General features: G+C 41.9%; 4 protein-coding genes across 7 annotated transcripts; all 4 read left to right on the forward strand.

Annotated features, from left to right (window-relative positions):
• The first annotated feature begins 237 nt into the window (after positions 1-237).
• LOC100498622 (sex hormone-binding globulin) lies at positions 238-13,232 on the forward strand. The gene is made up of 8 exons (XM_002933338.5): positions 238-594; positions 5,239-5,351; positions 7,407-7,596; positions 8,388-8,555; positions 9,001-9,166; positions 9,364-9,506; positions 10,231-10,456; positions 11,314-13,232. The coding sequence occupies exons 1-8, from the start codon at positions 436-438 to the stop codon at positions 11,475-11,477; spliced, it is 1,329 nt and encodes a 442-aa protein (XP_002933384.2). The 5' UTR covers positions 238-435; the 3' UTR covers positions 11,478-13,232.
• A 1,261-nt stretch (positions 13,233-14,493) lies between these two features.
• LOC100488775 lies at positions 14,494-28,269 on the forward strand. Of its 4 annotated transcripts, none has more exons than XM_031902636.1 (11): positions 14,494-14,689; positions 15,988-16,184; positions 17,853-18,005; positions 18,293-18,441; positions 19,852-19,992; positions 20,409-20,548; positions 21,402-21,515; positions 22,248-22,383; positions 24,305-24,411; positions 26,576-26,685; positions 27,405-28,269. In XM_031902636.1, exons 2-11 carry the CDS (start codon positions 16,005-16,007, stop codon positions 27,411-27,413), a joined length of 1,239 nt encoding a protein of 412 aa, XP_031758496.1. In that variant the 5' UTR covers positions 14,494-14,689; positions 15,988-16,004; the 3' UTR covers positions 27,414-28,269. The 4 variants fall into 4 exon arrangements, with proteins under 4 accessions (XP_031758496.1, XP_031758497.1, XP_012826820.1 ...); XM_031902637.1 differs by having other exon boundaries at positions 14,496-14,689; positions 21,405-21,515; XM_012971366.3 differs by lacking the exon at positions 14,494-14,689 and adding an exon at positions 14,691-14,780.
• A 2,833-nt stretch (positions 28,270-31,102) lies between these two features.
• rnf7 (ring finger protein 7) lies at positions 31,103-35,703 on the forward strand. Its single transcript, NM_001114261.2, has 3 exons — positions 31,103-31,274; positions 33,795-33,842; positions 35,120-35,703. Exons 1-3 carry the CDS (start codon positions 31,142-31,144, stop codon positions 35,236-35,238), a joined length of 300 nt encoding a protein of 99 aa, NP_001107733.2. The 5' UTR covers positions 31,103-31,141; the 3' UTR covers positions 35,239-35,703.
• Positions 35,704-39,997: 4,294 nt separating this feature from the next.
• Positions 39,998-55,722, forward strand: grk7 (G protein-coupled receptor kinase 7). The gene is given in 4 exon segments (NM_001127101.1): positions 39,998-40,743; positions 44,161-44,598; positions 47,763-48,034; positions 54,577-55,722. Coding segments are annotated over 4 exon segments (1,656 nt in total). The 5' UTR covers positions 39,998-40,137; the 3' UTR covers positions 54,917-55,722.
• Positions 55,723-61,461: the final 5,739 nt, after the last annotated feature.

Genomic DNA, 61,461 nt, shown 5'->3' on the forward strand with positions numbered 1-61,461 from the left:
GCTGAGGTTTGTGGGTCAGGCAAGGTTATTCGAGGAAGAGTCAGACCATTATGGCAGGTAAGGGATGTTATGAGTCAGTGGCAGGGGGGACCCTTGAGATCGTGGGGCCCAAGGAATGTGCAAGAGCAGTACTTCTTGCTTAGCATTTCTTTGGAGAGAATCAGAGCTGGGAAATTATACAAAGAAATAAAGTTGGAGGAAGATGTCCATGGACTGTGTTGGGCTCACTGGAGCATCACTGAGAGCAGAATCAGTAGCGGCTGGGTACTGGTTAAATGTCATTATTAAAGGCTCAGCCTCAGGCATGCAAACATCTGGCAGGAGGCAGGGAGCCCAGTCAGAGCTGCACTGGGAGCCAAGGATGGACTTTACTAATGGGGCGGCACCCGTGACCCCTCCTCTCCATGTATAACTTCTAGCAACTGCCTAGTGACCATGCACTCCATTTGCAGCAAGGCATCCCTGATAATGACGGCTCTTGGCTGGCTGGCACTGCCTCTTGCCCTGTCCCTGCTCTCCTGGCCAGCCTCGGTACTTACCTCTCCTCCCCCTGCGCTCAGCCACGATTCTGCTCTCCAGCAGCAACTGGCACAGGTAGGTCATTTCTTTAGGGCATTATATTGTCTTTTCTGATATATTTCTTCCTGGATATAGTTAGAATATTAGGCTGATACGGGCACTGGGTTGAGATTTTTGTGCTGAATGGAGAAAAAGAGGCAATGAAGGAACTGCAACTCCCAGAAACCACCTGACAGCTATATTATAACCAATTGCACATTTACTGTATTCTGAACACAGGTATAGTGAACCTTGGAAAAAAAAACTTTAATATCATATACACAGTGGTATTGTAAGATAATTTGCAGTTGGTCTTTATTTTATGTTCTTTTACTCTCTATCACTCTAACCTGTTGCTAGTGTTCCACCATTCCCAGCAACCAGGCAGTGGTTTTGGCAGACTGAAACACAAAAAGCATAGATTCAGAATGGGAAGATGAATGTCTGTAAAAATAATTTGATTTAATTTCAGGATTAATTTAAACTCATAAATATGTGCCCCTGTGGTTGTGCCAAGAAGACAGGTGAAATTTCCTGCTAATTGTGCTAACTGAATTCTCTTCTTACCTTAGCATTGGAAAATCATTCAAAGTGAGTAATTAATGACCCGGCTGTTTTTATACCTAAAGAGGGGAACGTTCCAATTACAATTTAATTTTTTTTTACTATGCAAATTACTATTTTGGGGTGTAGTACCCCTTTAATACCTATAACCTGGCAGAAATGGGGGCAAAGGAAACACACGTTTGCCTCTATCTGGCCCCTGTTTTCACCATTTAGGGTAAAGGCGCACATAGCACTTAGCTGCCCCAGGAAGATCACCTCTGCTGTGGGCAACAAAGTGTCCCAAATGCAGAATAATGGGGATCACTGGGGGTATAACACTTTACATGTGGCAGTTCAACTAAATAGCAGTGAAAATGCAGAAGAAAGCAGTTACCCCGATTAAGCGGAGTCTCCTCATGTAAAGAGTTCATGCAGCCGCCCCTACTCATAACATTGGAGGCCTTGTTGCCCACAGGAGAGACAGGCTCCTATGGGTGGCAAAACTTTACTCCTGCCTTTGTGCATAAGGGCAACTACTAAGCACAGTTGGAGTTTGTGTAATTACGTTTCTTTAAATTTCTCAGCCTGTAAGTTAGTGTTGTTTGTAGGGATGGGGTCCAGGTCCCTATTATTTCTCTAAAGCAGGGCTGTCCAACTGGAGGCCCACGGGCCAGATGTGGCCCTCCAAAAGGTTTTTATGACCCCCAGTCTGCTTGAAGGCTCCATAGACTTCATTGTATGACATTGTATCATTTTAATTGTATCTGGCCCAATCAGTCCACTACATATAATAAGTTGTACAGCACTGTGTATGTGTATCATTAATAAAGTGTAACTTGTTCCTATTACTATGATAGATTTCTATACTTGTTTAACAACCACAGTTCCTTCCCAGAGGCTATTATCCCCCCACTGCTACTATAGGCACCATCTCTCCCTACTATACCTGCTATCCCACAGCCCCAGTCCCTTCCCAGAGGCTATTATCCCCCCACTGCTACTATAGGCACCATCTCTCCCTACTATACCTGCTATCCTACAGCCACAGTCCCTTCCCAGAGGCTATTATCCCCCCACTGCTACTATAGGCACCATCTCTCCCTACTATACCTGCTATCCCACAGCCACAGTCCCTTCCCAGAGGCTATTATCCCCCCACTGCTACTATAGGCACCATCTCTCCCTACTATACCTGCTACCCCACAGCCACAGTCCCTTCCCAGAGGCTATTATCCCCACTGCTACTATAGGCACCATCTCTCCCTACTATACCTGCTATCCCACAGCCACAGTCCCTTCCCAGAGGCTATTATCCCCCCACTGCTACTATAGGCACCATCTCTCCCTACTATACCTGCTATCCCACAGCCACAGTCCCTTCCCAGAGGCTATTATCCCCCCACTGCTACTATAGGCACCATCTCTCCCTACTATACCTGCTATCCCACAGCCACAGTCCCTTCCCAGAGGCTATTATCCCCCCACTGCTACTATAGGCACCATCTCTCCCTACTATACCTGCTATCCCACAGCCACAGTCCCTTCCCAGAGGCTATTATCCCACTGCTACTATAGGCACCATCTCTCCCTACTATACCTGCTATCCCACAGCCACAGTCCCTTCCCAGAGGCTATTATCCCACTGCTACTATAGGCACCATCTCTCCCTACTATACCTGCTATCCCACAGCCCCAGTCCCTTCCCAGAGGCTATTATCCCACTGATACTATAGGCACCATCTCTCCCTACTATACCTGCTATCCCACAGCCCCAGTCCCTTCCCAGAGGCTATTATCCCACTGCTACTATAGGCACCATCTCTCCCTACTATACCTGCTATCCCACAGCCACAGTCCCTTCCCAGAGGCTATTATCCCACTGCTACTATAGGCACCATCTCTCCCTACTATACCTGCTATCCCACAGCCCCAGTCCCTTCCCAGAGGCTATTATCCCCCCACTGCTACTATAGGCACCATCTCTCCCTACTATACCTGCTATCCCACAGCCCCAGTCCCTTCCCAGAGGCTATTATCCCACTGCTACTATAGGCACCATCTCTCCCTACTATACCTGCTATCCCACAGCCCCAGTCCCTTCCCAGAGGCTATTATCCCCCCACTGCTACTATAGGCACCATCTCTCCCTACTATACCTGCTATCCCACAGCCCCAGTCCCTTCCCAGAGGCTATTATCCCACTGCTACTATAGACACCATCTCTCCCTACTATACCTGCTATCCCACAGCCACAGTCCCTTCCCAGAGGCTATTATCCCACTGCTACTATAGGCACCATCTCTCCCTACTATACCTGCTATCCCACAGCCCCAGTCCCTTCCCAGAGGCTATTATCCCCCACTGCTACTATAGGCACCATCTCTCCCTACTATACCTGCTATCCCACAGCCACAGTCTCTTCCCAGAGGCTATTATGCCACTGCTACTAACTTTGGTGGTTGTATTCTGTCTGTGTAGGTGAGGGAGTGCTTTCAATCTATCAATTTCTGCATTTATCCTACTGGTATGTCCTGAGTTAATATAGTGCTCATTGGGCATTTTAACTAGCATCTTAACTAGCTTGTCTGGGAAGTTCTAAGTTGCCAGTTCTACTGTGAATATACTGGCATATCTGGGATTACTATGTTGATTATCCATTTTCTGTAATAATTATACCGGTGCATCTGGAATATGCTGATTATTTATTTTCTGTAGTAATTATACTGGCACATCTGGGGTGTGTTTTAGTATAATGGGTGTAGTATTTAGGGGTGTGTTCACAAAGTTGATGTGGCCAAAAAACTTTTGTTGCACTGTTTGTGCCAAACCTTTTACTCCTCTTTCTAATTTTCAATATGATTTTGCCTCATTAACCAGCCCTACAGGACAGCTGCCTTACCTTCTGGCCATGCTGGCTGCTCACTGCCCAAAAAAAACTCTCTCCTTCTAGGATGTAAACGTAGCCAGCGTTCCACTGTGGAAGGAACTGTTATCTTTAATAATAAGAGAGTTTCAGTTATACAGAAGGCAGAGCCCGGCAAGCAGACATTGCTGGACCTAGCTAGCCAGCCGCCCTAGGCAATCTGACTGGCCACCTCGCCCACCACACAACCCATTGTCCCCTGCCATTGTGCCCCCCCACTGTCAGCGTGCATGCCTGCGCTTGTTCCCGTGCCCGCGCATGTGTATCGACAGTGAGGGGGGAGCGCGATGCACTGGGACAAGTGCGGTTCATGATGACTACGTGCCGGGAAAAGTAGCCAGCAGAGGGGTATGAGGGCACAAAGTAGGGGAGTAGAAGAGGTGCCCAGTGCCCCCCGGCATTGTGCCCTAAGCATGTGCCTCTTCTGCCTTCCCCTAGTTCCAGCCCTGCAAGCAGCATGTTTGCACTAAGAGAATAGAAAAGTTGAACCATTCTGCCAGGTAATACCTTCAATATATTCATTTCCAGCAGTGATCTCTCTGGCATATTTGTGGCCAATGTGTTAATTGTCCATTTTTGCAGTGATCTTTGTGCCATGTCTGCATTTATTCTGTGTGTATATCACTTCCCATAAAGCCTCTTATGGTCTGGCCCAGTCTCCCCACTGATTGGCAGCTCTGCACATTGAAGTCTCTTAATATAAATCATTTATAAAACAATAAAATATACTTAAAATAGTGGCTGGCCAGCTATCAGCTATGTAAACTCTCTCATATAACCCAAATAGCCTTTATTAGTTCCAGTTTGGATACCACATAAGTGACTGTTCTTCTGGTTAAAAGATTTTGCCTGTTATTGGGTTATGTATAGTACAGCAGATTTTCGTGATGTATGCCCTCTACTTAAACTGCAAACATCTGGATTAATTGCCCCCAAATCCAGAGAAGGATTTAGCTAAACATCCATAAAATGGTTGGGCAACACAGTGGTTATTCCTTCTGCCTTGCAGAATTCCAATTTGGGCATCTACACAGAGTTTGTATGTTCTATATGGCTTTTCTTCCCACACTACAGGCAGGTTAATTGGCTCCTGATAAAACTGACCATAGTGTGTGTGAATGTGATAGGGACCTAAGATTGTAAGCTCCATGTCGGCGCTGTATAAATAAGAGATAATAAAGATAATGGTTAGTAAGCCTTGTGTCTTTCAGGAAGTGACCTGTTCTTCTGGAAAGCCGACAAGATCCTCAGACAGCCTATTCCTGGGGAGCGGAGATGAGCAGCATCTTCTGCACATGGAATTCCAGTTCTCTGAACTAACAAGGTATTTAAAGTCCCACTCTCCATTTTAACCATAGGGTAGAGGTAGGCAGCTGATTAGGAAGGAAGCTCAGGAATGATCAGCTAATCTTTCTGGAGAGGATGGGGATTAATGGGAATACCTATAAGTGCAATTAGCAGAGTGTGCAGGCTAGATTCATATATGCTCTAATCTACTATTTATGGATAAATCATCACTTCTTATCCCCTTCATTAAATTAGTTAGCAAAGACAGCAGTTGCATTCAGGGCCGGAACTAGGGGTGGGCAGAAGAGGCACCTGCCTAGGGTGCAACGAGTGGGGGGCGCCAGGCAGGAACCTCTCCTGCCTACCCCTAGTCCGCACTACCTTCTCATTGCCCCCGCCGGTTGTCATTACGCGGTGGGGGCAATGACCACCCCACCTCATGCTTGACGGAACTGTGCATGCACACCGAAGCACACGCAAAGGGGGTGGGAGGTGCAGGGGTGAGGTGGTCGACCAGGTTGCCTATGGTGCCCGGTTGGCGTGGCCCGCCCCTGGTTGCATGCAAGCTTCACATATCAATTTTGTAATTGGCTGCTTGGAGATGTAGCATCTTTACAGTTGAACAAAATTCAAAATAGGCCTTGGCATTTCAAGTACACAGAGGCCCAAACAGCCCCCCACCAGCCCAATAAATAGTGTCTGGCCCCAAAGATGGATTATTGCCCCTACAAAAATTAGTCAAAGGATTCTATCATGATTTTTCTTTCTAAATTATACTGTTTTTTCTTAAACCAACAAATGTATCTTTTTAGTTGCAAAAACTCCCATGTAACTGAAGGAGTCCCAAGCCAGACTTGGATTTCTTACTATTGAGTGCTATTCTGATACCTACTGGGAGCTGCTATCACTCCAATTTGCAGCTCAGCAGTAAAGTGTGACTGAAGTTTATCAGAGCACAGGTCACATGGTTGTGGCACCCTGGAAAATTAAGAATATGGCTAGCCCCATGTGAAATTAAGTATAAAAAGATATGTTTGCATTGAAAACAGATTTCAATGCAGGATTCAGCTGGAGAAGTTCTATTAACTGAAATGTTTTCCCACGACCGTATTCCTTTAACACACAGGCGCTGCAAGTTTTCTGTGCGTCCTGTTCCCAGTGCTCCTCCATATGCAAGCGAACGTGCGGCTGGGCGGCATGTCTCTGCTAAATTTGTGCCGGCCTGACAGGGTAAACCAAGAGCTCGCCCTGGAGATATAGTTACCACATTTCAAGCATTCTATCAAAAATTATATAAACAAACTCATAGTAAGGGAAAAATAGGTTGTAAGACTTACATGTATCAGTTGAATCTCCCAACATTATCAGCTGACCAACAATTAATGGCTGCACCAATAACTATAAAATAAATACAAACAGCCATTAGAAACTTTAACAATCAGAAATGCCCTGGATCTACTACAAAAAAATTGTAAAATCATTAGCCACCCAGCCCCGCCGATTGTTTGCAGACATTGGCAATACAGCCCACTTCTGTCCTGAAACATTAGGAGTCTATATCTCAGCAATACCTAAACCTTCTAAGGACCCAACCAAGGCTGAGAATTACAGAGCAATATCTTTACTCAATATTGATTTAAAAATGTTGCCAAAGATCTATGCAACTAAATAGCTTTATCACCTCAATCATACATAAAGACCAAGTAGGCTGTATGCCATCATGCCAAGCCAGCGATAATATTAGGAGGGCGGTGGGCATTCTCCATGTAGCCAGGGAGGTGGGTACACAACTGGTGCTCATCTGATTTGTGGCGTAATGCATGCACAGTTGCATTAACTTTGGTGAATCAGACACAATTGCATTAAACACATCACCCCCTTTCTATTTCAGTGTCACTGAAATTCTGGGGGAAATGCACTTTTCTCACTGCACTTACGGATGTAAATGAGCGCTATATACTTACCCACCCATAAAACTTAATGTAGTATTGCTCAGAGTTAGGGTTGCCACCGGCTGGTATTTTACCTGCTTAGCCAAAGGGATATCCCCTCAGAGTCCTGGAGTGACTTTGTATCACCTTGTACTTTGCAGTAACCAGTCTTCTTTTGATTTTCGGACCTATGACCCAGATGGGATTATTTTCTACGGAGATGTGGGGAAGGGTAATTGGTTTGTGCTTGGACTCCGGGAGGGAAAGCTGGAAGTTCAAATGAACAACGCCAATGGGCAGATGTTGCTATCTAAGTGGGGACCACACATCAGTGATGGCACGTGGAGGAAGGTAGGATGGTTCAAAGTATGGCAGCCGGTGTCAAAAACCTATTTATGTTCCTTTGATGTAACATTTTTTTTTATAGCCTTAATTTTCCCTGTAACGTTTTGTTTATTACATGGAAATAACGGTGCTGGCACAGATGCATGGTATCTCTTAATAGGGAGGAGAGCAATATATGACCCTGTTCAGTTGAGCCACCCTAAATTTCATTACATTGTGCCCCCTGTGGCGCAAGGCCATGCCCCTACTGGGTTCTTTTTATGGGATTTCAGCAAAAGAAAATAACTACAGAAGGGATATAGAAGCTTGTTTCCAGCCAGTCAGATAGGTTATGACTAAAGCAGTAATGCATTTGTAGGAGCTGAAGAAAATATTTTAAGATAGCAATAATTATATTCTTACTTCTTAATATTGGCCTTAGTTAATAGAAGAGAGAAAGGTTTATGGTTAAATAAAAAATTGTTAGTGAACTTTGTATAAAATACTTGCGAAAAAAAGCTTTAGCTCCTAGTTGTTGCTCTGTGCTGCAACCAAATACAATTGTAGAAATCCGAACAATAGGAAAAAAGCTTCAGCAGGTTTGCTGCAAAACATTTATTGTGGGTAATGGTAACCACTACCCACAATAAATGTTTTGCAGCAAACCTGCTGAAGCTTTTTTCCTATTTTTTGGATTTCTACAGGTTTATGGTTTAGTGGCCCTAACCTAATGTATTCATGTGCAACCTGGGACTCTCTAGCTATTCTGAACTACTTACCCATCATCCAATTCCTGGAGTCACAGATCTGTTTTACAGGTAACTGTGGACAGCGGTACCAATACTATTGAGGTGAGGGTGGATGGAGAACTTGTGGTGAAGTTAATCCATCATGTGAGCCCTCAGCCTAGTGCTCAGGTTCCTTCCCAGCTCAGCATTGTCGTGGGAAACCTACCAGCAGGCAGTGACAATCAGCTCATTAAACCGGTAAGAGGCACCACTTAGCCTTTATCCATTTCTTGTCTATGAGTATGACTTATGGATATTTAGAGCTTTATTCATAGCGCATAAGGGCGCACTCATTTTTGAAAGTGCGATGAAACAGGATTCCTTTGCCGCACCCTTCACAGAATACAATGTTACAGCTATTGTGGCCACCACGCTTCCCCCATTTTCTATCATAGGGTGCAAGGATACAGATAATAACAGCACACCTACATCTCTTTGACTTGTTTGGTTGTATGAAGGTATAAGTCTGAATGCCAAAGTAAAGAGAAAGTAAAATGAAGACATTATAAGATTGCAAAAAAATGTGTCAGGAAAGCAAAGTTAAATGATAAGTTATCTGAGACCTGCATGATCCTGGGAATTGTGTCCTGCATAAATATGATTAGTATTGCACTTAGCCCTTAGCTACTCCGTCCCTTCTCAGATACAACCTGCTTTGGATGGGTGTATGCGCAACTGGGCCTGGGTGAAGAAAGATGCACGAGTTTTGGAGGAGGCTTTGAATACAGACGAGAACCGACGCTGCTTTGAACAGGAAAGCCCAGGATCTTTCTTTCCATCCAATGGTTATGTTGTTTTCAAACCTGAAAGTAAGTGTTCTTTTAGCTATTACACTTTTCATTCAACAGTACATGAAAAAATCCCAGCAGCATTAGTATATATGACATGATACATGGCTGAAGCAATCTAAAGTCTATGTTCAGTTTGTGACGTTCCCCATTGTAAGAAGATTAAGATGTGGGCTAACACTGTTTCCTTTCTGTTAAGACTGACTGTTTCCTTGCAGTGCTTCATACAATAGACATTGAAACTTGGGGACTGTCAGTTAAGCTGCTGTTCCGAGTGGTCGAGAATGGCGGAATTCTGCTCGTATTACGTGATGGTAGCAAGGTTTCTGCACTAACGGTGGCACTGGACTGCCAGAAGAAGGTAGAGTGTGACACATCTTATCTTCCACACTGTTTTAGGCTACTGTCCCACAGTAGTAGAGATCTATTGTGAGTGACTAAGGGCAAAGACACATGGAGTGATAAGACGTGGTTTTCCGCTGGGCATATTAGTCGCTGTGAATTACACAGTACCCTATGGTGGGTGCTAACTAATCGCCCCATGTGTCTTTGCCATTAATCTCTCCATGGGACATTAACCTTATATCCTTCCTACTTATCTCCCCCTGGGAAGGATTCACAGATACAATTACACAAAATACATGAGACCCTAAATTTGGCTGATTCTAGCTGCTGATATCAGTCCTTTAGAGCGATTCGGCAGCTTATCTGCCTATGTATGGGCACGAACGACAGGCCTGCACGACTGACAGATCTCGATTGGGCAGGTTTCATTTTCCATTGGATCAGGGACCACATCAAAGAGCCGATGTGAAAAATCAAACCAACAGCACCTATACCTGTCACTCTAATTGGAATTGGCCTGATATCACCCACTCGTAGGGTCTTACTGTGTATGGCCACCTTAAGAATATCCATGCAAAACATCCAGGCACAATAGCCCCAGCCCTGTAGCTGAGGGAGTGAATAAACAGTGCATATAGTGCCAGAAGTAGAACATTTCCTTGTGCCAAGGGCATTGTAAGGTTTAAGGACGATGAACAAAAGTTTACAAAGAACTCTAATGGTTGTTTTCCTGTTTCCAGGCTCTCACTATGGCTCTTGGTGGCAATCTGATGCATTCTGAGTCCCTGCCAGAACATGTGTGTGCAGGACACTGGGAGTTCAGGGAGCTTCACATTAAAACTAGCGAGATAAATGGAAATCAAACAAAGTATACTGTGTTATGGGACGTCAAACCAGCAGACCTTAAAGCTCTAAAAGATGTTTGGTTGGACCCAGCTGCTCAGCTTTTTGTTGGAGGCATCCCAGGTCTGTGGGTTATACTGCCCCTGTTAATGTTCAGGAATGTATTTATAGTTATGCTAAACCTTGACTGGTTGAACCTACCATTGCTACAAGTGAGTTAGGTGCTCACTTAGCTTGGTAAGTCGTCAGAGGGCTAGTATTCACAAAGGGTATTCCAGCTGAACCACTATGCAATTTATTTGTCTGTTGTAAGAACACAAACGCTCTAAAACGTGAAGGTAATGATGTATTATATTGCAACTTAGGAACTGCACACCAACAGAAATAGGGGCTATAATTGAATATATAGATAATTATTGACAAAATGACTTGGTATTATATATGCTGTAAATGAGGACCACAGAACACAAATTAAATGTGCCTTATACCATAAGATTTGCCTGCTTAAAGGGATACTGACACTAAAAAACAACCCTTCATTAAAAGTTACCTATAGGTCATGTTGACCATTTTTCACTGATGGGGCTGTTTTTGTAAGTAATTGTAACATGAAGTTCCTAAACCTGACTGTTCTGCCAACCTGACTGTCCCTTCTCAGCCTGTCAGTTATAGCTTCTAATGCTAACAGGCTACTGCTGCACAAATATGGCCGCCCCCTCAAAAGGGAACATGGGGGATCAGATAGGTAATGTAAAAGCATTGAACACTTTTAAGGCAAAAATATAAATAGCATACAAAGACAATGTCAAATGACCAACACTAGATGCAAAAAATAGGATGTGCTCATATTTATTGGACTTCCAACTATGCAGCCAATAGGCAGAGTGGAAAGAGGTGGAAGAACATGATTGTATTTGTCAAGAAAGAAAAAAAAAATTATTTTCCTCTTTTATTATTATTTTCCTTTTTTGTCTTTGCAGACAATTCCCCTGATTATGAGCCGTACTTCTCTGGATGCCTGAAACTCACGGTGCAAGGGCGAGCTGTAAGCCTGGACTTGGCGCAGTACAAGCACCCTCATGTCCGCACCCACAGCTGCCCCCAAGGGACAGAGATAAAACCTTGCTCCTGGGTTGAACCCTAGTCACAGAGTCGCACCTCTGAATATTTGAGGACTACTTCATACTAATTCTACTGTAGATTCTGCAAAAAGGCAAAAGGAATGTAGCGCAATGTAAAATGTCTCGGATACCAAGACTGCTCTTAATCTGCTTTTATAACCTGCATTGTATGATATACAGCTGATGGTATATGGGCCAAACCCACCCTGGCACCTTACATTGACGTGAATGTAAATCTCCCAATAGCGCCTATACTATTCATTTACTTTCCCCTATTAAATCAGTAGGACTGGGCAGGGGTCAATGTTATGCCCTTTTGAGCCCAATGATAAGCACCGTATGTGCTATCGGCCTGTGGTAGACTCATACACTGCTCTTTTTAACCCCTGTATTTAAACCCACAACCCATTTTAGTTTAGAAATGTAATTTATCCATAATCACTTAGTTATGAAATATCCATGTCTAATAGCAGGGCCAAAAATGGAACCCAGCTGATGTGTGATTAATATGTGAGTGGAAATAAGTTATCTTGGCCAAACACTGGGAATGGGGGGCTCTAAAAAAATTTTGATGCAGTGTTAACATTCCATTAAGCAGCAAAGGTGTGGCGTGCCTTAAAATTAACTTTTAGTATGATATATCCATTCATAATCTAAAACTATTTGCGACTAGGTTTTCATTTTTCATGTTTTATGTTTTTGTAATTATTTAGTTTTGTTGTTCAGCAGCATTACAGTGTGGAATTTCTGGTAGCCAGGGCCCAGTTTACCCTAGCAACCAGGCAGTGGATTGAATGAGAGACTGTTATATAAAAGATAAATAATAAAAAGTAACAATAACAATACATATGTGGCCTCAGAGAGAAATGGTTTTTTGACTGTCTGGGTCAGTGGCCCTTGTTCCACAGCTGGAAAGAGGCAGAAGAGGACCATTTAAAAATGATAGGATATTATATAACGTACTAAAAGAAAAAATGTGAACAACCCCTACATGGCAGGATTATTTGTCTGTTGGAACCTGGGGTCAGAGCCAGGAGTGGGTTCTAAACTGGTCCCTGGCATTTCCAGTACACAGAGGCCCAAACAGCCCCCCAGCAGCCCAATAAATAGTGACAGTCTATGGCATCTTACAGCAGCCCCTCTGGCATTTGCCAGAATCCGCAGATTGCCAGTCCAGGCCTGGTCAAAGCTGTATGGACTCAGAGATGATATCTTGCCATGCTCCTTATTTCCCATTCAAAACCCTTTGCTTTTGCATTGTTTCATGTCTGCGCTTTGCACCCAGCGCCGGATTTCACACTGTCACACCCAAGGGGCCCACTGGTTAGTGCCTGCTGGTGCTTATATGTATCCTGTGTTCCTGAATACTGGGGCCCAGCCAGTCAAAACCAGCTATAGGGGGTGCAGGGATTGTAAAAACTCTTGGGCGGTAGAACCTAAGGGGTCTCTATCATATCAGAAGAAAAAATATCACTGTAAAGAAGAGGCATGACTTTAGGAGGATATGGGTGTAGAAATGGGGAGTGGGTGTGTTAAGAAAGTCACTTACCTCTACTGCCTACCCCTAGTTCTGGCCCAGCCCAGGCTTGTTGGAGTGTGCAGTTCTGCTACTTCTGGGTCAGATGATGATCTCTAGAAAGGGCTTATTAACTCCTGTTAACCGAGTGCATAACTGGCTGCCGTCTAGTGGCTAATATCCTAATGTCTTAATCAAAACTATATATTATATGTTTTTTTTCTTATTCTTATTACATATAGCAAATATATTGAGGTACATATGATTCAGAATTGGTGTCATTTGTCATTTGGCTTCAGTGATGCTGAGGGAGGGGCATGCCTAGTGCAAATTCTGCACCTGGGTCCATAGGGTTTTCACATTAGTGCTCAGAGGAGCTTGCAGTCAATTCCCTATGTCTATGACATTCACACACACACTAGGGTCAGTTTATTAGGAGACAGGTATTGTATGTTTCCGGAGTGTAGAAATCCTAAGGGACCTAGAGAAAACAGAGCTGTCTGCTCCTCCCACAGAGACATGGGGGGATATAAAAAATCCCAAGCTTTGCAAGGCAGCAGTGCTACCCAGTGTGTCACCGTCCCATGTGTGCACTGTTTTTGGCTTCTGTACCTTTTCTGGACATAGCTTCAGGATGAGCCCCGAGCCCTGGCACCTCAGCGAGCCCCATGGACACAAATAATTAGACCTTTTGCCACAGAAGAAAAAAAATGGGCAGACTCTTATTTCAACTTCAACTTCAAAAGTTCTTCAACATTTTAATTTATGTTGCAATAAATATTCTTTTCTTTTTTTTTTATTATTATTATTATTTAGATAATTACAAGAAACACTGAGAAAACAAGCAAAATTCCAACAAGGATTAATAAAGTATGTAATATAAACAATGCAGTATAGTGAACATTTCAGGTCAGTTTTTACAATTGACAAGGAATGAAAAGATAATGATGGAATAACATAAATCTCTATTAAGTATGTATCTAAGAATAAAACTAGATATAGTCAATCTTATTACAATTGGACAGGATAGTAATATTCTTTTCTGAAAGCAGTCTGTTTTCTTGTGGTGTCACATGTAGAAGTGGGCCTTGAGGTTCTGTTCTGTTTTCCAGTGACGATCACAGGATGGGAAGATCTCTGGGTTACTTTCCCACCTTGGTGTAGGGGAGTCAGTTGGCCATTAAAGACTGGACCATAATAAACAACATAGAATATGGTACATTGCCCCTTTAATAGCAGTACAATACAGTCCATCCTTAGAAATCCCCAGTGGGGGGTGCAGATCCTGCCCTTGGGACAATTGACTCAGTTTGTTTTAATAGATTATTATAATGATGTTACTGTTCCACAATACAATGTCCAGTACATGTTGTTGCAACCGCCAGCTTTTCATTACATTACAAAAAAATGTTACCGAGCTGCATGTCTGTCAGTGAGTACATATAGTGCCTGCTGGGTGTGTTTAGCCAGGGAGCCTCCAGCAATAGGATAAGTAGCAGTGACTGCAAGTCTGTTATGCAGGGATGTTTGCAGGCACCATAGAAACAACTGCCAGTGATTGCCTGGGTCTGTGCTCCTGTAGGCTTGGGATTTCTCTGCCTTCCACGCCAGGTACATGAACCCATGGGAAGTGTCTGCTCATCAGTCGCTCTGATTTCCCTTCCTAAAGAGGTGTTTTGTCTCCGCATTGTGATTAAATAAGGAATAGAAAGAATCCAGGTAAACAGGTGCTCCATGGTAAATGCATCTTCTTGCTGGTATTCCATACAGCACACAATGGTGGCTAGCCCCTGACTTACAAATCCTGCAGGTACTAACAAATGACATATCTGAAAGCTCTTTGCATTATGTATCACAATTGTGTGCATGTTCATATTCTGCTCTGTGTGTCAGTTTGTAGGTGATAACTGATGGGGTACATTTATTTAGGAACACATTTAGAAGATCAGGAGAGTAAATAGATGTCACTGGGCCCAAAAGAAAATTCAGTTTAGAGCCCTATACTTATTAAATTCATCTATTCTACCAAGATAGGGCCTCACTAGGCACTCTACACTCCTAGGCCCCCCTGCAACTGCTGGGTCTGCAGAATTGTTCCACTTGACGGCTGGGTACATAGCTGATAAGCAACCCCACATGGCTCTATCTGATATAGCTGGTACAATGTTCACAAGGCTACACAGAGCGTAGGCAGCACATTGCTCCAAGGCTAGGGGATTAGGGGTCAGTTACAACAAGTATATCGGCCCCCAGCCAAGCCAATACCCATCCCTGGCCTCTACCTGCAGTGGAAATGCTTTGTGCCTCAGTGTTTTTGCATGTGTATGTACATACTTTGCATTGCTGCTGTACACGTACCACCATGGCACAGTGTATGTACTGGCATTCTTACCAAGCCCAGCTGACATGTGTGTGCCCAATTTCTGTTAAGAAATTATTCCTTTATTTATATAACTTTTTTAGCAGTCATTCAGGACCTCATTGTAGGTTTGGGTCAGTGTTGCTGCAGAAACTCTGGGGCCTCAAAATGGAATTAGAGAACGCCAGCTCTGGTGCCACTTTGCAGTTATTTCATTCTACCAGCTAGGGTATGCCACCCATCCTCTAAATCAGGGGTCCCCAACCTTTCTTACTCGTGAGCCACAGTCAAATGTAAAAAGACTTGGGGAGCAACACAAGCACCATAAAAGTTCATGGAGGAGCCAAACAAGGGCTAAGATTGGCTATTAGGCAGCCTCTATGCACACTATCAGCTTACAGGGGGCTTTATTTGGTAGTAAATCTTGTTTTTATTCAACCAAAACTTGCCCCCAAGTCAGGAATTCACAAATAACTCCCTGGTTTGGGGGCACTGAGAGCAACATCCAAGGGGTTGGGGAGTAACATGTTGCCCCCGAGCTACTGGTTGGGGATCACTGCTCTAATTGTACCCACTGCTATTGCTTGATATCAATTAACTTCCCTTCTGTTTTGGTTTGACTTGTCTGTAAGCTATCTATGCACTTTGTTGGTTAAAGTATAGGAGACTGACATTATGCCAGAGAAAAAAGACAAGAAAAAAGGAAAAAAAGGACATAAACAGCTAGACACATCTATACTGAAGAGATTCCTGAAGACGTATGAGAGTCACTGTGCTGAGAGCCAGTCCTTAGCCAGTCCCACCATCACACAAGCCCTTAAAAAAAGCATCCAAAATGGAAGGCGTTATGTGAAGGTGAGAAATATGGAACAGCATTATTCCTTACAGCTATGTAACTGCTTGTCCTTAATTAAACAACTTCACCAACATACGTGGCATCATTTTAAGTGTTGCATTGCATATGTTAGGATTGCAGGGTGAGTTGTTGGCTGGCTGGTGAGGAATGAGTTAACATGCACTGGCCACGCAGCCTATCAGAATCAGGCATAGGTTTCTTAAACCCCCTGCGTGCACTCCCCTTTGCCAGTTCAATCAAATCTCTCACATAGCTAGTACCTTTGCAAACTTTCAGCATTACCTGGGAGCTGTGAGTAGTCACAATAGTTTAAAAACATTTGCCTAGCAGCTTTTGTGCTGCCAACGAGTTACAGACTTGTTACTACTCTGTGTGTAAGCCAGCAGCTGCACCCAGGAGCTGTGTGTGTTGTTACAATTGTTTCCAAATCAGCCGAGCAGCTTTGTGCTGCCAACGAGTTACAGACTTGTTACTACTCTGTGTGTAAGCCAGCAGCTGTATCCGGGAGCTGTGTGTGTTGTTACAATTGTTTCCAATTGTTTCCTATCCTGCTGACAAGAAGTCAGACTTGTTACTTTGTTTTGGGTCTCAAGCAAGGGGATCCAGTAATAGTGTAACTTTTTCCTTATAACAGTATAACTTTCAGGAAAAACACAAGGAGCACCTCATATAAATATATGTGTTGTTTGTGAGATGTTTGTTATATCAGGATATGTCTTTGCTTCATTGATTTCATTGTACCATTTGACCCATTCAAAGAGAGCTAGTTTTATAATGGGAAACTAAAGCCTAACTAAAGAAGTAGGGAAGAAATGCAGCACATTATGATTGGGTTTCTGTACCAGCCCAAGCCACCACAGCCCTTTAGCAGGGAAGGTCTGTGCCCCAAAGATGCCCCAGTAGCCCTCCATCTTCTTTTCTGCTGATTCCCTGCCCATGGTCTGTGCTGCTGCCACTTACCTGAACTTAGGGACCAACACACAATATAATGTGTATACAAAAAATAAATATCAAAGGCTGATTGGTAATTTATTTAGATTCAAGTTACATGGCAACTCAGAAACTAGTGCAATTCTCATCAGAAATGAATAATCGGCCCTGTAGCATAAACTTAATATTCAGCTTGATAACTTGCAATGAGCCCTAAGCTCACAGAATCCAAGATGGGGAGCTCCTGTGACAACTTTGCCTGGATCAGTACGACTATAGAGATGCTGAGCCTTTAGGTTGGTGCAGTAAGTTCATTATATAAAATATGGCATTTCTAGCCCTATTCATCTTTAGGGTTTAGTTCAGGATGAGCAATAATGGAAGTGCTTTGTCAACCATAGGAACTATATTGTGGTGGGATGGGCCAAAGAAGACAGGATTTATGTGTAACGTGTCACTGATACTGATCACTGTTCTAGATATCATGTGGGTCAACTTTTCTTTCTCATTCTTATTTACAGCATTTGTTTAAGATAAATTCATCTGAAACCATCTTATATGCTATAGTTAGGATGATGGGATGTAACAACAGAACATATATCAATCACTGGTCAACTGCTGATAATATTGATATATCTATACAATAAAGAAAGGCATTTTCTCCCAAAATACAAAACGATCATAATGTTAGCCATCATCCAATCCAATAAAGGAGCCAAGTTCCCATATTATTGCAGGTTCTACTTACAAGTCCAGAAAAGCTCTCCGAAGACTCCCGTCCGGTTTATCTCAAGCCGTTGCTGATGACAATACGAGATGTTCGCTATATGGCAGGAACTGACCTAGGTGTGTGGGGCATCCCACTCAGCAATGAGGATGTTGCCAGTCTAGTAAGTTCCCACTTTTGATTGTAAGCTCTTGTGAGTTGTTTTTTTCATCAAATACATTTTTGGGTTATTTTATTATTTTTCATAATTGTTACAAAAATGCTTGATACATTATCAGTAAAGCATAATAACAGAAGTAGAAGCATAAGTAAAGTATAATTTATCGCTCTCTGTCACTCTCTATATATACAGAGAGAGAGAATATTAACAAAAGCAAAAGTTGCTTTTGTATAACTTTTTCTAATGAAGTGACTGTTATTACATTCATTTTTTTTTTTTCATTATTGCAGGCAATTTTACTTGAGCTGAGTGGCAGAACATCCTATCCGTTTTCCAGACTGGATTTAATAAATTGCAGGATTGATACCTGGTCAATGGAAAGGCTGGGAAGGGCAATCAGATGCAGCCAGTTAACCTCACTCTCCTTGGATTATAATGAGTAAGAGTTATATTATGAGTGTGGAGTTCTAGCTTCAGTGGTAGATGTTTTGTGCTTATGCTGGACCCCAGTGAAGACTGGCAGATTTATGGAATGGAAAAGTATTATTCAGGGGATTCGGTGGCATTTAGATAGCCATTAATCTTTTCTATGTTTTAGATGCCCATGATATTGTAATGGTTGTGATTGCTGGGGCATAGTGACCCCTTACACTTGAGAACCCTACCCCATATCATACCTTTGAGGTGTTGCTGTTTATAGCTAATGTATTTGGGCTTCCAGAAACTGAGTAAAGAGCACGGATTTATAGAATGCCTTTGGCAGGGAAACAAAGCCACTCTCTTCAAAGGGGAAGTTTTAGTGGCCCTTATAAAGAACAAAATGTCAAATGAAAGCACAATGACCTCTACTGACTTGTTTCCTTTCACATTGTGCACATACTGGACTATAAGCCATTAATCAATAATGGATTTCAAGGTCATCTGAGAACCACTGAGAACCTTGGCCTTAACACTTGGAAACACTAAAGGATAGTAGGCTGTAATATATATTTTTGTATAATGAATACATTCCACTACTGGTTAGTGAATATACCAAGCCATTAGTTAGTGAATATACCAAGCCATTAGTTAGTGAATATACAATGTCCTTGGATAGTCAGATATATCAAGCCATTGGTTAGTGGGTATACCAAACCAATTGTTGGTGGGAAAAAAAAGCCTTTGGCAAGTAGATTTAACTTGTTTTGTTTGTTAATGGATATATATATAGCTATTGCTTAATTAATATATTGCATAATTAAATAGTGCAAATTCCAAGCCATTGGTTAGTGGATATACGCTGTCATTGGTTAGCCAGATATGTCAAGCCATTGGTTATTGGATATATTAAACCATTTGATGGTTGACATACCAAGGCATTAGCAAATGGATTAAACTTGTTGTTGGTAAATGGCATATACCAAGCAACTGGGTAATGAATGTATCATATGGTTAATTAGTACAAATACCAAGCCATTGATTAGTGGATATTTAAAAAGTTTTTGAAAAGTTTTAAAACAATTGTAATGATTTGATTGGCTACAGGCTGGTATTTTCCTGCTGCATAGTCTAATACTTTATTGGTTACAGTTTGGTCTAGCTGTGGAATTCTTTGTCCTTATGACCAAATGGCAAAACAGGGATAAGCGGGCTTTAGCACTTCTAATGTTACTAAACCACTGCCAAACAACTGGAGTTTGTAGGGTTCTATGTCCCTGCGATGAAGGCCATGGGCATACATATCTATGATTTTCACTAATCTATTTATAGACCATTAGCTGCTTGGACTATAGTGTACCAATAACAGTGACATTTTACAGTTACAGGCAGGCTAGTACACACTTTCTATCTATGTCCTATTGTTTCATAGGTTCCAAGATGATGGCATCCAAGGTCTTGTTCAGTGTCTTGAAGCAAACAAGAGACTGGTCTCACTGAGCCTGTGTTACTGTAACCTCGGGCCAGAGAGTGGGGCAGTGCTGGGCAAAGTCTTGGCAGAAACAGCCATCAGGTAATTTACACTAGTCTTTTGACTCACACAAAGATACTTGTTTATTATTTTGTACATATGGCTGCCAAGCATACTGTGAGTTTTCTGGAAAAAGAACATTTGTTCCACAAAGAGACTGTAATAAAGATGGGGTGTTGTTAACAGAGTTGTTCTATAGGGAGGTGTTAGCAGGGGTCACTGCCCAAGAAACTGTACATTTTGGGAAAGGAATGAAACTCCAGTGCACAACACAGGTTTATTTCTACTCAGTGAGGGAAGGTAGTGTGGGTAACATGCAGGTTACAGCTCACTGTCCCAGGTCTAATTCTATATTCCGTCATTGCATTTGGAAGTACCTCAGGTCTCTTGGGAGTCAACACCCCAGGGTAAAGGGATTAAGGCAGCAAGAACACAAGGCTGTGCATTTTTTCTTACAGTGAATTATACCTCAATGGAAACCATTTGCAGTGCTCTGGTGCAGTTGATCTCATTACTACTATAGCAGAACACTGTAAGGCATTAGCTACTGAAGAGTTGCCTGAGGTGCCAACAAGCCTGGCCCATCAGTTCTTGGAAGGTAACGAAAAAGCTGAATTTTAAGAAAGTTGGTTATAATTGAACATAGTGTTGGGTTAATGGCAGAGACTGGAATGTTGTGGCTTTCCCATGGAAAAAGTATGATAATCAAATATGGAGAAAGTTTGGGCTTGCTGGCCCTTTGTCAAGTGTGAAGGCAAGTGTAAGGATATTTAAACCATATTCATGGCAAGTGAATATGAAAATCCAATTCCGATTACTTTAGGCGTATTGGCCTCATATTTACAAATGCCATGTAATTCATTGTAGAAATCTATCAACAATAACAATAACAATATTCCTGGTTGTGCACTTCAATCAGATGAAGAATGAATCAGATGAGTGAGGTATTGAGAAGGGTTCCAATGTATACAGACTGGCCCATACTGCTCCGAGGGTATGCTCTCCTTTTATCTTCACACGTGACAAAAGGCCCAAAGCCCAAAACATAATGTTTACATGGAAGTAGGATGTTTGCATGTCCTGCACTTCCCTACCTACCTCTGTGTTCTACTTATTAGTGTCACCTACTCATGGCACCCAGTGAAAGCAAAGGCTCTCTTTTGGTTTGTTTCTGCTCTATGACATTTTTATAAAAAACAGTCATGCAAATTTATAGAGTAGAATAGCAGAGTTCCTGAGCAGAAAGGTAACCAACAAAAGTAGTAACAGTTACAGACACTTCCACTAGTGAGCATTAATAAGAAGAAAAATGAGCAATTCTAACCCCCAACTTAATATTAAGACCCACAGAGGGAGGAAATGTATGTTAGAACATAAGTGTTTCTTTAATAGCACTGCAGTCACAGAGTTTATTTAAACAATATCTCTATTCTTGGCCCTGTTTTTCCAAGCAGCATATGACAATGTCGGCGTCCACACAGCAATATCAGAGCAGCCTGCCAACATGGGGCGACGTGAAGATGTAGCAAAGAAAACTACTGTCAGAAGGAAAAGCAAAAGGAAAGGTACTGGTGCCATCTCTTTCTTAGAACAATATACCTGCCCCTTGGAAGTGGGGCGTGCCGCCTTACTAAAGGAAGAAAACTATTGTAAGGAGGATGCTTTTATTCTGACAGACACATATTCCCAAAGTTTGACGTGTAACTGGACCTTATAGCTAATGGTCCCCATACACGGTAAGATCCGCTCGCTTGGCGAGATAGCGAAGCGAGCGGATCTTCCCCCGATATCCCCACCTACGGGTGGGTGATATCAGGGAGCTTGAATTTAAAAAAAAAAATAATCCGATCGTTTGGCCCTGGGGCCAAATGACCGGATTATGTAGGCGGCAATGGGGCAGTCAGTTCGGGGACCGCATCAACGAGCCGATGCGGCCCCCGATCCGATTGAATCTTTTAACCTGGCCAATCGATATCTGGCCAATTTCAGGCCAGATATCGGTCGGCCAGCCTGCTCGTTTCTGCCCCTACACGGGTAGATAAGCTGCCGAGTCGGTCCAAGGGACCCATATCGGCAGCTTCTATCGGCCCGTGTATGGGGACCTTAAAAGAGGATGTTATTTAAGTTATGGTTCTTTAAGTTGTAAGGCCTGAAATATACATCTGTATTGTTAAAACATGTGTAATGGCTACTGACTCCTTGTTCGTAATGTTTTTATTTGGAAAAAATAAAAATTGTCAAATTTAAAAAAAAAAAAGAGGATGTTATTACCAATAATAAGCTGCAACCTCTTTTAGGATCCAAGAAAAAATCTAAACGCCTGGTTGTGCCTGGGCCTTGGGTGAGCAAGTTACATCTGGCCGATAATGGGATCGATGCAATGGGCAAAGAAGGCAAGATTGGGGTGCTGGAATTCTCTCAGTTACTAAGCTGGTGAGTATCTTATTGGGTGCTTTGTATATAGTCATATCTCTTTACTGGTACTAAAGTAGTAAGGCCAGCCTGAAAATCTACATGGTCTTATGTTTGGCAATAATATACAGTATATGCGTATTCAATTTCAGCTCAAACATGAAAAGCTTCACTGGTAGGACAAACATAAACAGCTAAAGCAGAAAATAAATTTAAAGAAATATGTTATTTAATAGAAGTGTGCATCCCTATCTGTGTATGTTTTTACTTAGCAACCAAATGATTCCTGCATTAATATTAGCCCAGCATGTTCTTCACAGCTTTCAGAAAGGAAAATGAAACAAATGAATAGTAAAGAAGAGTAAAGGTTCCTGATTATGTTATTGGGGAAATGCTGTTTGGAACCTTCACGTGTCTCAGCGGAATATCTCTACCTGCCTGTAGCCGTAGGCAGTAACCTGAGTAACCTTAGCACTGCTAAAGTAACCTTTTTTGGCTCTAAATTTAGGAATGCCAGTGATATGACTGGAAGGAACGGAGAAGACAGTTTATAACGTGAGCTAGGGAGGAGAAAAATATAGTGATGTAAGACAAATGTACATGTTATTAGCATAAAGGCAATAGCCTAAAATAGGATATACAGTAGGTCGGAATGCCGAGACAGAACCTATAGTCTAGCAAGGAAAAACTACAGAAGAACAGAAAAATTAAGTAAAAATTGAGCTGATTGTAAATTGGACTTGGACTTGGATGTTTTATTTAGTCATGCTATTAATACAATCCCAATACATAGTGTAATAAAATCTGCCTTACCGGCGCGGCGGGGACGCCCGCCGCGCCGTCTTCCCTCTGCGCTGGTTCCATTCCTAAGTGCGCGCGCGCGCACTTCCGCATTGTTAAGCGCATGCGCGCTGACGTGCTTGACTACGAACTTGCCTATTACTTTTGTACAGTGATCTTCGGCCTAACTGACTTTAACAACAGTCGTGCCCCTTTGCTTGCCAGAACTCCTGCCTTGTTCCTCTCGATAAGTCCAGGTGGCATCCGAGTAGCTGAGGGCTCCTCCCGAAGCCAAAGGCGGTCACACTACTGGTGAAGCCGAGCCGAGACAAGGGAACTTGGCATCTGTTCCGGTTTAGGGAACCGACCGTGACACATAGATACTGGATGTTTTATTAGTAAAATGGGACCAGTATTGCCACAGATTTGTTGGGAGTGTGAGAATAAGATTCAGGGGCCTACTGATGGGGTCTTGGCCCAGGGCCTACTCAGTTCCTTAAAGTTCCCTGATCATATGGGATCAGATTTATTTGAAAGGAACTGACAGAAGGCAAGGGCTGATGGGTCATACCCAATAATACTGACCTTATTATGGAAGTAGGTATATATTTGGATAGATAAGATATTCAGTAAAGCCTGTGGGAGAAGCACGTGTAGGGGGGCACATGGGAGAATGTTTGTGCTCTAGGGCTGATAACTGATAACATACAGTATATGTTTCTTTAGTAAAAAGTATGTTTATAAGGTAAACAATACCCTCACTGAGCTCTGTTTCTTTAAAAGCTATTGTGATACAGAAGCAATGTTCTGAAGCTTCTTGGGCCCATGTTATAATAAAGGAAGAGACTGTCAAAAGGTGAATTTGTAAATCAGTCAAGTGCTTTTGGCTTCTGAGATGCTGGTAATGGTCTATGAGAATTTAAGAGCAGATAATATTCAATTGGGCCACATTTACTCCATCATATACTGTATTTATTTATTTGCCCCATAAGATGCTGTTATCCCTCAAGATATGTTTTAAAATGAGTGTGTCGACTTTCCTCTTTATTATGTTTTAGTTAGTTAAAAAGCTCATATTAGTGTTTTCTTTATTCTTATGTTACTTGATCCATGGCGGTTATACATTTTAAAAAAAACTTTCTGGTTGATTTCTTCTTTCCAGTCTTATCCGCTGTTCTAAACAACTCTCAGAACTTAACATCGATAACAACTGTCTGGGGGAAATGGCTGCCAATGATATCCTAGAGGCTTTGGCTGACAGGAATAAAGGTACATTTGCAAGTTGCAAGGTTGGTGTAAGAACTGGAGGCTGCCGTTTCCTTTTGGTTGCTCTATATTTAAGATTACCCTGTTGCCTAAAATTTTTATATGACCTATATATGCAAATTACTGGCAAAGTTGGTATGGGATTTCTTATCCGGATTTATTATCCAGAAAGTTCCAAATTATGGGAAGGTCGTCTCCAATTAGGGTTGCCACCTGTCCGGTTTTGACCTGGACAGCCAATTTTCAGAAGGGCTGCTCTAATTAGGAAAACTGGGCAGGACACAGTAACCCCGTTCCTGTGACATCACGGCCCCGCCTCCTCCCCGCCCTGCAATGTCATGGCCCCACCTCCTCCCTGGCTCCATGATGTCACCCCCTGTTTACAATGATTTCCTTTTTCTCTGTAATAATAAAATAGTACCTGTACTTGATCCCAACTAAGATATAATTAATCCTTATTGGAGGCAAAATAATCCTATTGGGTTTATATAATATTTCAATTATTTTTTAGTATTATTATGATGATCCAAATTACATAAAGATCCCTTATCCAGAAAACCCAAGGTCCGATACTCGTACTCCCATTGTGTGAGATTGTCCACACCACTCTCATTGCACTTTTTTGGTGAGCAGCTGCTGGTGCTTATTTAGTGAGGGAGTGCAGGGCTTCCTTTTTATTGGTTGGTGGCATAAAAAATGAGGTGCTGTCAGGAACGCCACCACAGACGTACATGACCAGGCGGGCAGCTGTAAGGGTTAACACATCAACTACACAGTTTCTCGCTAACTCGTGCAATCAAACCCAAACAGCCCAAACCCACTTAAACTTAATAACTGCCACCACTGCGTTTAAAGGCCGCAAGCACCTAAGTCTAGATGTTCTATTGCACACTGACGCTTCACAGAGGCAAATCACCCAGACTTCCTAGCTAAGCACTTTAGCAGACAATGCAAGTTAGTCTACAGACAATACACAACTTTCCCGCAAGCAAACAAAGGGTTAAGCAGACACACTTTCCTTATAACTAACAAGGGGTTAAAACACATTTACCATACACTCTCTGCGCAAGGCATAAAGGTTCATTTAGAGCACAAAGAAAAACTTATTAAATGTTATATTTAATAATCCAAAGTGGACAGTGCATATGTTATATAAAAACAGTGAATGTTACAAAATGACATACAAGTTACAAAACAGTTATAAAATAAAAAGGGATAAAAATGCAGAGACCTACATACATCACCAATAGAATGATCCTATGTAATTCCTGTTTCCGGGGGCACGGAGAAATAGCGACATATACCTCCCGAGCAGCTCGGTCCCCAAAGGCATATATCTTCCCAGGTGTCTGGGCCATTGATATACGGGCTACAAGGTAGGTCACGCCCCCATCCAATGAGAAAGGTGAGGGCGGGTCACCATTTGGTAACTGGCTGTTCTGGTGACATTTTATTTCCCAGCTAACCTTAAATACTTATGGGTATACAACTAAATTATGGAACCATGAGCATTATGTGGGAAATGGAATTCTCTTTGCATAGACACCAAACACAACCGGCCTAACACATATTATTCTGGTTTTATCAGAATATTGGATAATCCCGAGATGGATCATCATAACATGGGAGTGTTTGGAGTCTGTGGGGAGCTCTAGCTACAAGCTAATGACTGGGCACCATGATTTGTATCTTTAGTAAAAGATATTTATTTTATGGGCCTAAAGAAATATTAGCTAAGAATCTGCTAAGAAGAGACAGACCACCCCCCTGTAGCACAGGTATGATAATTTACTTACCTTGTTGATTCATTTGGCCCTATCTGGCTCTTCACACCTCACTGTCCCCTAGCCAGACAGTCTGGCTTCCGTGTCCTACTGTGAAGGGTCTCCCTCAAATGTGGATTCTAAACAGACTTTCTAAATTGAAAATTTAACCCTTCCTATGCTGCCCCAACATGACAGGTGCTTATGTTTTTTTCTACCATAAATGCTGCTTGGGTTTTCAGTGGTGAAAGATATAATTATTTGTTCCAATAGCACTGTTGCCAGGGGAAAGATAAGTGTCAAAGGTGACCCCTCACCCAACAAATGTTGCTAAGAAAAAATAACCATATTAAAGGATGAGTTCACTGAAATTCTATTATTTTCCTTCTGTGTCTTCTCTCCAGCTAAACTGCCTCGTCTGAAAATTAATGTTACAGCTCAGATTCCCTCTGATACCTTCAAAGCCATTTCAACAAACAGTGGAAAGCTAAAGCTGTCAAAAAAGAAAAAGAAGGTAAAACCTAAATCCAAGCTTTGTTGAAGAAAGTATTTCTCTTTAAAGGAAATCATCTCCAAATTGTGGGCGGGAGGGTTGTTATTCTGCTCAAAGGGGTTCTGAGAATTCCATGCTCTCATGTTATATCCTGGGCAGCCTCCCAGAATGCACAGGGGTCTACAGGAAAGTCCTACCCATTGAATTTGCCTACTACACACTTTCAATGTGTTTTTCATACTTCTAGGACACCTGAGCAAACACTGGTATCTCTACTTTAATGACCCTTCTATGCAATCAGGGCCAGAACTAGGGGTAGGCAGAAGAGGCAGCTGCCTAGGGCACAACGATTGGGGGGCACCAGGCAGGAGCCTCTCTTGCCTACCCCTAGTCTGTGCTCGGTTTTCATTGCCCCCGCTGCTTGTGATTACTCAGGCAATGAACTATCGCTTCGCACCCACCCCCCGCGAACTGCGCATGCGTGGCAAAAATGGGGGGGGGGGGGCTCGGCCCGCCCCTGTATGCAATTAGTGAGCAAAATCATCTAATGTGGATAATCATACATAATTATGATTCCCTTGGGGATCTACATAAATTGTTGACAAATTGTGAACTCCTGTTATGAACTTTATAACGAATATTAGTTGAGAAATGTGGTCTGCTTGCTTGCCTTAGCTTGCAGTGATGATTTCATCATGATTTGCTGTTGCAGTAATTATTATTATTATTCCTATTTACAGAGAAAATGAGCGATTGATAAACTTGCAGCGCTGAAAATATTTGGCAAACAAGAAGAGAAAGAAATGTGTATTTATAAACAGAGCAGACTTTTATAAGCCCCTTTCCCTCCTTGTCTCTCTTCTCCTGTCTCTCCCCTGACTATTTTCCAAACCTCACCCTATTCCTCATATCCTACTCACTTTATCTCACTTTCCCCTCATATTTTCCCAAATTCACCTCCCCTCAAATCCTCCCCACATTACAAAATCCTGAATTTATTTTCACATCTTTACCTAATCCCCCCCATCACTCTATTCATCCTCTCCTTGACATTACACTCTAACACCTTCTGCCTCCCCTTAACCTATTTTACTCCATTTCTTCCGCCCTTTGGGCTACCCATTGCTCTCCACATTCTCTGATTCATGGCATAACGCCACAGTGTTTTACTGTTTTGGAGTATATGTATTTACTTAATCCACCCCACACAATGCGTCAATGTTGATATAATTAATAACTTTCCTGCCACACTGATCTCTATCTAGGAAGTGGCACTGTTTTCTCTTCAGTTCCTGGAGCCAGTTTTAGTAAAGAAACTCTAGTTCTATATCCCTGAGACATATGTCTCATAGTTAGTGCTAAAACCTAAAATGTACCCTTATATGTTCTGGGACAAATGCATCATCACTTTATACTGAAATAGCTAAGGCAACTGGTTAGTTAAGGCCCCTTTAAAGAGTTGGGTAGTTGATAGCTTTAGTCTTTGCTGTTGGTGCAACAGGCAGAAAAATCTTACCTCTCAAATCATCCCAATAGCTGATTAAAAAGCTGCTGATCAGTTATGCTGTTTTAGTGTATCAATAAAGTATTTGGCTGTATTAAGCACTTTTTGTTTCCTCTGTGTACTGTAACAGAATTACAGGATCTTTAAACATAATGCAGGGGACCCACATAAAAGGCAAGTAGGTGCATAGCTAGGGCATGGGCCCAACAGTACCCCAGGTCATTAATCATTTGAACATAACATTTTATTTTTTTTCCTGGAAGCTGTATATCTTGAAACTGTATTCTTAGACTGTGTACTGGATATCAGTTACCACTGGGTATTGTGCTGCCAGTACAGAGTGGTTCACAGATGGTGCTGCTATGCATGCATAGCTATGTGTTCTTGGCTGCATTCCTGGAGGCAATACCTACACCAGTGATCCCCAACCAGTGGCTCATCCAACCCCTTGGATGTTGCTCCCAGTGGCCTCTAAGCAGGTGCTTATTTTTGAATTTCTGGCTTGGAGGTATGTTTTGGTTGCACGAAAACCAGGTCTACTAACAAACAAAACCTTCTGTAGGCTGTCAGCCAATACACAGTCTACCAAATAGGCAATTATAGCTCTTATTTGGCATCCCTAGGATTTTTTTTACGCTTGTATTGCTCCCCAATCCTTTGTATATTTCAATGTGGCTTACGAGTAAAAAAAGTTTGGGGACCCTGACCTAGACAAAAAAGGGGGGAACTGGGCACCATAAGACTAAGAAGCAATAAAAGCACTAGGAATAAAAGAGAAGCTAGAAAAAATGTTCACCACACTAGAAAAAAAAAACACCCGTAATTGAAATGCCTCTAGAATATCAGACCAAGCTTGTCTTTAGCTGAAGAAAACCCATAGAACAGAAGACACCTTAAATATCATCTAAGAGACCAAACACTGACTCTCCTTTACCCAACATGGGGCACAGTGCTCTTCCTTTCACTAACAGCCATCTGAGAAGCTCCTGGCCATCAATCTCTGCTGGGACCACATTCATACCTTCCCCCCTACCTATATCCATAGAGCCTGCACATATACAGTGTGAGCTTAGTGTAGCTAAGTGTCATCCGGCTGATACTAACCGTACTTGCAAATGTAAATTATTTTCTAAAAATCACTAAATGATTTGCTAATGCGCCGTACCCTCACTCACTGATATAGTGCATTGGCAGATAATTGGCTGATAATCTTTGGTTTGACAAGTTTGCAGGAAGATCTGTCAGAATGACTGTGTGGGACCTAATGAACATATTTTTGAATCATCTAGTTCCCCAGGGACCCAAGTTCAACTTCCCAGGCAGCGATTGCCAACCTTGCGAGCTGGTCCCGTGTCGTGGAGAGAGAACCCACTCTCACAGAACATGGAAACCGTATAAAAAAGGGGAAATCTAATTCATCAAATATATAAATAAAATTGGACTGAGAACTTCTGATCAGATAAATCAATTGTTTGCTTTCACTCTATATCTAAAGGTGGCCATACACGGACCGATTTTTTACTTACAAACGACCGATTCCCGAACGATCCGATGCTATCGTTAAGTTATCGTATAGTTGGTGGTGTACGAACGATCGTCGGCCCACTAAACGAGCCGACATTACCGTCCCCAAAATCGATCGGCCAGGTTTAAAAATTTTGGTCGTTTAACGATAAAATCTGCCAGTTGGTGTGAGTGTCAGACATTTGTCTTTCAACGATTGTTCTCTGCGCATGTCACGATTGCCAGCAGCAGAAGTCAACGACATCGATCGTACGTAGATGTACGATCGTAGGTATTTTACGATAATGATGCGACAAAATCTTTCCCGAATTATCGTTGCCCGTGGATGGCATATCGTATGGGAACTCGATCGCCATACGATCGTTTGTCGATATAATCGTTCATCGCACAACGAGCGAAATCGCCTCGTGTATGGCCACCTTTACAAACTCCTCCTAACCTTCAAAGCCCTCTATTCCTCTGCTCCTCACTACATCTCTTCCCTTGTGTCTCCGTACGTTCCTGGCCGACTCCTTCGTTCCTCGCAGAGCAATCGCTTGGTTGCGCCCCCCACTACTACTGCGGTTTCCCGCCTTAAACCTTTCTGCCCCTTACATTTGGAATGCCCTCCCTGATGTCCTCCGGAGAGAATCCTCCCCCAGTCTTTTTAAGACTAAACTAAAAGACTTTAGACTCACCCAGCACCTGATCTGGGAACTGGCACTTATATTGTAGTGTCACCCACTGTGACCTACAGCACTTATATTTGCCTATTTGTGTCTGTAAGTTACCCCTCCCATATAGATTGTAAGCTCTACGGGGCAGGGACCTCCATCCTCTTGTGTCTTTGACTCTTAACTTATTGCAGCTGTATTTATCTGTATTTATTGTTATACTTTGTATTTATCTATTATCTTATTAACACCCTGTTTACATTAATGTATTCTACTGTACAGCGCTGCGTACATAAGTAGCGCTTTATAAATAAAGATATATATATATATATATATACACATACATACATAAATACTCTACATGCAGCTGACTGAAATGAAGCTAATTGGTCATTGGTTGCTATAGGTTACTGCCCATGTGCAAATTCACCCAGGGTTGATAAACGAGCAAAATCATCCTCACCTAGGAATATATCAATGATAACACTTTTAAATATAAACCTAATGTTCATTATATTTGTCACTAAACACAAATACTGACATCAGGCAACACCATGCTCCGCCCCAGCAACAAATCGCAGCGCCTTTCCCTTAACTGTTTCGGGCGAATAGAACCAGTATAGCTATTGGTTGCTTCTCTAGGGGCGTAACCCTATGTCTTGCGTACTGGGATTGGCTCTACAGATATATTTTGCTAAAGCGATTGGCTTAGCTTAGCCTGTGCTCTTCTCTCATTGGGTCAATTACCGCAGCACATCGAAAGGATTGGCTATCTGAGGAGCCGCCCCCTGCCGGTATGGCTGCTTTGCGGGAGGAGCACGGAGCGAGCGGACCCAAGATGTTCTCCTTGAAGAAATGGAACGCGGTGGCGATGTGGAGCTGGGATGTGGAGTGCGATACGTGCGCTATCTGCAGGGTGCAGGTCATGGGTGAGAGATACAGCTCGCTGGCACTGGGGCGAAGGCTTCGTGTTGCGGGAATTACCTTCCGCTGCCAGCAGCAGCCCTGCTTGGGGAATCGGCCATACAGTCTCTGGTGGGGGCCGGGGGTTACTGTCACCTACTGAAATGACAGGCGCACACAGGCGGTATATGGAATATACCATTACCCTTCCTGTATTGTCATCCTGGGGGGAGAGGGACATCCCATTCCTAGTAGCTTTTTATGCCCCCCTGGATGACTCAAATCTCCATAGACAGTAATGTTGCTATAGCCCCTTGGCTATTTAGCATCCTTCCCCCCCTCCCTGTGCCAATGCTTTCACCCCCCCATCTGCCCCATCTGTTTGGATTTTGCCATGATATTCCCTGTGGGACTGCACCCATGCCCACCAGTTACACTACTGCCCATACACCCCATTGTGTCACATCATTTATTCCCATACACCCCATTGTGTCACATCATTTATTCCCATACACCCCATTGTGTCACATCATTTATTCCCATACACCCCATTGTGTCACATCATTTATTCCCATACACCCCATTGTGTCACATCATTTATTCCCATACACCCCATTGTGTCACATCATTTATTCCCATACACCCCATTGTGTCACATCATTTATTCCCATACACCCCATTGTGTCACATCATTTATTCCCATACACCCCATTGTGTCACATCATTTATTCCCATACACCCCATTGTGTCACATCATTTATTCCCATACACCCCATTGTGTCACATTATTTATTCCCATACACCCCAATGTGTCACATCATTTATTCCCATACACCCCAATGTGTCACATCATTTATTCCCATACACCCCATTGTGTCACATCATTTATTCCCATACACCCCAATGTGTCACATCATTTATTCCCATACACCCCATTGTGTCACATCATTTATTCCCATACACCCCATTGTGTCACATCATTTATTCCCATACACCCCATTGTGTCACATCATTTATTCCCATACACCCCAATGTGTCACATCATTTATTCCCATACACCCCAATGTGTCACATCATTTATTCCCATACACCCCATTGTGTCACATCATTTATTCCCATACACCCCAATGTGTCACATCATTTATTCCCATACACCCCATTGTGTCACATCATTTATTCCCATACACCCCATTGTGTCACATCATTTATTCCCATACACCCCATTGTGTCACATCATTTATTCCCATACACCCCATTGTGTCACATCATTTATTCCCATACACCCCATTGTGTCACATCATTTATTCCCATACACCCCATTGTGTCACATCATTTATTCCCATACACCCCATTGTGTCACATCATTTATTCCCATACACCCCAATGTGTCACATCATTTATTCCCATACACCCCAATGTGTCACATCATTTATTCCCATACACCCCATTGTGTCACATCATTTATTCAAATAAATGATAAAAAACATAAAGTGTTGGCTACTTGTCCCACAGCATTGATGTTAATAAAGGATCTAGTTCTCTATATTGTGAAATATACACAAACAAACACTATATGGTTTGAAGTATCCAGACTCCCCTTCAGATTAGTGGAAGTTATTATTTAAGCCACACTTCAGTCTCATTACTGATCTGGGGGTATAATGAAGCACCAGCAACAAATATTGCCAAACTTAGTGATTTTTAACATGGCATCATCATAAGATGTCTGTTTTGTTGCTATTTAGTTTGTGAGATTTTGGTGCTGGTGAGATGTAGGTGGGAAAGTGAAGTAGTGGGGCCTGGATACTCGCAGGCAATGCTGAGCGCAGATTACAGCACATATCCGTCAGTTGGAACACTCACTTCTGAGCTCCACACTGTTCCTGAAAGCAATGGCAGCACAAGAACTGTTGGTAAAGTAAGAATAAGGATTTCTATGAGAGGGCAGTGTCACGCAAGCCTAACATTTGGAATGCTAAGCTTCTCCTGGGGAGGATATTGGGAGCAGTGGGAACAGGCCTTTGTCAGATGAATCCCTTGTTACCATCCTAGTTGTTTACCAAATGAGTGTGGGTGACAGACACCAGCTGGACACTCCCTACCTGAATGCATAATGCAGATTTAAAGCTTGGTGGGGAGGAATAATAATCAGTTAGGGCCCCATTGAAAGAAACAGTGTACTATACTGTTAATGACGGTTCCATGTTTTCTACTTTGTGACAACAGTTTGGGTACAGTTCCGTCCTCTTTTATCCATACTAGTCTTCCTGTGACTCTCATGGACCCATTCAGTTCCTGCGACTATCCCATTAATTTACATTGGCATTAAATCCCTACCTCACCCTGGTCTATGTAGAAATGAAAAATCTCATGTCAGATAGGTCTGTCTGTGATTATATACACACATGCACCTCAGATTGGATTCAAGCCTCTTCTGCATGGAATTCCTTCCTGTTTAGCCACATTATATAATTTATTTTTTGCTGCTGGGCAGAAGAGGGTTATAAGAGGAAATATTTTAATGGAAGGTGTGTTTTCCTTTCTAGATGCCTGCCTGCGCTGCCAAGCTGAGAACAAACAGGAGGACTGTGTGGGTATGTTAATAACTGACTGGATTTCTAAGCCCGGGGAGAGAGTTCATGGCTACCTAGTAGTGAGTGGATTAAGATGCTGGGCTTACGTCACTGTGTGCATGGGGTCATTCCTTCATAGTGAAGGGCAAATGTCTTAAGCAGTGCTTGCTTTTTATCCTGATTGGAATTGTCTCCTAGAGCTGATCTTTATCTTTCTATACTTTATTTCCTGTCAGTGTTTGCCTAGCTCTCCACATTAGAAATAAGCTTGAAGGCAGCGAAAATCAGGAAGTACATGATCTGTTATAGGATAAGGGGAGGCTAATACACAGGGTTGGGTGCCAATATGCCAGGTACCCCCAGTGTTTGTAATCGGACTGGTTCTGTAGTTTATTAATGATTGCACTGATCCTTTCTCACTAAGCTATGTACCAGCATCTTTGTAATATGTTAAGTGGCTATGACTTTGGGCCCTACCCAACCTCCCCAAAATAATCCCCCCCCCCCTTGACATTGCCAGCACTTCCATTTGATTGGGGAGTAAATGCAGGTGAGAAGATTGTACCTCAGTAGTTAAAAGAACATTGTATGCCATAAGGGTAAATCAACTCCAAGCTTCTCAAACCAGCAATGTTATTAGTGATGATTATGGGATGTAACCGTTTAGACATTTTACCTAAATATTGAATTACACTTGCTGGAACAACATTTTGTCTCCTGTACTGAGACAGCGCATTGGTGCAGTGGTAGCATTAGCTGCCTTGCAGCACTGGTTTCCTTGGTTTGATGTATGTGCCCCCTGTGCTTGCTTGCATTTCCTCTTGGTACTCGCACAAAGCAACAATGGGCTTATAAAGTACACTTACCAAGTGGAAAAGATGGTCCAGGTGCTCCAGACCCTTAGCTTAGGGAGCTGATATCCGTGGGCAAAGGACATGATTAAGTGCTCATAGGACACGAAACGCGTAGGGCATTTGGATATGTTAATTTTTTAATTTAGCTTTGAATAACAAATTTATTTTACCTTTTGTGACCATCATGGATTCTTTTGGTCACAACAGTATATATACAAACAGGCAGGTTAATTGGCAGCTGATAGAACTGACCATATTTGATGTTAATGTGACAGTTGCATTAGGTTGTAAACACTGGGACAGGGACTGATGTGAGTGGCACATACTCTCTGTATATGGATATATTGGTGCTATATAAACAAAGGCTAATAATAAACAATGAGTTACAGAATTACCCAAATGTGCAGAATTTTGCTATTCACACTAACTTTCTTTTTTTTGCAGTGGTGTGGGGAGAATGTAACCACTCCTTTCATAATTGCTGCATGTCCCTATGGGTAAAGCAGAATAACCGCTGCCCATTATGCCAACAAGACTGGGTGGTGCAGAGAATAGGCAAATAGCCAGCGTGGGACAGTCCATACACCATCCGTACCATCAGGAGAGGCATGTCTGATTTTGTGCCTGCCCGTGATTCAGGCAGTTAGTGTGCAGTGGTTCCTACTGGTGTGCATTGATTTTCTGCAGATCCCAGGGCTGGTCATGTCCACCAGCGACTGCTAATGTTCTGCTGCCTCTGACACTCTCAGTCCAGGAGAAAAGGGAATAAAGACGCTAGTATTTTTCCTTTGTACCTTGGACCCGAGAAATAATATTGTGTGCTTTGTGTTTGTTTAAATGTGCAATAAACCAAATTCTCATTCTAGTGAGAGTGCCATAATATTCTTGACCAGCTGGAATTAGCAAAACTGAAAAATATCTAATAATGTGGGGTACAAAACATATTCTGTGGCCCAGAACAACTTCAAATATCTGCCTTTTAAGGCAAAAGCTCACTTAAAATTGATTGTAGGCAGTGGCATTCTAATAAAAGATAAGGTTTAATAAATGCACACTTTTATATAATTTTTTTTTAATTTTATTAAGCACCTTTGTTTGGGGGGATTTATATGCTCTTTAAATAGTGTAATAAATAATAATGAGTCATTCAGGTAATTGATCATGCTTTGTTGTGGTTTTGGTAGGGAGAATATTGTGTAGATTAATATAAATCTTTGTAAAGTCCTGGAAATGTGCCAAACCATGGCATGCTGTATATTCATATGTGCAACCACATGTAAAGAGGTGTTTTAGTGATCAATGGCACAACTTACATAGCTGATAAGCTCTGTAGAGTAGCATTGCATTCTACAGAGATCTGTTATCCACCATGTTACCTTTTTTCCTCATTTCAAATGACTGCCACCATGGCTACAGAGCAGAATATTTATATAAATTATAGCAATGTTTATGAAGCAAACACACCAGTTTTAGCTGTGCAGATCAACAGTACATTATTATATATTATTGTAAAACTTATTTTTTGGTGCTACTGTTCCTTTAAGCATTTAAAAGGCAATGCCACTTAAAACTAACAACATGTATAGAAATCTTTGAGCCATAGCAAATGAGATATGGTAAATAAAAACTGAAATGAATCGGTCTCTAAGCTATGACCTCATATAGAAATAATGTAGATACCCTGTTTGACTTAACCCAGGGAAATGTACGGTGAGATGGAAGTGGTGAGCCTGAACTTCTTTAGCTGTATGGGCACTTTGGGACAAAACTGTAGCTTATTCATGCTTGAGAATAATTGAGTTTTATAAATAGGCTGTGTATTTTACACACGTTTCTGTGTGAACACGGCTTGATAAGTACAACTCTTTATATCGAATCTCTGCCGTAAAGGAAGACTTTTTTTTTTTTTGTGACGATTGAAATAGCAAAACAAATTCCCCAAGCAATTAGTTTATTGACACAATATTACACATTGTTTTTAGGCTCTTTATTACATGGTTAACTAGACCCACACACATATGGAGATGCAGCAGGTAGGTATCTGTGCCCTGTATGGCGCCTATAGAGTGAAACCGTGCCCGCCTGTCTCTATAGTAAGCTGAACTTGTGTCAGATGGAATAGAAAACATTACACAAATGCATTGAGCAATCACATTATTTTACTCCCTTTTCTGAATTGTGTCTATGGGAGCCAGCATTTTCCCGTTAATTATCTCCATCCAAAGGATTTCCCGGTACCTGCAGTATCGCAGTACTGACCTGCCAAAAACTGCATCTACCCAACCTAATCAGGTTTTTCTCCTATCTAGTTATCAGCATTAGGCCTCTGCCCAGAAGGACACCCACCTGCCTGGGCTTCACTCTCTCATTTTGGGAATGCAATTATTATGTATAAGGAATTCATTAAATCATCACCCAGAATGTCTTGGTTTTGCCTCTCGTTATCTTCCCAGCAAGCGTGACTCATTCTGTCCTGCTCAGTCGGCCGTAGTATCTGGGAGTAATTACTACTCCGTGCTGCAGCAATTCATGCACGTTGGATGTTCCTCTAACAATATGACTGCTCCATGATTCATATACAGAGATAATGCAAATACATCCCATTGCAGTAACTCCATGGTTATTTTTTATACAGAGCTGATTTGTAATACAGAGAATATACATCAGTACCGCACCCAACAGGCTAAGGTCCCTATCACACTATAGCTAATTTTATCAGGCCCCAAACAACCTGCCTGTATATTATGTGAGAACTTACAGACACCTTGCAGATGGTAGGTTGGTTGGAAATAGGATCCAGGAGCTCAGTACTGCAATGCAGCAATGCTGATTACTGCTGATACTACTCCCAACAGTGCAATAGGCTGTGAATACTAACTGCTGTTTCCTAAGCTTGCTTACTGCATTAGCTATGGTATTAAATGATGGCTATTAATTTATCCTATAGAGCCAGAAAGTGACCCCTGCAGCTGTAATTTGGAAACAGCACTATGGAAGAGCTAATCTAATGCTTGGAACCTTGACCTGCAGTGGGAGTCCTGACACTCCATATAAGTCAAACCACATTTGCCCATTTATTTGAGGTCCAATGTGAATGTGTTCCCTTAATAGAACACTGCAACATTACTGGAGTCATTCTACTTGTACCCCCAGTTGGTTACAACCTATAGAACTAACGGGTGCAGTGAGGCAGCGCCAGACAAGTTGCACAAGTTGGGTACATAAGGCAGATATGGCTGTAAGGGATCAGGTAGGATATTATTAAATTCAGACGATGATAGATTATAATCTTTTTAAGACATTGGTTGAACTGATTTATCAACAGGCCCATTTGTAAATCTGTGTGCAAAATATAGTTTACTGGTTCCAAACTCATGTGTAAAATATAGGCAAGTTTGGTACAAAACTGGTCACATTGGCCACCTTATTTGCTTGCATGTATTCAGATTGAAGGTGGCCTATATACACTAGTGTATCTGACTGATCTGCATTGTGCATTTTGCCCATAAGCATTGTACTGTTATTTTACATGTTAAAGGAGTTGGAAAGGTAAAAACTAAGTTTTATCAGAAAGGTCTATGTAAATACAGCCATAAGCACTCACAGAAAGCCTGTACTGAGTCCTGCATCAAAAGAAACGCAGGATTTCTTGTCTCCTTTTTTGTAAACATGTTCTTCTGTGTCGGACTTCCTGCTCTCAGGGCATGGCATGAGTCCGCTCAGTTTGCTCCTCTCTCCCCCTCCCTTTTCCTCCTCCCCTTCCCATCAGAATTTGTTCCCTCCCCCCAACTCTGGCCAACGGCCAGAGCTGCAGCACAGAAGCTACTGAGACCAAGCTGAAATGGCAGCTGCTATCTTAAACAAACAGAGGGAGCTTCAATGGCTGTTTACTCAGGTATGGTAAAGCTTTCTGCTGAATAAATATAGCGTTCTAGCTTGCAGTATTCTCCTTTAATGAGAAGTTTTAGCAGATGAAATTGTCGTTTTGCATAGACCAACTATAATGTGATGATTACAAGATGGCTTGTCAAACCTGTTCATTCGAAATGTCATAGGTGGCCACGTGGTCATAACCATTTAAAATGCCAAACCAGCTCACTTCAATAAAAATATACATTTCTAGAAGTATGTGCCATTGAGTAATCATAAATAGAAATCACCAATTTAAGTACTAATTATTAGTATTAATGGACAAAGCTCTGTCTTTTACTCCCATATTACTTGCTGTTCTGTATTATTTCTGGTCATGTGATCACAAAATGGTGGCTCAAGGGGAAGGATGTAAAAGGGCAATATTTCCTGAAATACATATTCCAGTTTGGTAGGATTCTTTAAAAGGTCACTTAATATGATATAAACTATCTGTTGGTTAAGTATTCATTCTGGGGGGTATAATTTTCCTTTAATTAGGACAATTGTGCACTTACTTTGGGAATTGGATTTAATTTGGTATTTGACCTCATTTGTAAAAGAATCCAGTATTCAACTTAATCCAAAAATGATGGATTTAGTGGATTTAGAGGGAGTTTCATTAGACAGCTGACAGGGACCTTGATTCATGGCAGGGAATTTAGATCTACCCCAGGATAAGAGCCAGTGTCCGGCAAGGCAGGATCAATTGCCCTTTTCCTCATTAACATTTAATGCGCTGTTGCTGGAAAACCTGTGCCTAATATAAAGGGCAGCTGTTATCTGTCTAATGAAACCCACTCTAACAGGAGGCCGTGTAGAACCATAACATGGAATATATTATTATCCATAAGGATTCTTATAACTGACATTCTATAACCCCCTGGCAAAGCTGTTATTCCCAGAAAGGAAACAAGTATAGCCCCAGTAACTCACTGAATATCTCCATGATTAACCAGCATTTCTAGCCCAGCTACATTGGCTTAGAACAATTATTGTTACAGATATTACTTGATTAATCTTGCACCAAACAACAGGTAAATTCTTGCAATCTCATTTAGTCTCTTCACACACACTGGTGCCATGTAGTCGGAAATGCTGTTACACCATTGATGTGTTTTATACTATAATTAACTGGCAGATTAGCAGTCAGTGTGTTATAAGTTCTAACAAACTTACCCAGATTTCAGTGCTGCAGAACAGTGTCCCTGGGGTAACCTGCACATGTGCTGGCTGCTCTCTCCATTGTACCTTGGTGTATGTAATCGCCAGCTATAGATAGCAAAGCAAAAGCTCCTTAGTGCAGAGAAACCTCTTAGCAGTCACTTTCAACAAATGGTACAAGGGAAGGGTCTTAATGAAAATCCCTCTGTACTATTTAATGCCGAAGCTGCAATTGCTCTCTCTGTCACTGTGCCTCTGTCACTGTGCCTGTAGAGAGGAGACACGGCAGCCACTAGTAGACAACCAGAGGGTAGAAGTCACTGGTTCTGTGACCTCTGCCCCTTAAGACTTCCATTTCTTGCTGCACCAGTCAAGTCCCTGGTGCAGCCATGTGTGACATGGGAGGACTAGATAACCTTATAGCCAACACAGCCTATTTGCAGGCTAGGAAAAACAGTGAAGGGGATGCGAAGGAACTGCAAAAGAGGCGCAAAAGCCTGTCTTTGCCTCCACCTGATGTCTCCCGTAAGGAAATTAAAGAAACAATTACCTTGGACTATCAGAGCATCTGTGTGGAGCAGCCCATTGGCCAAAGGCTCTTCAAAGACTTCCTGGCTACAGTGCCAGAGTATAAGCTGGCCGAGGAATTCCTGGAAGAAGTAAAAGATTGGGAGCTAGAGGAAGGCTCGGCCAAGGAGCAGCTCATGGAGAAGCTGGTGAGCAGAAGGTTCAAGGAGCCTGCTGAAGGAAGTCTTAATTTCCTGGGGAAGGACCTCTCTAGCCGTATCCAAAAAGGCCAGAGCAAAGACATGCCAGAACTGATTATGCTTGCTAAAGAAGCAGGGACTGCTTTCCTCATGGATGCACCATTCCAAGACTACCAGAACAGCTCCTTTTATGACCGTTTCCTACAATGGAAAGCATTTGAGAGACAGCAAATCACCCAGAAATACTTCTATGAGTTTAGGATTCTGGGAAAAGGTGGCTTTGGTGAGGTATGTGCAAGTCTGAATATTCATTTTAGCATTTGAGTGGCCCTTCCCATGGGGATGGAAATGTAACCATAGAGTAATGAACAATGTGTCTGTAAGAAGGTGGCACTCTATGGAATTCAAATTTAATTACACCTTAACTAAAGAAGTGCTTCTTGCAGGCAGTAAGTCCAAGTCTAGGATTAGAATAAAAAAACAATGGATTTAACAAATTAGATAGATAGATAGATAGATAGGTAGATATAGATAGATAGATAGATAGATAGACAGCTATCAACCAACCCCATGTCATGAGAAAGGTAATGATCCACCCCAGGCCTTTTTGAGAATTTATTTCATGCTATCATTAAGTGTGAATAGGAATTAAAAACAGGACTAAATCATTATCTCCCTTATAACATGGGGTTGGGGGTTGACAGTTTTGTAGATGATAGATAGATAGATAGATAGATAGATAGATAGATAGATAGATAGATAGATAGATAGATAGATTCCACTCTGCTTTATGGAACACATAAAAAACCAAACTAAGTAACTTTCAGCTACCACTGTAAAATAAACTTATTTTTTACAAGCAGAATAGGACAAGAAAGTTTACACTTACGCTTTCTGGAGAAGCCCTAGTAAGATACAATGAAATTACCATCCACTTGTGCCAATGGAACTAGTAAATCAAAGGTCAAGGAACTTTTGAGCTGGCCTCCCCCAAAGTGTGCGGCTCCAAAGCAGTTGCTAGAAACTCAGCCTGAAGCCATGTTAAGGTACATTTTTGAAGCAAAGACGATGTCCCAGAATATTTCAATAAGTCGAGCATAAAGGCCAGTCAAAATGCATTTTGGATAAGGACCTGTTTCTACCGTGAATGTTGTTTTAACAAAAGAAGGATCATTATTGTGCCAATGTTGCCATATACTGATATTGCGCAACCTCTTTTTGGGGTATAGGGGGCCTTAAGATGGGGGCTTGAATGATAAAAAAAAGTTTAATAACCTCTGAATTAGATTCTCAAAATGAATCTAACTTGATGAAATGTGTGTACAGCAGATTGGTTCTGTTTATATCATGTGAGCAATGAATATGCCTCCTGATACTTGATGACATTCCTTTACATCACCTCAATGAAGAACAGTGAATAACTGGTTACCTTTAGCCCCTTGTGTCTTTGGTTTCCCTTCCCTTTAATCCTCTGCTTGGTTTGCAGAACCACCACCCCTCCCTCCTCATGCTAGTATCTATTTTGGCATATTACAGTATATTACTTTTTAGTCCTGGGGATCACAAAATTGTAATAATAACTGAATAAATTATTGATGCAGCTAGAGATAGATATATATAGACAACAGATTGATAGATAGATGATAGATAGATAGATAGATGATAGATAGATAGATAGATAGATAGATGATAGATAGATAGATAGATAGATAGATAGATAGATAGATAGATAGATAGATGATAGATAGATAGATAGATAGATGATAGATAGATAGATGATAGATAGATAGATAGATAATAGATAGATAGATAGATGATAGATTGATGATAGATAGATAGATAGATAGATAGATAGATAGATAGATAGATAGATAGATAATAGATAGATAGATAGATGATAGATTGATGATAGATAGATAGATAGATAGATAGATAGATAGATAGAAGCAAATTCATATTTTATTCTGTGAGGACTTTTCCTTTGTACTATAAAAGGGTAATATCTGAGTGGCTATATCAATTACTGTTTATACAGTATACACAGTTATATTCAAGTCCAAGGATTTTTATGGATTTCAGTGCCTAGGGAGGATATATTACTCAGTCCTTGATATATTTTACAAAATTGCAAGCACTACTTTGAAGACAAACTGAATTTCGCTTGGGAAATACCCAAATGCCATTAAAAGGAAACCTGCAACTAATGTTATTTTTGTCTTAACTCTTTTTTTAACCTAAGCCTTTAATATAATAATTATGTAATCAATCAAAAGCATGTCACATACTGATAATAAGCCACGTAGGGGTTCTTTATGGTGAGGGCAGTGAGGTTGGGGAATGCTCTGCCTGGTGATTCTGTGATGGCAGATTCTGTTAATGCCTATAAGAGGGGCCTGGATGATTTCCTGAACAAGTATAATATCCAAGGCAATTGTGATCTTGAGATTTACAGTTTGCTAGGATAGATATTGGTATATATAGTTTATAAATGCAAGTCTATAGACAGGTTGGTAAGAGTATGTATATATGTGCACTGGGGTTCACTTGGAGGGGTTGAACCTCATAGACTTGGTCTTTTTTCAACCCAATGTAACTATTTTACTATGTCATAAGAAGTAGGAAAGCGAGACTGAAGTAAAGGTCTTACTCTTGACAGTTGACAAAGCTCCTGCTAAGATGCTTGAGATTACACAAGGTGCACAAAGGTTCTGATTCATGTACAGGACACAAGGCCAGATAAGTAGGCACGTGTCCAAAGAGGCTTAAGAGTAACAAGCCACCAGATGCTGCAGCTAAGGGCACACTTATGTGTTACCTGCTGTTACTGTACTGTAGCTCTGCCAACGCTCAACAAAAATAAAATCTCAGATACAAAATGCTCTAGTGCTACTTCCAGTTTAACAGCCTTAGATTTTTGGGACACTGCTTCTAAAATGTAAGACCCTTTTATGTACCAATCCTACAAGGTATTTATGTAATAGTTAATTAGGGGTCTTTTTGGAAAACATCCTACCTGTCCTTACTTCTGTCTTAATCATGGCTGGACTAAACATGAATAATGTCCTGCTGGAACCCCAAAAACATGTGGTGACTCCCCATTTTATTTATTCCATGGGTGCTACACTGATACTTCTTTCACCTACTAAAGGCCACCCAACATATGCAGTAATAAATACTGAGATCAAGTGACAGATTCAAATTAATGTGGGGACTTCACCAAATTATTATAGAGTATAATAGATCCACCAACCCTTACATATACTGGCAACTGAGATCTAATACTCTCAGTAACCTCCCATCGTTAGCTTAATTTATAAGGGGAGGTTAAAAAACTACTCATTGTTCCCAAACTGTGGGACTGATGCCCCCCCTTTTGGGACTCCTATTGGCTCTCCGAGATACTTCTTGCAGTGTAGTTTGAAGGTCAATAAGATTGACGTTTGAGCAATAATTGCTGTCTAAGGATTGCAAGGTACATTGATGCGGTCTTCTCCAAAAGGGGTCTGATTGGATCAGCCTGATTTACCCGAGCACGTGGTTGGCCAAATCAGGCAGATATCAATTGGGGACCTCAACCAATGAGTGGGTCTATTCATGGTTGACTAGAACTATTTATTATGCTGATGTGCCTGGCTATATCTTGTATAATATGCTGTGAAGGTTTAGAGATTAAGATATTCAATTAAATACAATTTGTGACCATAGGTGTGCGCCATCCAGGTGAAGAACACTGGTCAAATGTATGCCTGTAAAAAGCTGGACAAAAAACGACTGAAGAAAAAGAATGGGGAAAAAATGGCCTTGCTAGAGAAGGAGATCCTTGAAAAGGTCCACAGCCCTTTCATTGTCAGCTTGGCCTATGCCTATGAGACCAAATCCCACCTGTGCCTGGTAATGAGCCTTATGAATGGAGGAGACCTCAAGTTTCATATCTACAACGTTGGGGAAAAGGGAATTGAGATGAAGAGGGTTATTTTCTACAGTGCTCAGATCTGCTGTGGGATCCTGCACCTCCACTCACTGAAGATTGTCTACAGGGACATGAAACCAGAAAATGTTCTCTTGGATGAAAATGGCAACTGCCGGCTTTCTGACTTGGGGCTTGCCGTTAAAGTCAAAGAAGGCAAACCCATAACCCAGCGGGTAGGTACCTCACTGTGTTTGCACTTTGTGTGTAGAGGAACTCAGGAGCCTGAGCTATTTCTTTTGTATTATAAGAACAAGTCTTAAATCCTTGGGATTTGCATTTTGCTAAAGACCTTATGTGGCTATTTAATTTTAAAGACAGATGGTAAGGAGATTTTACTAATTAACCATTTGAAGGCTGCTAAGCTGTGAGTTTATGTAATGAATGTGATTAGTATTTTAACCAGTTACCCTATTCATGGCTGTAGGTTTCACACCTTTAACTTCCAGGAATTTGTGGAATCACAGTGGAATGACATTGGTACAAAATACTAGTAAATCATGGAAACCAGAGAAAGTGATCAGTTTGTAATTGGACATTATAGACTCTTCTATAAGAACTCACAAGCAACAAATCAAATTTGATTTGCATTTAGAATCCAGAATGTTCCAAATTATAGGAACCCTCCCATAGAGTCCATGTAAAGTGAATAATTAAACATTGAAAAGATGATTTGCTGTGTGTCAGTAATAATACAACAATAGCTTGTACTTGAGCCAAACTAAATCAATAATGGTGGGAAAACAATCTTATTGGGTTTATTTAATGTTTAAATGATGTTTAATTAGACTTCAATCTGCAGCAAGGAGCCTTAAATAAAGCAAGTTTCTGTCTACAAACCTTAATATGACTGGACAATGAGAATCTGGGGCCCAGTCTGTGCGTATGGAGTTTGCTGGATATAGAGACCTTTCTAATGACTTCAGGATTTTAATAGAAAGTATGAGGCATGCCTGCACTGTATTAAAGGAGCAACTCTCACTTTAACTCCAGGAAGACAGTCTACAAACCTATTCATTATTTTACTCACTAATTAAGTAATGTACTTATTAAACTGTAGGGTTTAACCTAAGAAGGTGAAGGTCAGGTATGAGATTTCTTATTTGAAAACCCAATATCCAGAAACTTCTGAATTACAGAAAAGCCTTCTCCTATAGAGTCCATTATCAGATTTTATTTATTTCATTTTCTCTGTAATAATAAAACAGTACCTTGTACTTGATGGTAACTAAGCTGCAGGAATCCATATTGGTGGCAAAACAATCCTATTGGGTTTATTTATCAAGAAAATTCTCAGGCTTGTGGGATAATAGATTACAGGCCGTACATTGTTGCATAGTTGAGCAGGTAAAAAAGACATACAGTATATCCATGAAGTTCAACTTTTTATCCAAATAAATGTCTATTTTCTAGAATCTATATGAAGCAGAGCAGTGCTATCATGGTGTGGTGTGGGCCTATTAGCTGGCATAATAATAGACAGACGTACTAAAGGTTGGGGGCAGCACTGTAAGGCCATATTATAGTTTCTGTGCATCACGTTGCATCAGTCACTGAAGGGCCAATACTGCCAAAGTCACTTCTTTCAGGGACAAGAAGTTTTTGTCAATGTGCAGCTGACCACCTTGTTGCCCATCGATCTGTAGACCAATGAACATAAGAGAAGATAAGAACTTTTTTAACTCTAAAGCTGGCCATACATTATAAGATCTAGTTTAGCAAGGTCACCAAAAGAGAGGATTTTTCCCTGATATTTCAATAATATATCGGCCTAATGTGGATGATATTGGGTTGATCTGAGTGTTTGGCGATCACAATGACAGGAATACAGGCTGCTGGGATGAAGAACTGATCTCCTTACAGATATTGGTTGGGTAGGTGTCAGAGGGCCCCATACACAGGCAGATAAGTAGCCAAATCCACCTGAAGAGCCTGAATCTGCTGCTTAAATCTGCTCATGTATGGCCAGCGATTCAACAGGCTTTGCTCTTTGGCTAGTAGTTAAAGTATAAGTAGACCTTTAAAAAATGGAATGTAAAATTGATCAGGGTGTTTTTTCAGCACTTTTGCAATTATTTTTTATTCAGTTTCAGAGCTAGTTATGTTTCATTAAAGGGGATATATACCATAAATTTTTACAATGCAGTAGACCATGTAAAATAACGTAAAATAGAAGGAATTGCTTTTATTTTAATACCTTTGGGTTCCAATATGTCCATAACTGCTTGAAAACTGTGCTCTACCCAGACCTTATGGCAGCTTCCGGTTTAGACTCTTTAGTATGTAGCTCAGAGCCGCCGGCCCTCACAGACTTCTATGACACCCTCACCTACTTAAAGTGAAGTGGGCGGGGCTTAGCGAGCTCACAGACAGTCCGTTCCTGCTCTACTCACCCCTCTCCCCCGCCCCTCCCCTCCCCTGGCAGCAGCACAAGCAGAGAGACACAGAAGGAGGGAGGGGTTTGCTGCTGCTGCTGAGTAAAGCCTGTCAGTCAGTGCTGTGACCACTTCCTGTGGGAGACTGAAGGACACTCCCATGTCTCATTTGGCTCTGACTTCTGATCAGTGAGCTTGTGTATGCAGCTCTCATATAATGGCAGTTTTAGGAGGTAAAATGCTTTCAAAACATCTTTCTTTCTGCATCATTTCACATTTTGAGTGAGGATGAATATTATAACTGAATATGAACTTTATATAAAATGTCTCCTTTAACTGTCAATATAATGAATTTTGTAACAACAATGTCACCTGCTGGTCGGTCCCTGTAACTGTACAGTCAGTGACAGTCAAGGAGAAATACCTTCAGAAGGGAAACAGAGAAGAGTTCTGATGTTGCTCTGCTCAGGAAGGAGATGGGAAAGGGCATCTGAACAAGATTAGAGCAATTCTCTGAAGGTACTTCCTTCCACAGGTGTATCTCTCTGACTGTACAGTTACAGGAACTGACCAGCAGGTGGCACTGTTGTTACATAATTCATTATATTGGCAGTTGATAAAAACCTAAATAGCTCTGACACTGAAAAAATAATTAATGTAAATTGTAAAAGTGCTTAGAAAAACACCCTGAGCAATTTTACATTCATTTTTTTCATAATCACTATCCATCACTATAGCATTTGTAGTGGTTTCAAATCCACATCAAATAAAATCACTGAATATCAGTCATCAGGAGGTCTGATATAGATTTTCCTGTAAGTGTATAACCCATATATTTAAGGAGGCTGCGCTGCAATCCAACTGACTGCCATCTGGTTGCCTTGGTAACAGAGGGCAGTTATCAGATAACATATTTTATCAGGTTCAGTCATTGCTGTTTTCTTTGTTTTTTTGGGGGGAAACAGGCTGGAACTAATGGCTACATGGCTCCCGAAATCCTTACGGACGAGGATTATTCCTACCCTGTAGATTGGTTTGCCATGGGGTGTAGCATCTATGAGATGGTTGCGGCTCACACCCCCTTCAGAGACCCAAAGGATAAGACCTCCAAGGAAGAGCTGAAAAGAAGGACATTAGAAGACGAGGTTGGGTTCCAACACCAGAACTTCACAGAAGAGGCAAAGGACATCTGCAGGCTATTCCTAGCCAAGAAACCACAAAACAGGCTTGGGAGCAGGTGAGATTTGCACTTATATCTACTTTCAGTGAAATCTCAGTGGGGGCAGTACATGGGGGGCCCCAGCTTGTTTCTCATTTAGATGTGCAAGCACCAAGGGGTACAAGGGGCCCTGTACTTAACACCTGCCTATGTCAGTAGATCGCTGCCTTACACCCCATTGTACAATGGACCTTGATTAGATGTTTAATCCAGCACGACATGCAGAGAGCAGACTTCCCAGTGTAAATGGGACCAAGGCTTTCAGTTATTTGTCATTTAACACAATAGCATGGAATGATCAAAAATGCTAGGAACCTGAGCAGGGTTGGACTAAGGAGTGCGAGGCCCACCGGGGGCTACTACCCTGCTACCCCAGTTGCCCCCACACCCCCTCTGGGGCACTGCTGCCTGCCAGCTCACCCACCACCAGCCCCTTCCCCCCGCATACGTGATTGGGGGAGGGAGGGCAGCCTGGGAGCAGCAGGTTAGGGCAGGCAGGGATCGGGTCTGGGGGCCCACGGGGTTCTTTCCTAGTGTCCCGCCGACCCAATCCGACCCTGAACGTCAAATGTTCCCTAAAAATACCCAGTTCATTTTTGGGCCCAACAATTTGAGGCCAAGGGTTGTTTTCCAATGTAGACAGTGGGTGGCAACTTTTAGTGATTCCCATTGTTTTGAACGGAGCTCCTTCGCAGGGGAAATTAAATTGGAAAAAGTAGCGTGGATAAGCAAGGTTAGTTGAAGAAGAGCAAGAAAAAAGTGTTTAAATATGAATTTCTAGAATGCAACATGCACAAAGAAATACAAAGAAATAACTAGAGTGCTATTAAATCCTGTGCATTGAAATGAAAGGGATTGCATCAAAGCTAATGTATGTGCTTTACAAGGCATAAACACAAAACAGGTGAATATATAAATCTTTGCTTAAAGGAGAAGGAAAGGAAAAAACTAAGTAAGTTTATCAGAAAGGTCTATGTAAATACAGCCATAAGCACTCACAGAAACGCTGCACTGACTTCTCTGTCAAAAGAAACAGGATTTGTTGTCTCTTTATTTTCCTGTGCCAGAGACACGCAGCTCTCTCCCCTCTCCTGCTCCCCCCTCCCTCAAGAATGCTAAGAACTCACTCCCCCCCCTTAGGAATGTGGATCTGAGCCAATCAGCAGGAAGCTGACTCATAGTCTTACTAACTGAGCATGTACACCAGTCTAGGTCTCGGTGCAGGAGTGAGGCATTATGGGAACTTTCTTTACACAGCTCACCTTTTTTTTTCCTATGAGGCTTCTGATCATCTGAACAGGTGGAATATGGGGAGACTTAAGGGCACTATTGAGAGAACTGAAGGTATGCCTGCAGCTTAGTGCCTAGGTGATTTTAATTCACAGTCTGGATAAGGTCCCTGACCTGAAGAGCTTACAATCTATTAGCTGTGTGATGACTTCTTACTTTATGCTGCCACAAGCTGTGCAATGTAGTAGGTGCCTTTGATCAGATGATAGGGTAAGCACATACGTCCCATGCAAAGATAATAATAATACTTTATTTGGGAACTACTACTACAATACTGGAAGGACTTCCTTAAAGGGTGAACTAATACCATCACTTTGCATGACTCTTTTCCTCAACTTATGAGTACATGGAAACATTAGACACTTGATTGGAGTCTGTTTGGCCTACTGTACACGCACTGTCCCATACCACAATGTCCATGCACACTATGCCCTTAGGTTGTGGAAGTGACTTTATGTGTACGGGTCCGTGTGATGTCACTTCCACCAGAAGCATCTGGAGGAATGTGGGGCAGCACCTGAGGGCCATCCCCATAAGGCTGCCATCCTAGGCACAGGCCCTTGGGTGCCTATATAGGTATATATGGGGGGGGGGTGCTAGGCACTGGGCACTTGTCATTTTGTCCCACTGCTGCGGCTGCTGCATTGTCAGAGTGCATGTACGCTGATACGTGTGGGTGCGCCCAGAGTCGGACTGGGACCCCAGGTGCCCACTAGAAAACCTTAGACCATAGGCCCACTATCCATACTATTTTTCCTCCTTTCCTCACCCAACCTCTTTATTCTCCTAGTCTCTTTTATGTATATGCTAACATCTATTCTTCCATCTATTTCTCCTCTTTGTTCCCATTCAGAAATAGGGACTGACCATGAAGCAGGCCAAATGGTCAGAATGGGGTTACACAGTAAGCAGGCATGTTATGCAGGTTGTATTTAAACAAATCACACACCCTTTTGTCAGCATACATTATTTATAAAAGACCAGATACATAGTAGTTTGTTTATAGTCCACACAGTGAAAAAGTGCTCTGGACTATTTGGACTTCCAGTCCTCTATTTGGCTGTATGAATTATGCTGAGCAGCAAGAGCTAAAATCCTTTTTCATCTTCCACTGCTGCAAAACCATTTGCTTGCAAATCACAAGTTCTCTCATCTTTCCAGCAGGTGGCGCTGTGCTCCCCAGTTGGATCCAGTACATGACATAATTGTTCTTTATACCTAATGGTGCAGTTTGTAAAGGCTGCAGAGAAAATCCCTTCTGGTACTTTGCAGGGGGACTGTGACTTTGGAGCGGCATTGGTAAAGCACATACATCAGCTCCTTATTCCAACGGCTTTCAGTGCTATTCCTCTATTGATATGGCATCAAGCCTTGCAATTGTCTCACACAGAATCATTCAAACATATTTTGGAAATATTTTTAATACGATGACAATATAAAAATCATAGTTATCATGTATTGTAGACCATAAGCAACTGAATAGCCTGCTTATCTGGTTCTTTAAATCTAGCTGTGCATTATAATAGCTCACACAAATGCATAAAAAACCATGTACTGTATCGTTATTTAAGGTCATTTAACAAAACATACTTTGTTCAGTGTTATAATTCTTTTAACATAGCCATATACATATAATAAAAAAAAATCCCTTATTGATTATATTATTCTTGCTCGGCAGAGGGCTTGTGTAGGCTAGGTCTGTAAATACAGCACATAGGCCCCACTTGTCTTTATTTTCCCTAATTAGCATTAGCCACATTAGCAGCAGTTAAACCAGCCCTATTTGTCTGTCGCTGCTCCTCCTCGAGTCCTGTGGGAAAAGCACTGCTTATAGTAGATATAAAGGGTTGTTTACAAGGATCCTGGACGTGAGTGCTGGAGCAGTAAGTGGCAGAAAAGGTCATTTTTAGAGGCAGAAATTGAGAGAAGGGCAGGGCACAGAGTGCAAAAAACATGGCAATCTGCCCGGCTCTTCATCAGTGTTATGGCTCCTTCAGGAATGACACAACAAGGTCATATACATCTATAAATCAGGATCTAAAGGTTTCCCAGGACAATAATCAGCATCTTTTCCATAAATGTGAATTATAGCTGTTACCACTATCTTTCCTTAAGGGTCGGTTCACTTACGGCACCAGGGCCACTCCTGCCACTGAGTTACTAGCTGCGCCAAATAACCGCCTCTGGTAACTTTTAGAGCTGAATTTACGCACAGAGCGGGTGTGTGTGGGGCGGCATTGGGTCTGCTACCGTAGGCGACAGCAGCCCCAGAAATTCCTCTGTAGGGCACAGATTTTTTAAAAAAATATCTTTATTTTTCGTTACAATAATGTGTAGATGAACATTTTTAGGTACAGTCAGAGTAGTGCAAATTGTCATTATAATTTCTTTTATTACGTAGTAAAAATACAATTTATTTGAATACAAACAGGAAAGCGAAGCCACAAAACAAGAAAAAATGGAAAAAAAATAACTCCAATAACAATGTAAGAATTGTAAAGGTGCCCATACACGCACCAATATTATCGTATGGCATGAGGATTCATACAATATTCAGTGCACATATGGTGAGTTAATGAGGCGACTGTTATCGGCAAAAGCCTTGGATATCTGTTGTTTCGTCAATGGGGCAGGTCTGCACCCGAACATCGGCAGTTGATTAATGCTGAATCATCAGATAGGGGTAGGATTCTATTGTTTCTTCCTGCATATCTGACAATTCAGCTCTTAACGTTAGTGGAGTGGATGAACAAATTGTTATAGTAACGTGTATGGCCACCCTTACCCTGTGTCTAGCCTAAAGCTTTTGTAATAGATGTGGGGAGAGTGATAAGGATGAACAAGTGGGGGTTTTAAAGGGGGGAAAATGTGGATCTCTGTAAATTAGTTTGAGAAAGATGTCGTAGAGAGGTCTGTGTTTCTTTATAGTCAATCCATGGCTGCCAGATTGTTATATGATCCTCCCTTTTATCTTTTAAGATAGCAAAAAGAAAAAGCATTTCTTTAATGTAGTTTACTCTGGAAATGAATTGTGACAGTGACAGAGTAGGGAAAATCCAGTTTAGAGCTATGACCCAAGCTGCTGCCCATAGTTGTGATAATAAGGTCTTTGCTGATTTAGGGAGCAGGCCTGGGTATGGAAGGTTTAATAGTGCATATTCAGGATGAAGAAGGGAGTGCACAAAGCTTGTGACGTTATGTGAGTTATATCAATCCAAACTATTAGGCATGGCCCTGAGTGTTTGTAATCTCCTTTATATGTGCAGCCTTGAAACCAATTTGGGAAGTAGATTATATGGCATTTTTGCTTTTAGAGGTGATCACTTTGTATGTCATTTCTCAAATTTTAGTATTAGGTGATATCTTTTGAGTAGACTTCCATAATTTGATCCATTGTTTTGAGGGCCAGGCAGTGGCGTAACTAAGGCCCACGCACATACTGCAATGTGGGGGGGCCCTGAGTTCTGAAGGGCCTTACTGCCACCAAGAACTGAGGGGACCTACAAGCGCTTGCCGCCCCTGCTGCTTCTGGGTCCTTGCCACGTGCACCCAAAAGTGACATCACGTGCCGTGGTAATATCAGGGGGGCCCCACAAACTTTGGTTACACCACTGGGACCAGAGTAGGTTGAATTTTTTTTCCCATGCTAGCATATAGGAGGTGGAAATATCTGACTCCACTTCTGTAAGTTGTGAGTATATCATATCCCATACAGGAGGGTTTGTGTGGATGTTGAGAGACATAGAAGTGAGAGTGGAGAGTATCTCAAGTACTCTTCTTGGGGAATAGATAGTGTCCCAAAGAGAAGTCAATGACTTAAGCCTCAAGGGGGTCAAAAGATCATATAATTTAGTACATTTGTGGAATGACCCCCATTGAAATGCCTTATGTTGTAAGCCTGGGGGGAAATCGGGGTTTCCTATAAAAGGGTGTATGTAGCTATTAATATCTCTTGGGATTAGTTTACTTTTTAGTGTATTCCAGATTGTATATGAAACGTAATAGGGTTAGTAATAGTACATTTCTGGATATTACTGGTTGTGGCATTTTCCATTCCCACCCATCTAAGGGTATAATGCCATTGAATGGTCTGTGCAAACCTGGCTGCACTGTAGTCATTTTTAATGTTTGGAGCTTTCAGTCTACCTTGGTGGGGTAGCCAGTATGGAATGTTTTTATTAAGTCTATGGAATTTTTGCTTCCAAATGAAATGTAATATATGTCTTTGTAACTGAGTAGCATCTGATGTTTTAACTGCTTTGGGCAATGCTCTAAATAGATACAGGATCTTGGGTAAGACAATCATGTGTACAGCAGCTTTGCACCCAAAACAAGAAATATTAAGGGGGTTCCAATCTGACAAAAAGTTTTGCAATTATTTATGCATGGGAGAAAATTGGACTTATATAGAGAATTATATATTTTTGAGATCTTGAGCCCAAGGTTATCTATACTGATTGTTCACCAATGAAATGGGAAATTAAATTATAAAAGTTTTAATTGTGGTTTTGTAATGTTAACTGGTAAAGTGTCTGTTTTGGATATTCACCAGAAGTTTTAGCAAATTCATTGAGAAGGGAAAATAATTTATGAAGGCTCCTCAAGGGTTTGGTAAGGGTTAGAGATAAGTCATCTGTGTAAAGGTTGAGTTTATGGAATAGTTTCCTTTGGTCATATCCAGATATTTTTACTGTATATCATTTCATATAAGGTGGGCAAGAGGTTCAATTGCCAGGGCAAATAATAAAGGTGATAAGGGACAACCCTAGTGAGTTTTTCTAAAGATGGGTATTTCTAAGGATTGCCATCCTAGGAGTTTTATGTTAGCTAAGGGATTATGATATAATACTCTGGCACATGGGGAGATTAGTCGCCCGCGGCAAAACTCCCTGTTCGCGGGTGACTAATCTCCCCGAGTTGCCTTCCCCCTGCCATCCCACCGGCGAACATGTAAGTCGCCGGCGAGATGGCAGACGCGGCGGGGCGATTTCAGGAAATCGCCGAAAAAGACTCGCGAATAAGAACTTTGCCTCAAAGGGCATTTAAATAGGGGCAGCAAATATCCACCCCTGGTACCTACTGAGAGATGACATTCTGATGTAAGAAGTCCAACATGTAACTCACCGTATGGTCCCCGTAAGCCTAGATTTGTCATTTGCCAATACTGATATGACATATCCTACCATATTAACCAGTGAATGGCAGAGATACAAGTAAAAAGTATATTCCGAGTGTGCAAAACTCTGACTGTGATAACCTCTATCTTACAGGACCAATGATGATGACCCAAGGAAACACTCCTTCTTCAAATCAATCAACTTTCAAAGGCTTGAGGCAGGGATGGTCGACCCCCCATTTGTACCAGACCCTTCTGTGGTCTACGCCAAAGACATCTCAGATATTGCTGACTTCTCTGAGATCAAAGGAATTGAATTTGATGACAAAGACGCTAAGTTCTTTAAAAGGTTCGCAACAGGGGCTGTACCTATCAGCTGGCAAAAGGAGATCATAGACACAGGACTGTTTGATGAGCTCAATGATCCATCCAGGGAAGCATCAGGCGGAGGTGGGAACAGTGGTGAAAAGTCAGGGGTTTGCTCTATTCTTTAGATGCTCCTCTAGACATCAAAGTGTGAAGAATATTAAAAATTAAAAATGGCACCTTGGAGGGTGACAAAAGGCTTCATGGGCAAGTGCACCAAACAGGAGCTTTCCACCAATAACTAATGAGATCTTCAGCCAAAGACCACTAGCTGCCATAAATAAATACATGAATATATAAGTATACTGTATACTCATCAATATTAGATAGGTACAAAGTGTCCCAACAGTGTGTGTAGGAAGTCCTCACAACAGGTCTAACGGCTGCACCATAAATAGGAACAACTGTGTCAGCTCAGGGTTGTATTTAATTTAAAACAAGGGATGAAATGCACAGCACTTACCACTCAGAGGGAAATGGTTTAACATACTAGAGCCAACCTTTCCATGCTTTATGATTAAGGGCAGTTCCTGCACACGTATGGAAGGCTTCCTAGATCTGAGTTGTTACAGCTGTGCCCTTTATGTCGGGGCACAAATAAAGATGCGGTTTATTTATAACTCTCCCCTGTTTATGCGTTAAAGGGCGGCTCTTGTGGGGATGTGAGAAGGTTTTTACTAGAAAAGCCACCTTTGGAGTTTAATCAGCAGCAGTCAGTTAGAGCAGAGAACCGATTCAGAAATATGGGCCAGCGTGCCCTATCTAGATCCTTCCCTAATGTTTATTGCAACCATCGATCTAAAAATGTCTTTTTATTTTTGGAAAATTCTCTAAATATATAAATGTTTTGGGGGATTGTGGCTTGTGGCAAAACAGATTGTGCTGACTTAAAGTTTTGATGGTTTTTTATTAAAGTAAAGAAGCTTAAAACAAATATTAGTTAAGCTCCTGTCTTTAACCAACAAGAGGAACAAGTGTATTCCCAATGCAGAGAATTCTGTGTGTGATTAGTGCGTTGTGGCATGGTGTAGCACTCATTCACTGCATATCTACAGTATATACAGTACTTCCACTGCTTATTTGCACATTGTGAGAGCTGTGTTTGATTGAATTGGATGTTTGTGTGACATATATATGTATTAAATATAAACATGTACAGAACTAGTGTAAGCCAGTGATATTGGGTGTCTATCTGGAAAGCAAGATCAGTTCTATTTGCAGGGTCAGACTGGGGTTTGCAGGGCCCAGTGTGGCTGCCGCCCCAGGGGCCCCCACTGTGACCCCCACCCACCCCCAACAGGGGCCCCCACCACCTGCTAAACCCCTTCCCCCAGAGCATGCGTTCATTATACTTACCTTTGGTGCGATTATTCACAATGCTCGGGACCTGGGGTTTTCCAGATAGGGAGGGGGTCTTTCTGTAATTTGGATCTCCATACCTTAGGTCTACTGAAAAAACATTAATTAAACCCAATAGAATGTTTTGCCTCCAATAAGGATTAATTATATCCTAGCTGGCATCAAGTACAAGGTACTGTTTCATTATTACAGAGAAAAGTGAAATCATTTTTAAAAATGTGAATTATTTGAATAAAATTGAATCTATATGAGATGGTCTTTCCATAATTCAGAGCTTTCCGGATAACTGATCCCATGCCTGTATTATGCTATACACAATACTGCACATCAAACTAAGTAATGTTTTACATCCCACTGTATCCCACTGTGTAGAGTATACACCATATTGTACATCAAACCTAGTTATGTACCTCAGACCAAGTAACACCAATTCAGTCCTAATCTAGATATAAGCTCTACTGTATGAGACCTTGTCAGGGAATAACCCCTGCTGTGTGAGTAGTTACAGTATACATAGCACTGTACAATACACAATATTTAGGAGGTAAGCTTTAGAGCAGGCAGAGCCTCAGGTAATTAGGTGGGACAGGTTGTTCAGCTGAAGCAAGGACCGCACACTAAATTCAATTCCACTGACCCCCAATGAATGAGACGCTAATACATTCAGTGCTGCTGGCTGAAGGAACACGGTGTATTCAGCCTCACACTAAGATGAATGGTACCTTAGAAGAGCCTTGAAATTGTTGGACAACAGTGCTTGGGTAATTGTGCAACACAAAAGGACTTCCTGGGCTCGTGGAGGGACTGGTAAGGAATAGTAAGTGCAACCAGATGCCCAGTGAAAAGGTTCACTGTTACGCTGGGGAACGGCCAGATCCTGTTCCTGCAAGCAGGGGACAAAGAGGAAAATCAGGACAGTGACTTATTAAATCCCTTTAATGGGCCTGATTGGAAACACAAGCATGTATCAAGCATCTCTACTGCATTGTTTGCAGCATAAAGGTCTAATAATCCACTTGTGCTTGAAGGGTGCATGGCTCTCACATTGCAAATAGTGTCATTCAGCCACTTACATGACCTTTGGGTATGTCATGCTGCTTGTGAGTGACTTACACTGAACCGACAAGCCTCTTATGGATCATTAGAATATGCTCTATACATATCCCATAGCTCAGGAATGCTCACTATATGCTGAGAAAGCTGCTGGATGATTCTGGGTGATGTAGTTTAACAACAGCAGGTGAGACACAGGCTGACGGCCCTTACAGCAGATTTTTGGCTTTGCTTGTACATAATGAAAACAACTACAGGTAGCCTTCCCAACCAATGGCCCTCCCAACCAGTGGCCTTCCCAACCAGTGGCCTTCCCAACCAGTGGCCTTCCCAACCAGAGGCCTTCCCAACCAGAGGCCTTCCCAACCAGTGGCCTTCCCAACCAATGGCCCTCCCAACCAGTGGCCTTCCCAGCCAGAGGCCTTCCCAACCAATGGCCCTCCCAACCAGAGGCCTTCCCAACCAGTGGTCTTCCCAACCAGAGGCCTTCCCAACCAGAGGCCTTCCCAACCAGTGGCCTTCCCAACCAGAGGCCTTCCCAACCAGTGGCCTTCCCAACCAGAGGCCTTCCCAACCAGTGGCCTTCCCAACCAGAGGCCTTCCCAACCAGAGGCCTTCCCAACCAGAGGCCTTCCCAACCAGAGGCCTTCCCAACCAGTGGCCTTCCCAACCAGAGGCCTTCCCAACCAGTGGCCTTCCCAGCCAGAGGCCTTCCCAACCAATGGCCCTCCCAACCAGAGGCCTTCCCAACCAGTGGCCTTCCCAACCAGAGGCCTTCCCAACCAGTGGCCTTCCCAACCAGAGGCCTTCCCAACCAGTGGCCTTCCCAACCAGAGGCCTTCCCAACCAGTGGCCTTCCCAACCAGAGGCCTTCCCAACCAGAGGCCTTCCCAACCAGAGGCCTTCCCAACCAGAGGCCTTCCCAACCAGAGGCCCACAAGCCGTTAGTTACCTTACACACCCTCCCAGTTACGTACTCTGGCCAAAGCACAAGATGAAGCAATAAAGCTTGAAGAAGATCACAAAGGCACAAGAAGCCATTTGGAAGCCAGGGTAACAGAGTGACCATATAAAACCCCCCTAAGGCTAATGCCCCACGGATGCATTAGTCACCGATGATAAATCTCTGCTACCACAGGCGACTAATCTCTTACGTTAGAAAGGCATACGGGTTGCTTCATTTTCATTTAATTCCTTTAGTTTCCTCCTGCATAAAGCAACGTTTATGCCTTTCCACTGGAGATTAGTCGCCCATAGCAGAGATTTATTGCTGGCAACAAACCTGTCCATTGGGCATTACCCTAACTGCTAGCTGATCCAGAGAAAGGAAATAAAAACCTTCTGAAGCCTCTCCTGTTTGCCTCAGAGGGGGAAAAAAATCCTTTATAACTCCAGAATGGCAATCAGACCATTCCCTCGATCAACTTTGTGCTATTTTCAGTAACATTGTACTTCCTCACTTGTGTGCCGTCGTGTCTGCTGGAAGGATCTTCTGGTAAATAAAGCATTAGAGAGATTATTATATGATCCCCTTATATATCTATACATAGTTATCATATCACCCCTTAAGCGCCTCTTCTCCATCGTAAACAACCCTAACTTGGCCAGTCTTTCTTCATAACTGAGACTTTCCATACCCTTTACCAGCTTAGTTGCCCTTTTTTTGGACTCTCTCTAGTTCTAAAATATCCCTTTGGAGAACCAGTACTTATAAAGTGGAAGAATAACCCCCTCCTCCCGTGAATCTATACCCCTTTTAATACAGTTCAATACCTTGTTTGCCCTTGCAGCTGCTGTCTGGCATTGCTTGCTACAGCCAAATTTATTATCTACAAGGACTTCAAGGTCCTTCTCCATTATGGATTTGCCTAGTGCAGTCCCATTAAGGGTATAAATGGCTGCATATTTTAACATCCCAGCTACATACACCTAGATTTATCAGCACTGAATCATTGAACATTACATATTATCCAATTTTTACTTTTTTGCCATGATGGTGCCTCCATAACACACTCCATTAGTTACCCTGACAACAGCCCCATATTTGTTTGTCCTCCTCTGTATTAGCATAGGCTTTATAAAGCTTGGGTGTGATATCAGTTTTTTTTATAACCCTCACTAACTATGCAAACCTCATTCACTTGCATCCATTTTTCAATATCTAGAACTAACATGTATGTGAGCTGAATGAAACAACACAGGGTGGACAACAGACCCTATGGAACTCCTGACTGTTGAACGATTTCAATATATGTGTGCTAAACAGATCATCTTAGTAAGTGTTTGGAAATGGAGAGTTTTAAAAAAAAAATTGCTGTGGGCTCTGTCAATTCTAGTTATGGCACAGTGCCCAGTTAATAATAGTTCTAATTTATAAATGTTCTTATCAGGCCTGGTCTGGGAGTCAAAATAGGCCCTGGCATTTCAAGTACACAGAGGCCCAAACAGCCCCCACCAGCCCAATAAATAGTGATTATCTACTATGGCATCTTACAGCAGCCCCTCTGGCATTTGCCAGAACCCACAGATTGCCAGTCTGGGCCTGGTTCTGATATGAAAATAGAATCTTTGCTAAAATAATGTAGAAAAAGATCTGTGGGCAAATAGGCCTGCAGTCATTTCACACAAGGTTTCCTATGTAAGCTTATATCTGGTGACAGTGTATGGCCACACTGGGCTGTAGGGAGGCAGTCGTGTGTATAAGTGCCATAAGCATCATTACAGAAACTAAATAGATTAAATAATAACACTTAGGGGCTGATTTACTAAGACACGAATTCCGACCGAATTGGAAAAATTCCGATTGGAAAACGAACATTTTGCGACTTTTTCGTATTTTTTGCGATTTTTTTGGCGCCTTTACGACTTTTCGGAAATTATCGCGACTTTTTCGTTACCAATACGATTTGCGCGAAAAAACGCGAGTTTTTCGTAGCCATTCCGAAAGTTGCGATTTTTTCGTAGCGTTAAAACTTGCGCAAAAAGTTGCGCTTTTTTCGTAGCGTTAAAACTTAAAAGGCACGACGTTTTGCGCAAGTTTTAACACTACGAAAAAATCGCAACTTTTTGCGCAAGTTTTAACGCTATGAAAAAATCGCAACTTTCGGAATGGCTACGAAAAACTCGCGTTTTTCCGCAAAAATCGTATTGGTAACGAAAAAGTCGCGATAATTTTCCGAAAAAATCGCAAAATACAGATCATTACGAAAAAAACGCAATCGGACGCATTCGGCCCGTTCGTGAGTAAGTAAATGGGCCCCTAAGACTCAGTTTCCTTTACGTGGGTGGAGGTCGGGCACAGCTTTATTGAATGACATGAACCAGGTAAACGTCCTTGCCCCATTATAACCAAAAATAGGATATACCCAGATGCCAGCAACCACAACCACGATGGGCATGTAAAGCACAACCTATTAAAACAAACCCCAAAGGGCAAGGACCAAATTCATAAATATCCGTCCGCATCTGTGACAATGTGCCCAAAGTATCAATAACAAGTCCAAGGCAACCTTCGTTAACCACTTTGGTGCCCAAAATATTTTGCAAAGAGGTGCACAGTAACTAGTAAATGTTAATTAAAAAAAATAAAAACTATTTTGTATGGGTAAAACCACAACACAGTCTCCTAAAGTTCCCAAATGAATGTCTCAGGTTCCCAGTGTGCTGTCTGGCCTACAGCAGTTAAAGGGTTTTTGAGTTTCTCTGGCATTTAGTAGTTCCCCTCAGAGATACTGCCTGTCACTCAGCTGGAGAGGACTAGTTCCGGTCCCCAAGAGAATGAATACTGTCCCTGTATGTTGTCCCTGGGTAAAAGCCCAAAACTTTGTTTGTTTTTCAAGCGGATCGGAGACATAAAAGGAACGCTGAACAAGGAGAGGGAGGAAACAGCAAGCATGGGAGGAAGAAGCCATAGCAAGCAACATTGCATCTCTCCAGTAAAACAGTCAACATATTGGGGTTTAACCATCACCCACCAGCAACCATGAGACCATAAAACAGGCATGATTGTGTATGTAATATGTAGCTTGTCCTAAATAATTCTCTGTGAAAGGACCAGGCCCGGACTGCCAAGCTGTGGGTTCTGACATATTTGGCTTGTTAGTTACAATTGTATCTAAGTGCAGGTGTAGCTTGTTAAGTTTTCTGAGCTCTCTGCCAAAAGCTACTTTTTAAATTAAGTTTGAGAAACATTGTATCTTATTTTAGAGTTCAGGGCAGGTTTAGTGCAGGAGGTCAAAGTGAAATGAGGGACTTTTCAATA

This window comes from Xenopus tropicalis, chromosome 5, assembly GCF_000004195.4.
Source record: "Xenopus tropicalis strain Nigerian chromosome 5, UCB_Xtro_10.0, whole genome shotgun sequence".
Lineage (NCBI taxonomy): Eukaryota > Metazoa > Chordata > Amphibia > Anura > Pipidae > Xenopus > Xenopus tropicalis.

What these genes read in the sequence shown, in the direction of transcription:
- LOC100498622 (XM_002933338.5), top strand. Translation starts at nt 436, where the DNA reads ATGCACTCCATTTGCAGCAAGGCATCCCTGATAATGACGGCTCTTGGC. An exon ending in TGTTGTTTTCAAACCTGAAA is followed by an intron (nt 9,167 to 9,363) that starts GTAAGTGTTCTT and finishes GTTTCCTTGCAG; the next exon opens with TGCTTCATACAATAGACATT. An exon ending in TTTTGTTGGAGGCATCCCAG is followed by an intron (nt 10,457 to 11,313) that starts GTCTGTGGGTTA and finishes TTGTCTTTGCAG; the next exon opens with ACAATTCCCCTGATTATGAG.
- rnf7 (NM_001114261.2), top strand. Translation starts at nt 31,142, where the DNA reads ATGGCTGCTTTGCGGGAGGAGCACGGAGCGAGCGGACCCAAGATGTTC. An exon ending in CTGCAGGGTGCAGGTCATGG is followed by an intron (nt 31,275 to 33,794) that starts GTGAGAGATACA and finishes TTTCCTTTCTAG; the next exon opens with ATGCCTGCCTGCGCTGCCAA. An exon ending in CAAACAGGAGGACTGTGTGG is followed by an intron (nt 33,843 to 35,119) that starts GTATGTTAATAA and finishes TTTTTTTTGCAG; the next exon opens with TGGTGTGGGGAGAATGTAAC.
- LOC100488775 (XM_031902636.1), top strand. Translation starts at nt 16,005, where the DNA reads ATGCCAGAGAAAAAAGACAAGAAAAAAGGAAAAAAAGGACATAAACAG. An exon ending in ATGAGGATGTTGCCAGTCTA is followed by an intron (nt 18,006 to 18,292) that starts GTAAGTTCCCAC and finishes TCATTATTGCAG; the next exon opens with GCAATTTTACTTGAGCTGAG. An exon ending in TTGGCAGAAACAGCCATCAG is followed by an intron (nt 19,993 to 20,408) that starts GTAATTTACACT and finishes TTTTTCTTACAG; the next exon opens with TGAATTATACCTCAATGGAA.